This window comes from Episyrphus balteatus, chromosome 3 (assembly GCF_945859705.1).
Source record: "Episyrphus balteatus chromosome 3, idEpiBalt1.1, whole genome shotgun sequence".
In the NCBI taxonomy this organism is placed as follows: domain Eukaryota; kingdom Metazoa; phylum Arthropoda; class Insecta; order Diptera; family Syrphidae; genus Episyrphus; species Episyrphus balteatus.
The window spans coordinates 50,856,701-50,928,789 of NC_079136.1; the positions used below are offsets into that span (position 1 = coordinate 50,856,701).

General features: G+C 30.0%; 4 protein-coding genes across 4 annotated transcripts; 1 reads left to right on the forward strand and 3 right to left on the reverse strand.

Moving 5' to 3' along the window:
• Positions 1-677: 677 nt before the first annotated feature.
• Positions 678-2,357, reverse strand: LOC129916707 (probable cytochrome P450 6a20). The gene is made up of 2 exons (XM_055996815.1): positions 1,173-2,357; positions 678-1,112 (listed from the first exon to the last, which is right to left on the reverse strand). The coding sequence occupies exons 1-2, from the start codon at positions 2,239-2,241 to the stop codon at positions 697-699; spliced, it is 1,485 nt and encodes a 494-aa protein (XP_055852790.1). The 5' UTR covers positions 2,242-2,357; the 3' UTR covers positions 678-696.
• A 5,117-nt stretch (positions 2,358-7,474) lies between these two features.
• On the forward strand, positions 7,475-9,213 carry LOC129916704 (cytochrome P450 6a8-like). Its single transcript, XM_055996812.1, has 2 exons — positions 7,475-8,638; positions 8,700-9,213. The coding sequence occupies exons 1-2, from the start codon at positions 7,570-7,572 to the stop codon at positions 9,122-9,124; spliced, it is 1,494 nt and encodes a 497-aa protein (XP_055852787.1). The 5' UTR covers positions 7,475-7,569; the 3' UTR covers positions 9,125-9,213.
• Positions 9,214-30,548: 21,335 nt separating this feature from the next.
• Positions 30,549-32,327, reverse strand: LOC129916709 (cytochrome P450 6a8-like). Its single transcript, XM_055996817.1, has 2 exons — positions 31,187-32,327; positions 30,549-31,118 (listed from the first exon to the last, which is right to left on the reverse strand). The coding sequence occupies exons 1-2, from the start codon at positions 32,253-32,255 to the stop codon at positions 30,703-30,705; spliced, it is 1,485 nt and encodes a 494-aa protein (XP_055852792.1). The 5' UTR covers positions 32,256-32,327; the 3' UTR covers positions 30,549-30,702.
• A 5,805-nt stretch (positions 32,328-38,132) lies between these two features.
• On the reverse strand, positions 38,133-40,185 carry LOC129916711 (probable cytochrome P450 6a20). Its single transcript, XM_055996818.1, has 2 exons — positions 39,045-40,185; positions 38,133-38,984 (listed from the first exon to the last, which is right to left on the reverse strand). Exons 1-2 carry the CDS (start codon positions 40,111-40,113, stop codon positions 38,569-38,571), a joined length of 1,485 nt encoding a protein of 494 aa, XP_055852793.1. The 5' UTR covers positions 40,114-40,185; the 3' UTR covers positions 38,133-38,568.
• Positions 40,186-72,089: the final 31,904 nt, after the last annotated feature.

The following is a 72,089-nucleotide window of genomic DNA, read 5'->3' on the forward strand; positions in this document are numbered from 1 at the left end:
TCGGCCGGGTTCCCTAATATTGCCAATTTTTGGGCTTTATGAAAAAAAAAAATATTTTTTTAATCTTATTTTTATTTATATTCATCTTCATGTATATACTTTTGGAAGAAAATCTGAAAAAATCGCTTTCATGGGAGGTATGCTTTAGTAATTTATATTCTGGAAAAAATTAATGGAATCAGCATTAGCAATCAGAATAAAAAATGCAATTTTTGAGCAAAAAATTCTGTTGCGAGATTGGAAATCGCTACCACCGGAAACAATAGCCCTTGATGTATAATGAGTCAATAACAAGTAATATAATGACGTAAATATGATTACTAACTTAACTGGTATCATTCAAATATAATTATTAGGTATCATCGGGTAATTAGGTATTACTGTAACATGTAGTAATTATAAAGCGAAATATTTTGTGTTGTGTTTTATTCAAATTGTTTTGATTGATTTAATGATGCCACGTACAGTAAATTAGTATAGAACAAAAATAAAAACACAACTTGAACTTCAATTAGGTACCCTCTACTGGTTATTGTAATAAAATAACCTTATCTTTTTGTTCTATTATAATAGAAATTTTTTCTCACCCTTGACCACAAAACCCTTGAAATTTCGTACTCAAAATAAATAAACTTAATACTTTTATTTATTTTTTTTTTCTTATAAACAAACAACTAAAATCCTTAAATATCACAATTATATTCTTTCAACACGTAAGAAAATACCACCTTTGGCAGAATAAACAAAATTTTTCACATCCGGTTGCAGTGGATTTGGAGTTTTATCACAATAATGAAATTTGTAATTTCTCAAAAGCAAACTTAGTCCAATATAAGTTTGCATTTTGCCAAACCTCAAGCCAATGCAGTTACGAGGTCCTTCGCCAAATGGTAGCCAAGTCAGAGGATGGCGTTTTTGTGTCTCTTCTGGACTAAATCTCTCCGGATCGAACTTCTCTGGGTCGGGATAAATCTCTGGATCGCGATGAATAGAGTCTGCTGGAATCAATACCATCATTCCTTTGGGAATGACATATTTAGGATTCGATGTGGGATAATCATTGAGTGATTGTCTAATAAGGTTTGTTACAATTGAGTGTTTTCGAAGGGTTTCTTAAGAAAAAAAAAATCAAAAATTAAAATATTTTACTCAAGAAGGTAACAGTAACCAACCTTTCATAACCATATCCATGTAATGCATCTCAGCCATACTATCATACGTCAACTTTCCTCCATTTTTATCAAATTGAGTATTAATTTCAGCTCTCAGCCTGTCTTGAATATCCTGATTCAATGCCAATTCGAAAAGTGCAAAACCCATTGTCGTTGAGGAAGTTTCAAAACCAGCCAAAAAGAATACAAACGATTGAGCTGCAACTTCGTCCATTGTCATTCCTTCTTCCGAATTCTTCAAATCAATCAGCAAATTCATGAAATCATTTCGTTTGACCGAATTCTTTTCACGAAATTCGACAGTTTCTCGCGTCACACGCATATAAAACTCATGAACTTCTTCGTGAATTTGTCGCATACGCAGCGTTTTGGCTAACTTTGGAAAACTAAAAATAAACATATCAAGAAGTTTATTATGACGCGGTTGGGTAAATGCTTTTCCTCCCATAATACGAAATTCAGCGTGTGGATCCTTGAGGCTATTGCATTCGAGGCCGAAAGCACAAGTTCCAATAACATCGACAGTGAATCGCGCCAAAATATCTTTGACTTCAACAATTGCATCTTTTTCAACCAAATTGTCGAATGCTTCTTTAAGACGATCTCCAACCGATAAGACTATTGGAAACATTCCCTTCATTTTTCCGGAACTAAATGTTGGTGATAGCTTATTCCTTAAATGTTTCCATTTTTGTCCATCGACAGCAAACAAATGTCCAGTCAATGGATCATCGCGTTCGTTGTGGAAAATAGCTCGATCAGTAAAATTGTGAAAATCTTTTATTAAAATATTTTTTGCCAAATCCAAGTCATAAACAATGACGGCTTGTTTGAGGAAGAAATAGAAACCACCAAATGGACCAGAATGTTTGTATTTTTCATAGTTAGCTCGGGTTAAGTCTCTTAAATGATGAGTCTTCTTGAAACCTTTTAAGTTTCCACTGGGGAAGTGCGGTGGATCATGAGGAATTCCACGACGTTTCCAATATGTCATGTGTTGTCGAATAAAGTAGACCAATGCCGATACTAATGTCAATACGATATAAATAAAAACTCCCGATATTGCCATGATGATAAGTGATAAATTTTAGTTAAATTCAACCGATCTCGATGAATGCTTGGAGAAAACTGAGAATATTAAAATACAAATTGTTGAATAATATTGTCAGACCCTATCTTTATATATCTAGAGACTCTTTTAGAATAGGTTAGGTAGATTGCAGTTATGAATGAACACAAACTGGTTAGATTTGTTTTACATTTCTAGGTATAACCTATCATTTGAAGCATGTGAATAGGCTAGTTAAGTATATGTAAGTTTATTTGCGTTAGATAAATAGGTGTCTACTACTTAGAACGTTAGAACCTAATATTTCTGATATATCAAATCGCAGAATTAAGAAAGAGACATAAACTAAAGCTCTAAACATACATATAATTAAGAAGTCACTCAGCAGATAACTTAACAATCCATATGGAAATGATGCTGTTGGACTATTTAAATTTATCAACGATGACTTGCAAAAAAACTAAAACAAGACATAGTCGAGTCCGCTTAAGTTCGGTTTTTGGTGATATTACTTATAGTTTTAACTTTTCTCTGAATGACTCAGAATAATTTTGGATTTAAAAATAGAAACAAAAACAAAGAGAAGTCCAAAGTCTACAATAGATTTTGTATTATATTTAAATAATAAGAGAAATAATGTAACATTAATTTGGATGCATTATTGTAATGAGGAGGGGTTGATTCTGTGATCAAATATTAGTTTGGTGTTTGGTCTGGTGGGCCTTCTGCCATTTTGGAAAAGAATGGAACATTATACGTCGCTTCGAGAACAAAATATCCACTGAGATCTGAGAGAAAAAACAGTTAAAAATCAACGAAAAACACTTTAATTTAACTATGTGTTTTTGGAATTATTTTGCGTACAACACGGAAATTTAAAAATCAGAAATAATACTTAAATCAATGTTTTTGTAATCTGGGGTCGAATTACAGCATACGATTAAGATCATTCGCTAACGTTTTTAATATTTGTGTCTCTATTTAATTAGTAGAAAAAGAAAGGGACACATAGCAACCATAATTCGACCCCTGGAATAGAAGCACTCATTGAAAAAAACTTGGTATAACAAAATGCAACTAAAACTGAAGTCTCATAATTTGTTTCAACTACCAAATATTAAGATGATTGCCACATTGAATTTATTTAAATTTATTAAAAAAAATCTTAAGCAGAAATCTTAGGCAGGGCGGCCACTGCAGAAACACTCAACTCATCGAACTAAAGAAAATGTAAAATTGGAAGTGAAAGAGGCAATATTTCCAGATATACGCAATGCACTTTTCAAATAAAAGTCTTAAATGAATTCTTATAAGATTGCACGGTGTTACAAAAATGAGGTTTCAAAATATACGCGGGCGGAGACCTATCAGGTTTTGTAGAGCTAGTCGCACTGAATACGAAACGGTATTTGAAAATCAACTAACACCCCCAAAATCTGAAGTTACGGGCAAAAAACGGTTTTTTGGACCTTCACCCATTGAAAAAATTCTAGCTTCGACAATTTTTTACCCATTTTCGATTTTGTTACAGTTTCTGATAGAAGATAAATATACCTTTTCAACAATGTATAAAAAATGTAACTCGGTTAAACCACTTAGAATTTATAAGCTGTCAAAGTTCAAAAATTCCATTTTTTTGGTCATTTGCCAAACTTCGGCATCAGTTTAAAGTATATGTTTTCAAAACAACATGCTATTTAAAAAATATATTCATAAACTATATCTATTTCCCAATCAATCGAGGTATTTTTTATGAAAATCACTCCAAAATTGGCTTAGAAAAAAAAATTTTTCGATTTCAACCCAGATACAGAAATTCGAACTTTTAGGTATAGAACAAAAATGTTGTTTCGGCACGTAGTAGGATAACATTGGCGCCAGGATTTGATAACGGGTTTTTATAGAGGAGCTCAGTACAAACATTTTTTTTCTTTGGGAGGGGGGTCTATCTCCCCCCGTTTAGGTGGGAGGGACAGTTTTCTAAAAAAAAATTATTAAAAAACAACGGCAACACTTACAGTACTAAATGATACCATTTCCGAAAGGAAAAATTGTACATTTGATTCTAATTTTTAAATCAATATAACATAACCAATAGTTTTTGAAATAAACAATTGTTGAACGAATATAAATACAAAATTCGATTAAAAAAAAATCAAAAAAAAAATTCAATTTGGCTACCTTCAAACGCTTATAACATAAGAACGCCGCAACTAATGTTAATGCTTATAGTCTTAAAATCTAGCTAAGAATATACAAATGATTTTTGGTTTTATGTAAAAAATTTTGGAATCCAACATAGATGCCATGGCCATACAAATGGTTTTAGTTTTTTTGTGAATTTTTTTTTTTGCATTCTACATGGATGTAATGACAAACCACTACGGAGTTAAAATTAAAAAAAAAAAAACTAAAGCAACATTTTTGACAGACAGCTGCCAAAGTGCATGTACAGGATGTGTCACTTTTGTATGGAAAAAAAAGTACTCTAATTTTTCAAATGTAATAGTGGTCAAAAGTTATATTAGGGTCTGAGATTTAATAATATGTAAAAAAAAATTATAATATCGTTCGTCTTTGGCTCGCTCAAATCGGTTTAAGTTGTTAAGAAAAAAACGATTTTATATGAAAAAATGATTTTTTTTCCTTCACTTATTATTTCGCAGCTTCTTTACTAAGTGTTCAATTCCAACAAATATAATCTTGAAAGTTTTTTCTTGGAATTATCTTTCACGTGAAAGCCTAAAAATATTTAATATATTTTTTTTTTTTGTTGTATCCAAACGTCGCACACTGGGGCAAGACGATTGAATTCATGGCATCAAATGAGCCGGTACAGCTAGGAACCTGAAATTTCACATGTAGGCCCATGAGACTCAAAGTGATGTCAAGTCAAATTATTGCCACACCCCCTAAAACTACCACTTTTTAGCTCATCATTTTTGAATTGATGAACAATTTCTACTATTTATCAGCATGAAAGTTTATTAAAAGGCTAAAAAGGCGTAAGAGTATATTATTTTGTATTCACATAACTACTTCTTACCTATACTCTTGAATGTAATCTTCATAATACTAATACCTACCTATAGAAAAAATAAATTTCTTAAAAAGAATGCGGCTCAGTTTAAAAAAAAAAAAACATATGTTTCAAAAACCTCTAAAAATCCAAATTTCTTCTATTTCTTCCTATATTTTGAGAGAGCCAAAGATATTAATTAACATGAAAATTGTAAACGCAGGATTTAATTTTGATAAGCTATGCAACTTTTAAAGGCTATTACATTTGAAAATTCCATACTTTTGCATTTTGACACACCCTAATGTACAGTGGTGTCAAATATTTACATGGATTTCAAAAATCCCCATGTCGTTTTTTTTTTTTTGTGCAAAATCTATGGTAGAGAAACAAAAAAACACACCTATTGCCTTTTTTTGAAAACCAGAGGTCTTTCAAGTCAGAAATTGGAAGTTAAGTCATGCAGCCTGTTTTAAGGTTAGGATAGCATTTTTCACTTCTAACGTTAACACAGGCTTTTGGTGCAATGCCAAGCTTCGATCCGGCAGACCTCTAAATTTTGAAAGAAGATAAAATTATAACCTTTATTTTGACTTCACTGATTTTTTAAATCCTATGTACTATTAATAACATTTTTATTTTAAGGTGTCCTTTTTCTCCGTGTGCACTTGACTGAAGAAAACTTATAAAAATTTCAGGCAAAACAAATTTGCATTCATTTATTTCATTTTTTTTGCTTTTGACGTTTCGGAAAAAAACTTACCTTTAATTTAAACTGCTTTTTTCAATTATAGTTTTGCCTTATTACAGTCGACTCCATCTAACCAACTTTTTTTGACACAAGAGGTTATTGGGTTGCTGATTTCGAATCAGAAGTCAGAAAAAATTTATTGACCTTATTGACCTTTGAAATTTTACCGTTTTTGTTTTTTTTTTTTTTTTAATTTTTTTGACCAGTATTATCATTGTAGCCAATTAACATATTGAGCTCGTCAAGTTTTAACTAAAACACTTTTGGGCGTACAAGAAAACTTAATATACAAAATTGTAGGAAATTTGTACTAAAGTTATGAGTTATTATGAGAACTTTTTCGCTCAGATGAACGTAAACCAAAAAAAAAAAAATGTAAAATTCACGATCATCTCCGAAAATCTTATTTTATTTCGTCAATAAGTTTTTATAGCTACAGATACTTTACAAAAGAAAATCTGTAATAAAAAATCAGGCAATACGTTTTACTGCAAAACAAGACAAAAAAAATCCACTCTACGACAAACAGGAGCCGAGAAAATCACAAAAACACATTTTTCAAAATGGCTGCCAAACCACACATTTTTGGGACAAAAAAAAATATTTTTTATGTTCGTTGTTCGTCTCAATGTACCTCATTATATGAAATATCAAATTCAAATCCTTTCCAAAAATTCTCGGAAGATTCCCTAATGCCTGTAGTATCAGAACAGAAATTGTGCTTCGGTCAGAACAGAAATTGAAATCATTTAAAAAAGTGCTAAGAAATGTAATTGTTAGGGGCCTTTAAATTATTTATTAATTATTTTGATTTTTACAATTTTGCATTCAAAGTTCGATGCTTTTTTATTCAAACATAAAAAGAAAACAATTTCGGGAACTTTTACGCCTCCTACCTTCTCAATCAGTAGGTTAGGTACTTACAGAGTGTCAAACTTGAGACATAAGATTTCAAAAATATAATTTTAAATATTTTTTCTACCGCTCTTTTTCCGCTATCATAAATAGAAATTGAGCTTAAATCGATTTGAAAAAGTGAAGGAGTTGATTAACGAGACCAGAATATAGTTACAAAATCAAAACAGAAGTTCACCTTTATAATCATTTTGCATCTGATGGTGTATTTTACAAACCGAAATAAGATTTATTTATTATTAAGTGTCATATTGAAATGAAATAAAAACTCGCGAATAGAATTAATAGAAAACCAAAAAAGTCTACAAAATTTTATAATTTAATTTCCCATTTTTTTTGACTTGACCGAAAACAACATAAAATAGCGCAACAAAGTAAGTAACAAAGCAACAAAAATTCCTACTAGATAGATGCAAATATCTATAAAATGAACAAAGAACAAGAACAACTGATAAACAAAAAACCAAAAACAAGATTACAAACAGCTGAAAAAGAAAGTGAAAAACCATCTTTTTGCTTTCGCAGCTGTAATACGGATTTATTTGTATAAATTAAATTAGTTGATTTTGTGCATCCGTCGATCGAAGTCGACCGTCACCGTCTTCTTTATAATTCGCCTTCTGTGACAAAACCAAAGACCATCATGGCAATATCTGGAATCTTTATTTATCTTCTAACCACACTAATTGCAGTACTGGTTTACTATTTCATACAGCATTTTTCTTTCTGGAAACGTCGTGGAATTCCACATGATCTACCAGTTTTTCCATATGGCAACTTGAGAGGTATTGGGAAAACGCATCATCTCAGGCAAATAATGAAAGCCTACTATGAAAGATACAAAAAGTCTGGACCATTTGGTGGTTTCTTTTTTTTTCTCAATCCAGCTGTTGTCATTTTTGATCTTGATTTGGCAAGAGATATTCTTATAAAAGATTTCAATAATTTTATGGATCGTGGATTGTTTTATAATGAACGTGATGATCCATTAACCGGGCATTTGTTTGCCTTGGATGGAACAAGATGGAAGAACTTGCGACGCAAATTGTCACCAACTTTTAGCTCAGGCAAAATGAAGGGAATGTTTCCTACGGTCTTATCAGTTGGAGATCAGTTGCACGAAGTTTTTGACAAATCGGTTACCAACGATCCAGTTATTGAAGTTAAAGATGTTTTGGCCCGATTTACTGTGGATGTTATTGGAACGTGTGCCTTTGGTATCGATTGCAATAGTTTGAAAGATCCAAATGCCGAATTTCGAATTGCTGGTGCAAAAGCATTTGCAAAGACTCGCCATAGCAAGCTCATTACTGGTATAATATTTAGTTTTCCTCGATTGGCTAGAAAATTGGGCATTCGATTTATTCATGAGGAAGTTCATCAGTTTTATACACGAGTTGTTTATGAAACTGTTGAATATCGGGAGAAGAATTCCATTAAACGAAATGATTTTATGAATTTGTTGATTGAGTTGAAGAATTCAGAAGAAGGCTTGACTTTAAACGAAGTTGCTGCACAATCGTTTGTGTTCTTTTTGGCTGGTTTTGAAACTTCATCGACTACAATGGGATTTGCTTTGTACGAATTGGCATTGAATCAAGTTGTGCAAGATCGGTTGAGAGCTGAAATTAATGAGCAATATTCGAAACATGGAGGAAAGTTTACTTACGATGCAATGAATGAAATGCATTATATGGAAATGGTTATGAAAGGTAAGTTAAGATGATTTTATTTCGATAATGATTTCTAAGAAACTTTGATTTTCCTTTGTAGAAACATTGAGGAAATATTCCGTTGTAACAAACTTAATTCGAAGGCCAATCAACGACTATCCCACTTCTGATCCAAAGTATATTATTCCAAAACGCACAATGGTATTGATTCCTGCTGATGCTATTCATCGTGATCCCGATATATATCCTGATCCAGAGAAATTCGATCCGGAGCGATTTAGTCCGGAAGAATTGCAAAAACGTCATCCCATTACTTGGTTGCCTTTTGGTGATGGGCCAAGAAATTGTATTGGTTTGAGATTTGGAAAGATGCAAACATACATTGGTCTCAGTATATTGCTGAGGCATTTCAAGTTTCATTATTCAGAGAAAACACCAAATCCACTGGTGCCGGATTTGAAAAATTCATTAATGTCTTCGAAGGGAGGGATTTTCTTGCGAGTGGAACGTTTGAAGATAGATTAATCATGTAACTGTAAGGAAGGGCTAGTTTTAAGAAAGATATACTTTTAAGACAAATAAAATAAAGTAGAATTAATAAGAAATTTGTGAAAGCTGTTCTTTTTCTTGTTTGGTACTATAATTTACATTGTTTTGGATCTTTAAGATTGCTAACTGCTTCAAACCTTCAATTACTATGAGGGTCAAAATTAGAAAGTCTTGACAACAGAAAATACGACATTTTTTAAAACCGGAAGGAACAAGAACGATAAAAAAAATATCAAATAAATATTTTAAACAGCAAATAAGTAAATGGCATGTCGTTAAACAACCAACAAATCCCGTTTGGGCTTGAAAAGTCAGAGACTATATTAAGAAAACTGTTCCCTTTTCATGATACAAAAAAACCTTATACATAAAATAACATTTTTTAAGGCAACCGTTCTATACCGTTTTCTGGAGACCCATTTCAAATACAAAATCTTTAATTGAAAAATTTTGGTACGAAAATTTCGTTTGACATTCGAATCAACAAATATTTACCCTACACAAGCAATAATAGAGGCTAAAACAATGTCTTTATTGCTAAATCAATGAATGGCCTTGAATTAGTGCAGTAACTCTTCAACAAAAAATCAACAAAAAATCAACAAATTTGTTATTGCTTCTCATCCTCATAAAAAACAAAGCTGAGATATAAAGCACTTAGTATTGACTCAAGGATATCAAATTTTTGTTTTTTTAGCCTAATATAATTTGTTATCTAGGTGGGTATATCATTAAGATAAACAAAGTTTATTATTTCATACCTCCCTTTGTCTATTTTTCTATAACAATAAATTTATTTCCGCTACAATAGAACGCTTCCAATATCAGTTGGTCTAGCCTGTTTAAATGGTATTTATTATGGGCAAAAACAGCTACAGTAAAACCCGTTTGGTGAACCATAGTTTTAAATTGTATCAAATTAATAAATGGTCATGATGTCTAGCAGTCGCACAATGCGGCGATTGTATGGAGATGGTGGACAAAAATCAATTTTCCAAAAAGGAATTGATTTTGCAAAGAAAAATTGTTGTAGATGTAATAAAGAGAAATTCTAAAAAATTTGACAAAATTTTCACGCCCCCTGCCACGCCCACTTTTGTACATGATTATTTATATCTAAAAAACAGCGTGCACCATTTAACTCAAATTTAGGAAATTTGATTATCTAGATGAGCGTAAAAATAAAAAAATAGTTTCGACCCTTTCCGCCCCTTGCCACGCCTACTTTTGTATATGATTGTTTATACCTTAAAAACGGTTTGCACCATTTGCACCAAATTTAGGAAATTTGATTACCTAGATGAGTTAAAAAAATATAAAATAGTTTTGACCCTCTCCGCCCTCTGCCACGCCCACTTTAGTGGCTAAACGCTTGCAAATTTTCCTTTTTTTCGTCTTTGACGACGCTTCCAAATGTAGTGTTTGTTTCTTCTACGACTAGTTCCCCTTCATCAAGAGGAGATACATTTTGCAGATAGGTTAAAATGCTATCAGGAAGTGTAAGTCTATTTTTAAGATTAGCTTCATGATACTTCTCGACGAAAGCATGAACATTGTTCCCATCCTCGAGGTTTGAGTCAAAAAACTCAATTTGTATTTTAGATCATTTTTAAATTGTATGGAACATTTTATCTTCAATTGATACAAAATAATTATTAACATATTCAATTCGTGATTTTTTTATAAAAAAATCCATTTTTGTAAATTTTTAAATTTTTTAAAGATTTGACCTTGTTCTAGAAATGTTGAAAATTTTTCAGGTTCGCAAAAATAAGCATGAAAACTTTACATTTCCGCAAAGTAAAATATTAATACAGTGTAACGACACTAAAAATGTTACTATACTTTGCTAAAATTAATTAATAAACATAACCAAAATGGAAAAAATCGTTAAAAGGCTGTTTTTTATGCATTGCTTCCCCCTCGGATCAAGATTTATGTCGAAATTTATCAATTTTTTTCTTGAAACACTTTATGTGGCAGTTGCTAGTACTTAACTAATTCAAAATAAACTCAATATCTTCATCTTCTCCCCTGTTTTTCCAAAACAAATCCACCTTTCAAAAAGTCGTTCATTTTTTCTGGTCCGACTTTGGCCTACAAAAAGTCAAATATTTTGAAGGTTAGCAAAAGTTAGCAATGAAACTAAACGTGTTCTCAAAGAACAATAACAACACAAGATAATGCCATAAATCATTGTGCTACAATTTGCTACTACAACTTTGTAGGCTTAATTTAGATGAAATTTTGTGCCTTAAAAAGGAACTTTTTTCGATAATTCACTAAAATTCAAATTTATTTAAAAAATTAAATATAACTACTCATACAAGTTCTCAATGTATCCATGATTATTATTATTTTTGTCCACTGAGTCGGTGCGTCGAAAAGACATCCTAAACGGGTGAACTGATTTTCTTGAAATTTGGTACAGATGATCTTTTCGCAATTTCGAAGGTTGCTATTTTTCTATTATGTTATTTTCAATAAGACCTTTTATCTTCAAATTTTTCGAGTAATTGAAACGGCTCTAACGATTTCGATTAACTTTTGTTTCATTAATGGTCTAAGCTATTCTAACAAAACTGTATTTTTAGTTCATCTCAAAAACTTCGGAAATTTTAAATATAGCGTTGCCGTTTTTTGTGAAAACTGACATTTTGGGTATTTACGTATATATTACGTTGAAGGCTAGACCTATTTTATTTCAACTTTGTCAGGTATTTCTTATAATTCTTAATAGTTTGTTGTAAAATCAAATTTAAAAATAAAACTAACAAAATAAAAAAAAAATTATTTTTTTCTAACCAATTTTGTTTTTTTTTTTTTTTTTGCTGATGATTTGTAACCAAATCGATTAATTTCCAATAGTAAGCTAATATTTATTTGCTTTGAACTACAAGAGCCGGTTCATGCTATGCAGTTTGGTATTCTTTATTTTACTCTTTGTTTATTTTAAATGGGGTCCAAAAAATTTTTTTTTATTTAAAATGTAATTTTGAAAAAAATTGCAAAATCGTTAAAGCCGATTTAAAAAAAAAAAGAGAACTTATTTTTCATAAATATTTTCTTTTTTTTTGGAAAATAAATTTGAAATTATGTTGGTATGTGATTTTGTAGCAATTTTTAATCAGCACCCAAAAAAAAAGTTTCAAAAAATTCAGGGCTCGTTTTCGGAAATTTGATTTTTCAAAAAAAAAAAAAAAAATAATTCCAAAAACTGTTTTTTCCTTACACCGACAGGCACTGTTGCAGACAAACTCACAGATAAAATGACAGACTTGCAAGACCAATTTTTTTCGCATTTCCTATTATCGTGTAATGTTATGTTTGATTGTGATCAAAAACAAATTTTTTTCAAAAATTTTTCTTAAATTTCATAAATTAATTGATGCCAAAAGATTGTCTAGGAAATTCAAGGAAAAAAAATATATGGGAGTGAGGGACAATATTCCATAGTTCAAACGATAAATGCAATTTTCTTATTAATTGACTTCAAATACAAAAAAAAATATTTGAACACAACGGCAACACCTACATTATTCAAATATACATTTTTTAAAAGCTAGAAGCTTAGTCATATATGTAAAATTAAAATTAAATTAATTGAATGAACGGCTTTTGAAAGAATGGTAATTGAACTCAGATTTTGAAAAAAAAAAAAAATTATTGAAAAAATTTTAACATGTCGTTTTTTAAAGTTGGTCGTAATATAAAATGCATTTATTTTCAAATTTTTTTAGCCGCATTTATTATGATTTCAAATTATAAAAGGAAATGTCAATATGTATTACGGTTTATGAAAAAAATTAAAAAGTATTTCATTTTCGAAGAACTTTTTTTAATAAAAGTTTTGAAAAAAAATGTAACTTGTTTTTTTTTTTAAGTTCAACATCTAAACATAAAATTATTTTTTATTCATTTAATAACCCTTACTGTTGAAAGTTAAATAGCAAAAATTTAAAGTTCCTATTTACCACAGTCTTTGAGAAAATTAATTATTTCAATGCAAAAATTCAGTTTTAATAAAAAAAAAAACCATTGAAATTGAAGTAATTTTTCATTTTTTTTTTCAAAAGTGTGATATATTTTACCTTTTTTGCTTCGAAAATCAACTGATAATATTTATGGCCAAAAATTTTTTTTAAATAAATTCATATTTTATTAGAAAAAGTTTGGAAAAAAGTCATTTTAAATTTTTCTAATAACATTTTTTTTTTTAATTCTGAGTTTGAGGACCATTTTTTCAAAAAGTCTTGATTAAATTTAGTGGATTTAAATTTAAGAGATAAGAATGAGCTTTTGGCTTTTTAAAAATGTATTTTAAAATATTGTAGGTGTTGCCGTTGTTTTCAAAATAATTTTTTTTGTGTTTGAGGTCAGAATGTTAGAAAATTGCATTTATCGCTTAAAAATTCAATTTAAATTTAAATCTCAACCCGACTAAATGTCAGACGATGACCTTTTCAAAGAAAAAAACTCCTAGTCTGTATGATTATAAGATATCGCATCACACTTTACTCCGTGTGCATAGCTTTAAAGACCTTGGTGTTAACTTTAACTCCAACCTCGATTTCTCAGAGCACATAAACCTGATTGTAAACAAGGCCAATTCTATGTTAGGTTTTGTCAAGCGTTGGTCGAAAGAGTTTAGGGACCCTTACGTTACATTAGCTCTTTACAACTGCTTAGTTCGCCCCCACTTAGAATACGCATCTCAAGTTTGGACACCTTTTTACAGCATCCATATAGAAAGAATAGAATCAGTCCAACGTAATTTTATTCGTTTTGCCTTAAAAGGCTTACCATGGACGGACCCTTTTAACCTTCCTTCCTATGAACATCGAATCAACCTACTGCAGATCCAAACCTTGTCTCAAAGGAGAGTAAATAACGACCTTGTATTTATTCATCAACTTATAACGGGTGTAATTGATGGCCCGGATCTGCTTAATTCTATTAATTTTAACTACCGGAGAGGTGCTTATAACTTTCGTAGCTTAGATTTAATAAAATTACCCCAACACCGTACTAATTATGGTATGCATGTGCCCTTAACTCGCATGTGTAAGCTTGTAAATTTGAATACTAATCTGTTTGATTTTAATATTAATAAAACTAGTCTGAAAAAAATACTAAAAACCAGTGTACCACGCTCATAAACTTTTTTTTTTGTATTTATGTTCAATGTTTACTGATTCTTTTCTCATTTAATGTCTTTATACCTAATTGTATGTACATATGTATATTGAATTATTTTTTTATCAACACTCTTGACTATTAAAACATTTTTGTTTTAAAATTTTGACACTTTCTGAAAATTAAACATGAAATATTAAATTTATTTTTTGTTCATTTTAAATTTTTTTATTTTGCACAGATATAATAAATGCTTGTACTAGGTAGGTAGGTAGAGATGGCGGTCAAGGCAAACCATGTTTGATTGACCCAATTAGCGCAGGATGCGCCGTTTTGATACCAAAAATTATGAAACCTGTGAGTGATAATTGGATTTATTTGAAATACATTTTTTAATTGGTTTTTAAAAAAGGGAAAAACAAGTGTTAGGCAGTCCTAAATCCACTTTGTTGCATTTAGGAACGAGATCAAGTCTTTGATCTTTGATTCTGAGATGTTATCTATGACATTAAAGAATTCGCTCCCCAGAGAGAGTGCTCTATTCCTAGCAAGGGCGGGACATTGACATAGGAAATGGTAGACCGTTTCTTTTTCTTGCTGGTCCAAGCAGCTGCGACAGTAGGTATTGTGCGGTATACCCAACTTTGCTGCATGTTCCCCTATCGGCCAATGTCCTGTACACACCGCAACGATTCTGCTAATATCTTTTCTGGGTCTAGAGATTAGGTCATATGTTTTGGATTTATTATAGGTGGGCCAGATTTTTCTGGATATGACGCAGCTAGTCAAGTTGTGCCACCTATTGTTAGCTTTTGTTAGGTATTTTAAGAAGATATCGCCCTTCATGACTCCTATGGGAATGTTGACTATTTCTGCTAGTGACTCATGAAGGGCTGATCCTTGCCTGGCCAGTTCATCCGCCTTTTCATTGCCTTCAAAACCACTGTGACCTGGGATCCAGATGAGAGTGATTGTGAGGCTTTCACTCAGCAATGAGAGTTCCTCTCTGCACTGCTGAACCAATTTGGAGGATGTCGTGACCGAAGCAATTGCTTTTATAGCTGCCTGACTATCTGTTAGTATAGCTATATTTTGGTTTTGATTTGGATATACTCTAAGTAATTTGCAAGCTTCTTTAATTGCCAGCAATTCCGCTTGGAATACACTTGCAAAGTTTGGTAGTCGAAAGGATTTTGAGATATTGAGGGATTCATAGTAGACACCCGAACCGACCCCTAATAATTTCCTTTAGTTACTCTACTATATCAACTTTTTTTTAAACAAATTTTTCAAGTTCTTAATTTTTTTTTTTTTACTTTCAAAAGTAATTAAAAAATATATGTATTTAGAAAAAAAAACATCAGTCTTGTCTGGCAGAGATCTCTCTCTCACATTTTAATTTCCTCTGCTGGGGAGCGCATTGTGTAGCGTCTAATATGTATTTTTCACATTAGTTTAAAACAAAAACTCATCAATTGTACTAAGCAGTCCCAATCTTTGACCTTCCTTTGATATTCGTATCACCATTCTCTTTACTTATTTAGTTCTTTTTAATTTGTTTTTACCTTCAAAAAACACTAAAAAGTGCCGATACGATAATCATCCGCAAATGACTTCGTACTCGGTGAAAATGGACCCGTGGGAATTTAAAAAAAAAAAAAAAAAAGATGGAAGATTGTCCCTTACTGCCTTTTATATATTTTCCTTAAATTACCTAGAGAATCTTTTTGCTATTATTTGTTTTATGAAATGTAAGCAAAAAAAAATGGTTTTGTTAAAAAAAATTTAATTTTAAAAAATAATACGGCAACACCGGCATTTTTTAATCTATAGACTTTAAAGTATTTTTAACTACCTACGTTTGAAAAAAAAAATCATCAAAATCAGAGCTGTTCGACCGGGTTCCCTAATAATTTCCTTTAGTTACTCTACTATATCAACTTTTTTTTAAACAAATTTTTCAAGTTCTTAATTTTTTTTTTTTACTTTCAAAAGTAATTAAAAAATATATGTATTTAGAAAAAAAAACATCAGTCTTGTCTGGCAGAGATCTCTCTCTCACATTTTAATTTCCTCTGCTGGGGAGCGCATTGTGTAGCGTCTAATATGTATTTTTCACATTAGTTTAAAACAAAAACTCATCAATTATCTCGAGTCACGCAAATGTTTTATTAATAATGCTTTTGGAAATACAAACTTGAATTTGAATCATTTGAAAATTAAAACAAGAATTAAAAATTAAAAATAAAAACAAACTTGAGATATTTGGCTATAAAATAGAATGATGCTGGGATTTTTTTTTTTGTTAGAGCAGAGATAAACAAACTTTATATTAAATTAAAAAAATATTTGAACATTACTTTGCAGGTACCTCTACTCTATAATTAACACAATTGTCTCTGATATAAATATTAATTGTCCAAGTCATATGCATTCCTAATGATAAGCAACAACAAAAAAGTGCTGTGTCATTATTGTTTACAAAATGAACCCGAGTTTATATTTTTGCCGGTTGTATACATATAAACAATAAACATACCATTGATAAGCACTTTAGTAGCTCATGATTCATGACACTCAAGAAGTAAGTTAATTGACATGACTTGCACCTAGATACAGATATTGCAAATACCATAAGAACTACAGTGGGCCAAATTTATAAATATATTAAAAATACAAAAACTGAATCGAATAAGAGAATTTATGTGATAGTTGGTATAATATCACATTACACCATTAAATTCATTTTTTTTTATGACAACCTATACCTTATAAATTTTATATCATCTGAAAGCTTATTGTTTAAGCTCAAAACATTATACCAATCATGTCTATACGATGTCTACAAAAAGAGCTAGAATTTTTTAAACTCAATCAATTTTCATCAAAAAAAAAGCAAAAAAATATATGATATATTTTTATCTTCTCAGACTATTAAATCAATTTTTTTCTATGACAACCTATAATAAATTTTATATCATGTGAAATCTTATTATTTGACCTTTCATATGACGCTTCAATCATATTTCTACGATGCCTACAAATAAAAGTAAGAATTTTGTAAAGCCAACCATGTCGAAATTACAAACTGAGATTACGGTACTTCCCACACTGGCGGCTGGTCATGGCAACAGATCTCCACGGGTGTTTTGAAGTATTTCTCAAGTTTTTTAGTTTAAGATTGTGTAGCTTGTAGTGAATTCACCGTTACTTGTGATATATCAAATGAAAGGTAATATTATCAAGATGCTCAATATTTATGTGTTCTAGATCAAAAGTTATAATCTGTTGAAAGGTAGAACTTTATTTAACCGTTATATCAAAATTTTGAATACAAAATTGATTGAAATTTCGTGTAAATATAGTCCTGCCTATTATCTATCTTCGGTATAAACTTTAATCATTTATCTGTTGAAGATAAAAATAAAAAACGACTAAAAACGATCAAAAAACTTGGGACAACAAAAATAGGTTTTCCCGTTATTCAGTCAAAAATCATTTTAGAATACCAATTTTTTGCACTTGCATGCAAACAACTATAACCTATATGTTCTATAAGTTTGAGATTTTTTGGATGTTTACAAAAAAATTGCTAAGAATAAAAACCCACACAAAAATACCCCTAAAAAAGTAAGTGTTTTTGAAAAAGGTAATCTTGTAAGTTTCCCAGGCGTTAGACATATGCGAGATATAGTTGGCGATCATTATCGTTAATACAAGAGTCAAGGACCGTTCGCAGGTTTTTACTTCTTCGTCAATCCTGCTCTAATGATCTATGATCTAAATTTGGCAAGCGACATGTTCATTAAAGATTTACACAACTTCACCGGACGTGGATTATTTCACAATGCAAAGGACGATCCTCTATCTAATAACCTATTGAATTTAGAAAGCTTACCCAACAAAGAATCCTAAATTCGTTATTCCCGCAAACACAATGTGCCTGGTTCCAGTTGATGCAATTCATCATGATCCTGAAATCTATCCTGATCCCGAGAAATTCGATCCGGAACGTTTTATTCCTGAAGAAATTCAAAAACGTCACTCAATCAGTTGGTTGGCATTTGGTGAAGGTCCTAGACATTGTATTGGATTGAGATTTGGTAAAATGCAGACAGCTATTGGTCTTTGCGTTACTATTTAAGAACTTTAAATTCTTCTCTTGTGATAAAACACCTAGTTAGGTTAGGTTAGGTAGAAATGGCTGTCAGGAAAACAACTGACACACTTAGACCATTTATTGGTCCGTTGTGATACCATGATTTTGTGAGGAAATTCCTCACTAATTAAACCAGTTGGAGCTTTTAATAAAGCGGTGAAGGTTGAAGATGTCAGTATTGATTAGCTCACTGGTATCTTCTAAGAAATATTTTTCCAGGTATTTTTTACGTCTACTGGAAAGGGCAGGACATGAGCAGAGAAGATGTTGGATTGTTTCTTCTTCTTCCTCATCAAGGCAACTTCTACAGAAGTCGTTAGAGATTACGCCAAGTCTTATGGCGTGTCTACCTATGAGACAGTGTCCTGTTAAGACACCTATTACAGAGCTGATATGCAATCTGCTTAGAGACAACAAATTTTTTGAACGTTTTGGATCTAGCCTAGGCCAGATCTGCTTGGTCGTTTGGCAAGTTATAATGTTTGACCATCGTATGTTTGTTGCCTCTATAGCTTCTTGCTTCAGCATGAGTTTGCACGTTGCGATTGGTATACCAATATTTGCCTTATTGGGTAAAATTGGTATTAGAGTTCCATTTCTGGCGAGTTCGTCTGCTTCACAGTTTCCCAGAATATCTCTGTGACCCGGCACCCAGAAAAGGTGAATGTTAAACTAAAAAAAAAAAAACACCTAGTTAGCTGGAAATGAATCCAGTAAGTATTATTTTGGCTTCGAAAGGTGGTATTCATTTGCGAACGGAACGTATTTGAAGAAAAAGTGAAAATCTATTGTGATGTCATAATAATTCTGATGAATAGAGAGGTTTTCAAATAAATACAATCCCAGTGACTTGATATGAAAAATTAATATGTACAAAAATAAACGATTTTATATAAAATTTAAAAAAAATTGCTTTTGTTCATATTTTTGAAATTAAGATATCGGTTGTTTCCACAGCAGACTTCTTTGCTCGTGCATTCATTTCTTGTACTCGGGAGGACATTGGTTAGTATTATAACTAGAACAGCTCAATTTCTTAAGTATGAAAACAGTCCATCAGCAGAATAGATTTATAACTTTTATTTGGAGGGCTAAGAGCTGAAGTAAACCAAGTCACAAAAAGTGTTTCCATTAAATCTTATTGTGAATATTTTTTTCAAACAAATGACGATTTGAATCGAAACACTTTTGGATCGAACTAATGAAAGACTTTAGTACCTAGAGTCAAACCTTGCGCAGATTTTGACACTTGATTTGGATTTTTTTCTTTTTTTTTTTACTTGGTCTGGTTCAATTGTGAAACCTACATTTGAAACTTTACGATTTTTTCAAAACGATGCTTCTCGTTCTCCTGTCAATTAGGTATAAGTGCTTTCTTCTCAATGTGCTTTTGGAGATAATTGACTCATTTTGAAGCAAAACGCAAAACGTATGCTAAAAAATACTATGTTTGTTGCCGGAAACCTTTTTACTTGCGATATAGGTACTATCAAGTTATGCATTCGTGCAAAAAAAAAAAAAAAGAGTGTGTGTAAACATGTACACGCGACTGAAGTTATACTTCTCATTCAGTATATGTAAATGAATTTCATTTGATATTTTTAATTTCTATTATGAAGTAATTAATCCACACTTAGTTTTTTTACATTTTTATCAAGTGAACAATAAATTAATTCTTTCATCCTCCTTGCGTCCATGTAGTTTTCAATTTATTATGTGAAATTTACTCATATTGTGCGCTTCAGAACGTACGGTATATGGTTAACGAAAGTAAATGAATTGCGCATAAAATGTGCGATATGGTAATTTTATGAGAATTGTGTGTGCTTCAGCACTAGTAGTAGCAATATGGAACTTGCAGGGTTGCTACAAAGCTCAAAAGTTAGCTGAGCTCAGCTCACATTTTTGAGCTAGCTCACTTTTGAGCTATGTACCATAGCTCAGCTCATTTGAGCTACATTATCAGATTTTTAAGAAATCGCCTTCCATGTTAAACCGCCACATAATGCCTATTTTATCAGAATCGTGCCTAATTCTTTTTACTTTTAAGTTCTCCCGTTTTGAGAACGCGTGGACCTAAAGGGATGGGAGTTGTACCCAAATATAGGTTAGAGTCCCCGCTTCCTTTTGGCATTACAAATTTTATTTTCACTTTCTTCAAAATTCCGCGATATAGGAGTTCGAACGCTTTGATCTAGAGACAGGGGAGTGGTGCCATATGAAAGCTTATATTCTCAGCTACCCGATAGTGGTATAATCCGGTTTTTCGACTTTTTTCAAAATTCCGAGAAAATCGCGTTTGAAAGTTGGGGTAAATTTTTTTTTTCGAAAAATCCCCGAATCTTTGAACGCTCTTGGAAGCTAAACCGCTTGAGAGCAATTTTTGGGAGTGATGCCAAATGATAGCTTGTGTCATGGGCCTACGCTTTGCACATTATCAGATTTTTAAAAAATCGCCTTCCATGTTAAACCGCCACATCATGCCTATTTTATCAGAATCGTGCCTAATTTTTTTTTACTTTTAAGTTCTCCCGGTTTGAGAACGCGTGGACCTACAGGGATGGGAGTTGTATCCAAATATAGGTTAGAGTCCCCGCTTCCTTTTGGCATTAAAAATTTTATTTTCATTTTCTTCAAAATTCCGCGATATAGGAGTTCGAACGCTTTGATCTAAAGACAGGGGAGTGGTGCCATATGAAAGCTTATATTCTCACCCGAATAGCACAGATGGGTTTTAATTTAGCAGATGTAACTCCAGTTAAACAATCTAATTGTTTTCCATTAATTTCAGAAACATATTCTTATACAATATTGTAACCCGAAAAGCCGCATTTCCCCTCTTGATTTGCAACAAATTTGTGGCAATTCTGTTTTATAAAGGTTAAATTTTGTTATTTCTTGGTCTTATTTGTGTTTTCTGAACTAAAAACTGTTTCATGAAAGTTAACCTAATAAGTGTGCAACTAAGAATGAAGTCGAACATCAGCTTTACTTATGTTGTAGAAATGTTAAAGAAAGTAGTGACTTTTATTATTTTTGTTAGGATTTGTTATAATTAAATGAAGTGTTTGTTTTCGAAAACATCTAAAAAGTTTCCCAAAAGTTATTATTCTAATTCTCATAAAATGTTTATGTCTTATGATGTTATAAAAAAGATAAAAGTCTAAAGTACTAAATCAATATAATACGTATAATAATTATGATTGAAAATGAAAGTTTTAGTCGTTTATGAACGGAAATTGTAATGCGATTACTATTTTTATCATAAAGATTAATTTTTTGCCTCTATAAAATTCACGCGCCACATAAATTATTGAAATTAGAGAAATAAATTGAAAATTAACAAATAATAATTTTTTGTATTTAGGTATAAAAGTTGGAAAAACACTGGGTAATGTTAGAAAATGGAATAAACATCCCTTTCCACTGAAATTTAATATGAAACAGCAACAAGAATATGAAAAATCATTTTAAAATTCATCACGTTAAATCATTTCGAATTTTGATGGAAGTCAAAATGGCGCTTGTTGCAAGAAACCAAACTAAAACAAGAGAATTTCAAATTAAAACTTTCATGTTATTAAACATATAACTTGAACAAAATAGAAACTTAATGTTTTAAAACAATCCCTTTCAACCATTTAACAATTTTGGTGCAACAGAGAAATATGCTAGTTTATAGTTTATACTTTGTCAGGCTTGCCATGGGTATTTTTTGTTTACATTTTTCCTATTTTCCACTTTAAGTGTGTTTTTATTTTAAGTCACATTAAACCTTCAAATGCTAATTGCCATCTTTTTTAAAAACACAATAAATATGAAATTAATAAAAAACAAAATGGCTGCAATCACTTTCGATTAAAAAAACATCTGACTTTCTAGGCATCTATTGAAATATGGAACGAATTGTTAAAAAAATATCAAAATTAGATATGACTTTTATATGTGAAAATTTAATTTTTTATTATGTTGGTATTTGTAATAATATTAAAATATTTTTGTTTTTAGATCCAGAAATCTACAATTTTTGTTTTCTGGCCTGTAAATTTGTTTTATTGTCTTAGGCAACTCTGGCATATAATAACATTTCGTTTTGCTTCCATGGATTTACAACTAAGTACTACAACTAGCATCATCTGTCAAAATGGAATTAACAAAAACTATAATTCGGAGCTCCAGAAACATAACTATAATATCATTTGGAACTCGCTGTTGTTTCAACTTCAATACATAAAAAAATGTTGTAATTCTGGTTCTATATTTGTTAAACCAAACTTTCAAAAACTTAAGTGTAATAAAAACTCTTGAACGAAAAACAAAACAGTTGAGCTACAGTCAGTGTCAGTAAAAAGTTAACAGTTTACATTTAAAATTCTTTTTTGTCTAGATTTGTCCATTAATTTTATTTTAATAGTTTGGAAGTTTTATTCATGTGTTCCTACTTAATGATTTTTTTAACATTAAACCGGTTAAATATTTGTATGAAAACGTGCTAAATGATTTCGCATGATAATAATTATTATTATAATAGTCTTAGATTTGAGAGGAATTGCTCTGCAATATGTTTTTTTTTATGTTTTGAACAAATATGATAAAATAAATTCATATACGTACCAATAATAGTTGAAATAGCTAGGAAGGTTTTTTTTTCTTTGAAAACCAATTAATGTGAAACTTTCATTAGACGCTGACTGTATATCTTAATGTTGTAGATGAAAAAAAAATGGTTCCTTGACAGTTTGGTTTCACCAAACTGTTAATAAACCAGAATAAAACAAAAAACACTGGGTAAAGAAGAAGACAACAGAACATAGAATCGACTGAGTTACATTGATGTTTGATTCTTGTATCTGAAAACTTTTCTTAGTTTGACATTTGCTAAGCAAAACTATTGAAAAATCAGCATAAAACAGAAACATCCCTGAATGACAAAGATACAAAATCATATTTACTATTAAGTTACATTGATGTTTGAATGTTATATTTGAATCAGTTCTTGATTTGGCATATGTTTAATCAAACTATTGGTAAACAAAAACAAAATAAATACATTTAAACATGAAATTGTATACACTACATATTATGTTATAACAACGATTAAGTGCTTAATTCTATGAGCGTTTATTTGTTGTATGTTGGTTGTTTTGTTTCATTAAATTGTGGAACAATAACCAAAATAAAACAAAAACACCACTTAAGAAGGGATATGCCTGTATACTAGGGTGGATCGATTTTGTTTTTAATATTTCCGATATAAACCATTGATAGAATGTTATCAAGAAGGTATGTCTAACTGAGTGAAAAATCAAAAAATAAGTTACATTGAACTTTTAAATACTTTTTTTTTTTAACAAATACCTTAACTAATTATGGAAATGGAGAGCTAAACAATTCATGTTTTTTAATTCATAACGCATTTGTTCAGATTTTTCCTAGAGAGAGAATTAAAAGTCAAATATAAATTTTTTTTATATTTTACACTCAGTGACAACTTTTTATAAATGACCGAAGTCAAAAAAAAAAAAAAAAACTAAAGTTAAATCGACTTACCCTAACGCTCAATAAGGAAGTTCAAGTATATTTGTTTAATAAAGACATCGAATAAAATGTAGATTGTAAATATAAAAATATAAATAAAAAAGTTAATGCTTTCTTAAAAATTGTATTGTTGGTACAAAAAATGATTTTAATTTGTCTTTTACCAACTACTTGAACCATTCCAATGTTATTTAAATATTTTGTTCCATCCTCAAATATTCTAATTAGTATCATAGTTTGAGTGATGTTGTTAAATCGTTTTTTATGTATTTAAAATTATTCAAAACTAAAGATTTTAATTTAGTTACTCACTTGTTATAAGAGAATGCTGCATAAAGGTTTTATCAACATTTTAGTTGAAAGAAACCAAAATCGAAATTGAATAAGAGTAAATATAACTTTTTACCAACTTTTAACTTGAAGACTTGTTTATAATATCTAAACAACATCTGATTTTTTAAAGAAACAAGTTTGAACTTAATTAAAACCTATAAACAGCATTTCGAATAAAAAAGTTTCAAACAATTTTTTGGGTACAAAAATAAAACTGAGTTACAACGGCATTCGTTTCAGATAACCTCAGTATGATACAAATGCAACAAAAATCTTGTTGCAAATCGTATTTTGTGCTATTCGGGCAGCTACCCGATAGTGGTATAATCCGGTTTTTCGATTTTTTTTCAAAATTCCGAGAAAATCGCCTTTGAAAGTTGGGATAAAATTTTTGTTCGAAAAATTCCCGAATCTTTGAACGCTCCTAGAAGCTAAACCGCTTGAGAGCAATTTATGGGAATGATGCCAAATGATAGCTTGTGTCATGGGCCTACGCTTTGCACATTGTCAGATTTTTAAAAAATTGCCTTCCATGTTAAACCGCCACATCATGCCTATTTTTTCAGAATCGTGCCTATTTTTTTTTTTACTTTTAAGTTCTCCCGATTTGAGAACGCGTGGACCTACAGGGATGAGAGTTGTACCCAAATGTAGGTTAGAGTCACCGCTACCTTTTGGCATCAAACATTTTTTTTTTTTTCATTTTCTTCAAAATTCCGAGATATAGGCGTTGGAAGTTGGGGGCGCTCACTTTCAGCTCAGCTCACTTTCAGCTCAGCTCAAATGAGCTGAGCTATGGTACCTAGCTCAAAAGTGAGCTAGCTCAAATTTGAGCTCAGCTGTGAGCTGAGCTGAAATGTGAGCTTTTTGCAACCCTGGCAACTTGCTACATGGAAATTACCACATTAAACTTGTCACATGCAACTTGCCACACGCAACTTGCCACACTCAACTTGCCACATGCAACTTACCACACGCAACTTGCCACACGCAACTTGCCACATACAACTTGCCACATGCAACTTGCCACATGCAACTTGCCACATACAACTTGCCACATGAAACATGTAACTTGCAACGTGTTGTGTGTTTTATGTTTGCCGTACTGCGGCGTACTGCATTTTTAAATACTAAAGTACTGCCTACTCTAAAGGTGAAACGACAGCCCTGCTACCCAGGGTGATCGCGTCATAATCACTTTGACATTCTTGTAAAAAAAAAAAATTTTCATACTCACCCTCCCATAAGAAGTATAACTTCAAAAAGTTGAGATAACATTTTTCCATGACATTACGATGGTAGACAATGCCAAAAAAGTGGGTCCCGGAAGTCCGTCTGTCTGTCTGTCTGTCTGTATAAGGAGCTACAGCCTAAACGGATGGACCGATTGATGTCAAACCTGGTATGTAGCGTTATTTGGCGACTCTCCAGAGGGGTTTTTCGAATTAATTTTTTTGGACCAAAAATAACGGTACTTGTCATATACCGATTTTAGTAAAATTGAAATATCTCGAAAACGGCTCCAACGATTTTGTTTAAAAAATTCAAGTGTTAGTTTAAAGTTTAGGTCTATCTTCTAATGAAATTTTTTTTTTTTGAAAATCATTATTAATGGTACCTGCCATAGAACCGTTTTTTTCAAATCCGATTATCTCCAAAACTGCTTATTCGATTTCAAAGAATTTTGTGATTTGTGAAGAAGCATTGTGATTTGTGAAGAAGCATTTATATAATTTAAATATAAGCCAAAAATAAAATTTTGGAAAAAATAATTTTTGGATTTTAAAAAAAATTTTGAAAATTTTTTTTTGAAAAATCAAATTTTCGAAAACGGTACATTTAATTCTTTTGAAATTTTGTTTTTAGATGTTGATTAGTGATTTCTAAAAAATGGCATACCAATTTTGTTTTTAAACTTTTTTTCCAAAAAATTATTTATAAAAAATTAGTTTTTTAAAAAACGGCTCTAACGATTTTGAAAATTTTTTTTCTAAAAATGCATGTTAATATATCAATCAAAACTGCATACTTGTTTTGGAGGGCAATTTAATTTCAGATTTTATTTTATTTTTTTTTTAAAACGAATTTTATTTTTTTTTTTTTTCAAATTTCTATATAAAAAGTCTTAAAAATGTAAACAACTTTAACTCTAAGAGCAAGTTCGTGCGACCCCAGTCGTGCATTTTATTTTTTTTTGTTAGAGTACCTAGAGATAAACAAACTTGGCATTGAAAAAATTATACATATTTACATACAAATGTATTTGTATGTATATAATTACCTATCATAATGGTTTTTTTCTCTCTCGAATATAAACATTCATAGTTCGAGTCATAATAATTACCTACAAGCAAGAGTAAAAGATGCTGTGTCATTATTGTTTACAAAATAAACCATCTTTGATTAGTTTTTGAGCCGGTTTTATACCAGTTTTATATACAAATGTTGTGTAGTTTAGATATGTAAGTATGTAATGCCGAAGAACGTCTGATAGCGCTGGGTTGTTAATTAGACTGGTTGGTAAAAATATAAAATGGACGACTGGGTCGCACGAACTTGCTGTTAGGGTTCAAGTTTCCTAAATTCTTTAAACTTTTTATATAGAAATTTAGGAAATGTACATACATATAATATTATGGAAAAATCGTTTTTCAAAGGAAAAAAAAACATCTCATATCAAATTGAGATCCAAAACAAGTACCTATGCAATTTGATGTTTTTTATTAAGATGCATTTTTAGAACAAAATTTCAAAATAGTTAGAGCCTTTTTTTTAAGTAAATTTTTTTTTTTTAAATAATTTTTTGCAAAAAAAAATAAAAAAGAAAAAAAATTTATCAATCAACACCTAAAACCCAAAATTTCAAAAAAATCCAATGTCCTGTTTTCGAAAATTTGATTTTTCGAAAAAGAATTTCCAATTTTCAAATTTTTTTAATCCAAAGGTTTACAAAATTTTATTTCTGATTTGTACTTATATTTAATCATATAAATACTTTTGTTTTAAATCGTTGACATTGAGTTAGCTGTTTGGCAAAATATGATATTTGAAAAAAAAAAAATGTTTAATGAACTTAAAACATAAATAAAAAAAATTGTGTTAGCTGTTTTTGAGAAAATCAAACTTTTTTGAAATTTCTATATGACAGGTTGCGATATTTTTGGTCCCCTCTAGAGAGTAGCCAAAAAATGCTACATACTAATTTTGATGTTAATCGGTATATCCGTTAGGGCTGTAGGAGCTCTTTATACGGAAGGACTTCCGGGACCCACTTGTATTGCATTCTCTATCATCGTAATGTCATGTCTAATTGTTATCTCAACTTTTCTGTTGTACGAATGGATAACTACATCGCGCAATTAAAAACAACAAATCTGGAATTTATCGTTTAGATAAGTATGGCTTGTAGCAAAGGCGATTTTCGTTGCAGAACAATTAATAGCTGTCTGCTACTGATCTTTTATCACGTATTCATTTTTTGTACTAGTGGGTAGTGGCTCTCAGCTTCTGTATGTAAGTGTATAAACAATCCACCAAAGTTTAACTTTTATTTAAAGCTTTCAGAAAGCTTATTAATAAGATTTCTCATGTCGCAGTCAATGGAAATTCAATTATAAAGCGGTCATAATAATAATGAAATTAGTCCATTTGAAAAATTTTTTTGGTGAACAAAATACCTAACAGGTTCAAAGTGTTGCAAATTAGGCCTAGTACGCAGCTGAAGCGAAACGAAATTTTCCATACAAAATTTCGTTAACGAAATCTTGAACGAAATTAAATTTGTTTAGTTTTTGCTTTAAAACTATTTTCAGATGATTTTTTCTTGAATTTTTTTTATTTTTTTTATTTTTATTATTTTTACTTTGCTATAACACCCGATGGTATTTTTTCGTCAACATGTCCGCTGTTGACTTTGGAGACTTCAAAACTCTTAAGATTTAAACTCAACAAAATTAACCCCTCTTCAAAACAACATCTTTATTTTGCTGAAGTAAAAACTTTAGCCAAATTTGTTCCTATTGACTAAACAACATTGTTGATAAACGCTTTTGGAAATATTTGGAAACCAACACTTAGTAGTGAAAAGTAAAATCATAGGCTTTGTACCTGTGGTAAATAATAATATGCTTTGATGATGGAAAATATTTTTTTTTTTATTTTGTTAGAGTAACTAAAGATAAACAAACTTGACATTGAAAAAATAAATCACATGTATTTTTGACCATGTAACTTGAAAATTTATCGAAAGAGTCTGTCGAATATAAACATTTATCGTTCGAGTCATAATTAAAAGCAAAAGCAGAAGAAGTTGTTTCAGAACTGAAATTTAACGTCGTAAATTAGCGATTTTCAAAAAAAAAAAACACATTTTTGGATTTGAGTGAGGCGGCTTAGCATTAAAAAAGAGTTGAATCTTGCACTTTGTGATAAAAGCATGAAATTAATATCGTTGGTAGTACTCAATATAAGAGTTATTTTAAGATATTGGGCCACCTTGTATTCCATCCGGAAGGGTAGATACAAGACTTTTTCTGTGTTGCACTCGATTTGTTGCATATCATGTTATAGGCAATGAAACATTTGTATTAATATGATACATGATTTCGAGGTATTTTCTAACTCACGATCGAATAAAATCGACCATCATGTAAAAAGTTATTGGACTTTTTATGAAATGTCTTTTACTGAAAGAGTAAGAGTCAGAATATTACCAAGTACTCCTTGAAAAAAAGGGGTAGGTTGATAAAATTTTGTGTGGACGTTTAATATACCATTGAAAAAAATAATAAAATCTGTCCATCAAAATATTTCTAGTTAAAGAGTGCTTTTTTAGTGAGAAAGAACATGAAATGGTACCATTGCACCACTTAGAAAATTTTTGCATTTTTTTGAACCGCATATATATTTTATACATCGTATGAGAATCAAAAATAATAAAAAAATAAATTATATTTACCATGGAATATTGAGTTTTCATGCAAAACTTAAATTGCTTGCTTTTATTTTTACTTGCGATATAGGTACTATAGGTATATCAAGTTATGCATTCGTACAAAAAATAAAATGCACGACTGGGTCGCACGAACTTGCTCTTAGAGTTAAAGTTGCTTAAATTTTGTTTGAAAATCATTATTAACGGTACCTGCCATAGAACCGTTTTTTTCAAATCCGATTATCTCCGAAACCGCTTATTCGATCTCAACGAAACTTTTTGTGAAGAAGCATTTGTATAATATAGGCCAAAAATAAAATTTTGAAAAAAATAATTTTTGGATTTTAAAAAAAAATTTGAAAATTTTTTTTTGAAAAATCCAATTTTCGAAAACGGGACATTGAATTTTTTTGAAATTTTGTTTTTAGATGTTTATTAGTGATTTCTACAGAATGGCATACCAATTTTATTTTAAAACTTTTTTTCAAAAAAATTATTTATAAAAAATTAGTTTTTTATAAAACGGCTCTAACGATTTTGAAATTTTTTTTTCTAAAAATGCATCTTATTATATCAAGCTACTGCATACTTGTTTTGGAGTTCAATTTAATTTCAGATTTTATTTAAAAAAAAAAAAAAACGAATTTTATTTTTTTTTTCCAAATTTCTATATAAAAAGTCTTAAAAATTTAAGCAACTTTAACTCTAAGAGCAAGTTCGTGCGACCCAGTCTTGCATTTTATTTATTAAATTTTCATACAAATTAATGTTTTGAACGAATGAGTTGCAAAAGTAAAAGTATGAAAAATAATTGTGCAGTTTGTGATAAAGGGATCAAATAAATAGGATTGTTAGTACAATATGTAACCCTCATTTTAAGATATTGGGCGACTTAATATTACACCTATGAAGATGTTTATAACGATGCACAGAAAGCAATTTAAATGAAGTTTTGTGAAATTTGTGCTCATAGGTGAAATATTAAGTGGCCCAATATCTCAAAATAACTCTTATATTGAGTACTAGCAATGATATAAATTTCATGCTTTTATCACAAAGTGCACGATTTAGATGCTAAGCCGTCTCACTATTTTTAAAAAATATTTCAATAAATTTTTTGAAAAATCAATTTTTTGAAAACGGGTCAGTGAAATATTTCGAAATTTCATTTTTAAGTGTTTATTAATTATTTCTTCAAAATGACATATCAACTTTCGAAAATTTGTATATACCTACCTATAAAAAATTGCTATCGAAGACATCTTAATTTCTTCAGTTAAAAGAAACAAAATTCAATTTGAATTTTATATAAAATCATTTATTTTTTGTACTTTTTGCATTTTTCATTTCAAGTCACTGGGATTGCATTGATTTATTTCACTTCTTCCGTGTCCGAGTTCAACAACCTTGGTATCACACGACAAATCATATTAATACTTATAATTCACACTTCCTTCAAACACGTTCCGCACGCAAATGAATACCACCCTTCGATACCAAAATAATACTCTTCGGATTAAATTCCAACTGACTTGGTGTTTTATCGCAATGAGAGAATTTAAAATTCTTAATTAATAAAGCCAATCCAATGGACGTTTGCATCTTTCCAAATCTCAATCCAATACAATGCCGTGGACCTTCACCAAATGGCAACCAACTGCATGAATGACGTTTTGAAATTTCTTCTGGACTAAAACGTTCCGGATCGAATTTCTCCGGATCAGGATAAATTTCGGGATCATGATGAATGGCATCAACTGGAATCAAACACATAGTGTTTGCGGGAATAACAAATTTAGGATTCTTTGTTGGATACTCGTTCATAGATCTGCGAACCAAATTCGTGATCACTGGGTATTTACGAAGGGTTTCTAAGAAGAGAAAAACAATAATTTTAAAACACAAGTAGGTATGGGCAATTTAAAAGAAAGTAACGAACCTTTGAAAACTTTTTCCATGTACGTCATTTCCATCAGACAGTCATAACTTAGAACACCATCATGCTTCTCAATAAGAGACTCAATTTCTTCCCTCAGCTTATCTTGAATTTCTGGATTCTTTGCTAATTCATACAAAGCATGTCCCATTGTTGTCGAAGAAGTTTCCGATCCAGCCAAAAAGAAGATAAATACTTGCGCTGCAATTTCTTCAATTGACATACTCTCTCCAGAATGTTTGATTTCAAGCAACAAATTCATAAAATCATTTCGTTTAATCGAATTCTTTTCCCGATAATCCACAGTTTCCCTAACAATACGCATAAAAAAGGCTTCAACATCGTCATGAGTTTGCTTTAAACGCAACTTTCTTGCCAAATCCGGAAAGCTGAACATGAAAAGGCTTACGAAAATACTATGTCTTTTCAGATTTCCAATAGCATCACCCATTTGACGGAATTCAGCATGAGGATCTTTCAAACTATTACATTCAATACCAAATCCAACATTTCCAATAACATCGACGGTAAATCGTGCCACAATATCCTTAACTTCAAAATCGGGATCTTTTTCAACCATTCCTCCAACTGCTTCAACTAGTCGCTCAGCAACTGATACAACCGTCGGAAACATAAACTTCATTTTGCCAGAGGTAAATGTTGGTGACATTTTACTTCTCATGTCTTTCCATTTGGCACCTTCCAAGTTCAAAAGGTTTCCAGTTAGAGGATCGTCTTTTTCATTGTGAAATATACCACGACCGGTAAAGTTATTGAAATCCTTTATAAAAATATCCCTAATCAAATCCAGATCATACATCAATATCGCCGGATTGAGGAAGAAGTAAAAACCTGCAAACGGTCCTTGGCTCTTGTATTTATGATAATGGGCGCCGACTATTTCTTTCATGTGTTTTTCAGTCGGATGACCGACTAGATTTCCTTGGGGGAATGTAGGCGGATCATGAGGAATTCCGCGACGTTTCCAAAATGTCAATAGGCTTCTGACGTAGTAAGCTAATGTGGTAATCAAGATGATTATAATGCAAAGGAAAACACTAAAAAACGCCATGTTTGACGATCGAAAAAATTTAACGATCTTCTCACGACGAAACTTAGAACACAACTAACAAGTTTTTTTGGAGATAAAAAGCTTTTATAATTGTATAAAATGCTCTTAGTGCGTGGTCTATGCTCTTATGAGTCAGAAATAATGATAAGTTTATTGTTTTCATAGAGTCATGATTTGGTTTTTGGAGAACGAAAAAAAAGCTTATCAAATATTTTTGGTATATTTATTTCAAGGGTAAGGGTATTAAAAATTGAACTGAAATATTTGATAATGATTTTTGTTGATATCGATTTTTTGGGAACTCATAATGATTTGGAAAATTGGAAGTGCATGAAAAGTGATTCTGATATTAAGTGGTTTTTGGATAGCCTTAATCATGACCTAGATTGAGATATATTTTTTTGTTGATAATATTCTTTGATATTTTGATATATTCTTGTGAAATTAGCTAGTTAGGTTCGTAGGGCAATCAGCTTGGAGAATTTTTCAATATTTATTAATTAATTTTGTTTGTTTTTTATGGGTATATAAATATTGAGGGTCTGATGTTTATTCTCATGCTCTGCCTTTCTGGCAGTTGACATAATTTACTGCTTTGATGCTGATGCTGTATGCTGATGCCTTTTATGATTTTCTTCTGTAATTCACTTTGATTTTGTTGACATGATCGGTTTTTGCGGATTGAAATAGTTGAATAAGTGTTTGCTTTTTGTGGTAGTTCTTGTCTTGATTCCGAGTGTAGCTGGTAGTCGATAGAAAATATAACTTTCTGGCTACTGTTATGATCGGTCATGGATTACCTGGCCGAGAATGTTGATCAAGATAGTGCATTGGGACCGGAATAGTTGTTTATGTTGGCTTGGCTTGCATTGGCTTCTTGATGATGAGGATAAATTAGAAGCAAATGGAATTGATGTCCGAAACTAAGGGACTAACTTACAAACTTTTTTACAATTTTTTTTTGAAAACGAGTTGTTTAATATTTTTTAAATTTCATTTTTGTTTTTAATGGCATACTAACGTTATTTCTTAATAGATATAAGAAAACTTTTAAATGTAAAAAATATTGTTTAAAAAAAAACTATTCTAACAGTTTTCGAAAAATATTCTTTTTTATTCAAAAAATCAAGTGACATAATTCGTTAAATGGTCAAAATTATTTAAAACGGTAGGGGGAAGTGGTCACCCTTCGTACACGGTCACCCTTCGTACAGTGAGCTTAAAACAAAAACTAAACGGTATTCAAACACGTGCTTACTAGTGTGCATAGACACAGTAGGCGCCGAGCTGCTAGATAAATTTTGAATCCTAAGTGCAACGGATTCGGTCGCCACAAGACTTTTAGTGTTTTTTAGTGCTCTGAGTAATTTTTTTATGTACATTTGATGTCATGTTGTGTTTAAGTTAAGTATGTTTTTGGCTAAACAGTAATGAAGAATTGTTGTTTAAAGTGTTAAATTTGTGTTTTAATTATAAATATTGCAAAATCTCAGTACATTTTTTCAAAAATCGATTTTTCTGCATTATGTACAGCTTGGGGAGCATTCGTACAGTCAAACATGGGGCACATTCGTACGCATACGTATGCCCGCCAGTAAGTTTTCTTGAGCAGATAACAATCAAAACACGGAGTTACAGTTTTATTGAAAAGAAATTTAAACCTCTATAATAAGTTTTTCGCATTCTATAGTAAATTAAGGTTGGTATTTTTATATATGTAAATAATAATTTGTTTAAGAATCGTCGAATCGCGAAAAATTAAGTTTTGTATTTGCTTTTGTGTTTTTCTGAGTCAAGCTCAATTAATTAATAAATTAATAAGTAATTAAATGTTTTAAAACTCAAATTTGGCATTTGACAAATCAAAAGTTAGTCAAATTAACGTTTTAAATATCCTGTCCGAATGTACCCCATGTGCTGTACGAAGGTACCCCACGGGTGGGGAGGATTCGTACAAAAATCTAATCCCAGTAAAATGGCTATAACTATTTAAGCCTTTGACTTAGAAGTGTCAAATTTTTTTGTAAAGTGTAATAATATACATATTACAAATAAATTTTCTCAAAGCTGGAGTGAGTAAATAAATAACTAAAAAAAAATAAGTAAAAACTGTACGAAGGGTGACCACTTCCCCCTACTGTAAAAACTAATTTTTACTAATTATGCAATATTTTCTTTTCTAATATCACGTTCGAAACATTTTTTCATCACAGAAAAAATATATAACATCCTTTTTATTTCACTGGAATTGCCTACCAAGTATTTTTTACCAAGAAAAAACACTGACCTTTAAATTCTACCAAAAAACTTTCTCTGATAGCTTATACATATCTTCTAAACGATGGCAGCTTTGAAAAAGCACATCTTAATATTTTTATGGAAAACATCATGGCCTACAAAATAAATTTGAAATATATTTCAAAAACTGCATTTTAGAAATGTTAAGTATAAAAAAACTGTTGTTTTTGCTTTTTGTCCAAATTAAATTTTTTTTTAAATTTCAGCTCTGAGAAATAGAAACTGAATTGATTTATGTAAAAAAAAAACCATAATCTACACATGCAATGAAAATTTGTTTAGATAACACTGACCATTCGACGAAAATAGACAAAAAAAAACACTCTTCTGAGCTCACTACCTTTAAAACGATAAGTGTTACTAAAGCATATCTTCAGTTTTTTTGAGTTAAAACTTAATGTCAAAAACCGCAGTTTTTTAATTTTGATCAAATCAAAATTTGTTTTTTCTTTTTGAAAAACTGCTTTAACAAAATACAAAAAAAGGTAGTTATATAAAGGAGCATATTATCTACCAGTTTTTCAAAGAAGACTTTTCGATAGGACTCATCGTTTAAGAGTAATACCTAGGACAAAAACCGTTATTTTCGACATTTGACACATTTTAAAACCACGACATCTTCTAAACGACACAAAATTTTTTTAGGGAATTCCAAGACCTACAAGTCATCGATATATTTTTTTTTTAATAGATTCTCCCGTTTCAAAATTATATATGAAAAACCAAAATTTAAGACATTAAAACTTGAACTTTTTATGCACACATGGGAGTTTTGGGGGACTTTTGACATTTTACTTTGATCGACATTAAAATGGTACAGAACCAATTTTCTCTTTGTTCTATGCAAATTATTTCTAGTTTGAATGTCTATTTTAACCGGACTAAAGATTAATCTTCCAATAATAGTTGTATGATCCCGTAAAACACATTTTCTCTTCAGTCAGTGCATTTAGAGTCTATCTCAAAGGTTTATGAACCCGAAATGATTAAACAATTTTGTTTTTTTTTTTGTAGAGTCATAATGATCTGCATTTTATGACTTGGGATAATGAAATAACTTATCTAATGTTTTGGTATCAGTTTTCTCTAATAGAATTATTTTCTGACTTTTTCATGAATGACTCGGCAGATTTTGATGAATTTTTTTCTAAAAAGACTTTAAATTGTTTAATCATTATTATTTGCAAAAAAAAAATGCAAGGTTTCCGAATATTTTTCAATCGTCAACTCAGCATGGGTTTATTATTCTTGTCAGAAAATACTTGAAAAAAAAGTTGAGTTCTTATTGCCGTTAAACTCTATCGATCGTTTGCTTTAATAGCATGATGTAGGAACATATGTAAGGTTTTTCTAGCACAATATCCACGGGGTTCTGATGACTTTCCTCTTTGTAAAGTGAGGGCAATCTTTTCTTCATTTAGGTGCTCGATGGAATTTGCCTCAAAATTAATACTTTTGGTTTCGATTTGAAATATTCTTTTGAACCGTTCATTTCAAATTGTATTAGATGAATTCAAATCACTAAAATTAATGCTGTGTTCCACAAGGATCAGTATTATCACCCACCTTTTTTTTCTTGTTTTCTTTAATGACCTTTCAGGAATAGCATTTTAATCCTCTTCATTGATTTTTTCCATGCAAATGATAAAAAGTGCTGCTGCGACTCTTTCAACTCTTCAGTTTTATCCTGCGATAACCCAGGCTTACGAGTCATGGTACGCAAACACAAATAAAAGCTTCTAGTTCCACGCTCTTGCCTAAGATGTACATGTTACATGGTTCGGGATTTTTTTACTTTCGCTTATGATAAACCAGATTTTCGGGACAAGACTGAGACGAGACTGAGACGAGACTGAGACGAATTTTCAATTTTTGGAAGTACTACCTACCTACTAGGTACTACTAAACAGGGAAAAAGACCACCTAAGAACAAGCTGATTTGTGCATGTTTTTCTTCCAAGATGACTTCCGTCTTAAACTAGGCGGAAATCCAGAATATTTAAAAAACCGGATTTTATAATTTTTTTTTTATATAACTCTTGTTGTGAACAAATGAATTGAATATTTTTGTATACTTATTAGAGGATGCAAAAATTATTGTTAATGTCCACAAATGCTTTTTTTTTCTTTTACTGAAGTTTTATTAATCTTTTGTTATATAAATATACTTGTTAAACAAGAACTTTATATAGTGCGTTTTAATGTTTTAGTGGTTTTTACATAATCTTTAATCAGCACATTCGAGGTACAATAATAATAATAAAAAACATGTTTACGTAAAAAGAATTTTTGTAAGAAAATTTTGATTTTTTTAAAACGAAAAATGGTTTTATTAGAATATCGTTGATAGCGATTTAATTTTTGTTATTTTATTTCCAAAGTATGACTATGTCATTCACAGTTTTTCAAAATAGAATGAAAATCCCAAATGGGATTTGTTAAAAAATTCAGGTATGTAGGAATGTTGATGCCAAAAATTTCCAAAAATAATAATGCTGTGATGTATTTTGTTCTTTGCACTGAACTATTATTTTAATTTTATTTTTGCAAAAAAAAATTAAACAGTGTACAAAAACAACCAATTCTGAGTAGCTTCAACGCTTTTTCTTTCTATGAATAAAAAATAATTTTGTATGATAAATAAAATACCAAAACCTAAATTTTGTTCGTCAAGGTCTCCGCAATTACAATCTGTTGTTATCAAAATTGTTTTCAATGTGGAACGAAAAATATGTTTTTCTCTTGAAATTTCATATCAACGTAATCCACTGCCGGTCGGTCAGAAAAAAAGGTTCATCACATAAATGAAAAAGAATTGAATTTTTCAACTACAAAATCTTAAGAAAAACATTTTACTAATGCACAAAATTTTTCATTGAACAACAATTTGTACTTCAATTTTCATTATTATTTTTTTTTTTTTTCGTTAAAAATTTGTACTCCATGTCGAGTCTTCCCGTATATCGATCAAATTTGTCTAAAATTTATATGGAAATTGTTCTTAAAATCTACAAAATAACTTTAAGCTTTGAGCTGCAAGAGCAAGTACGTGCAACCCAGTTGTGCATTTTATTTTTTCTTCGGAACTAAAGTACTTGGAATTTGCTCCACTAAAAACCTCGCCAGTAATCTATGTAATTTTGAACCCAAACTTACTTTAAAGTAGATGAACTTATTATTGACAAGTTAAAATAAGCCCTTTTTAAAAAACATTTCAAAAAAGAATATTATATATTTACCTTTATCATAGTTTTTCATCTACTTCTTTCTGATTTATAGTTAAGCGAAAAGACATGCTTTGAAGCTACATTCACAAAAGGTTTTCGTAAAGGTTATTTTAAGAGAAAAAAGCTCTTCTTTATAGTTAACAATGTGAACGTTTTCTATTGACTGGAAATTTATGTTTTTGCTGTAATATATAAAATTTTTAAATATTAAATTGAAAGTCAATATTAAAAATCCTTGATGCAAAAGGGGCAAATTCTAAAAATTTTGCTTTAAATACAAAAAAAAAAACATTAAAACTTGTCATTTATTCTCTTACAATAAGTTTTTTATTTCTCTATAATTTTGCAAAAATTATAAACTTATGTACAATAATTATATTAAAACTAAATATTCTGAACAAAAAAATCTATTTTCTGTCCAAAAGTTGCAAAACAAAAATTAACTTGTCCATTGAGGACAATATATTTTTAACACTTTACAAGGTTTTTTCTTACCACTTCTGCATTGTCTTTACACTTTTCTAGTGGTCACGAAATTTCTTTTACACGTTAAAACCATAAATACAAATTTACATACAATTGAGATTTTATAAGAAAATCGCATTGTTGAAAACATTATATTTTGAAAATAAAGTTAAAAACACCATTTTTGATTTTTGAAAACAAGAAAAATCAGAATGTGCCTCTTTTGTGCTGTAAGAATGAAATTGGAAATAATTGATTTAACTTCACTTGGTACAAAGTAAAATAACTTATTAACTAAATACAAAAATATACAACATTTTACCCTAAAGCCGTTCCACCCGCAGATAAATACCACCCTCACTACACAACAAAGTGTGTTTCTTATTGAATGTTAATGGATTCGGTGTCTTATCGCAATAATGGAATCTATAATTTCTCAACAATGTAACCAATCCAATATAAGTTTGCATTTTTCCAAATCTCAAGCCAATACAATGTCTTGGTCCATCACCAAATGGCAACCATGTCAATGGATGACGACTTTGAATTTCGTCAGCATCAAATCGCTCAGGATCGTATCTATCTGGATCGGGATAAATTTCTGGATCATGATGAATAGCATCAGCTGGAATAAATACCATTGTTCCTTTAGGAATTGTGTATTTTGGATTTGAAGTTGGATAATCTTCAATTGCTCGACGAACTAAGTTCGTAACTAAAGGATACTTCCGAAGTGTTTCTATAAGAAGGATAAACTATTTATTAAATTGATTCAAGATAAAAATAAAGACTTTTATACCTTTTACAACTTTTTCCATATATGTCATTGAAATCATAGCATCATAACTAAACACTCCATTATTCTTCTCAATGCAAGTATTAATTTCATCTCTCAATTTATTCTGAATATCTTGATTCAATGCCAATTCGAATAGCGTAAATCCAATAGTTGTCGAAGAAGTCTCAAAACCAGCCAAAAAGAACATGAAAGTTTGTGCTGCCATCTCCTCAATCGACAAACCAGCACCATCATTCTTCAATTCAATCAGAAGATTCAAGAAATCATTACGTTCAACGGAATTTTTCTTCCGATACTCGACAGTTTCCCGCACAACACGAATGAAAAATTCATGAATATCATCGTGAATTTGACGCATTCGCAATTGCCTAGCCAATTTCGGGAAACTGAATATGAATCCATTGACCATTTTTGAATGACGTTTAAGTGTCGAAGCGTTAGCACCCATTCGACGGAATTCCGCATTTGGATCGTTCAAACTGTTGCAATCAATTCCAAAAGCACAAGTTCCAATAACATCGACAGTAAAACGAGCTAAAATATCCTTCATTTCGATAATGGAGTCTTCTTGGGCCATTTGGTCAAATTTCTGTAAAAGTTTTTCACCAACCGAAACGACAGTTGGGAACATAAACTTCATTCTACCCGATGTAAAAGTTGGTGAGAGTTTATTCCTCAACTGTCTCCATTTGGCTCCATCTAATCCCAACAAATTAGCAGTCAAAGGATCGTCTTTTTCATTGTGAAACATTCCACGATCGGTAAAATTGTTGAAATCCTTGATGAGAACGTCACGAATCAAGTCAAGATCATAAAGGATCACAGCAGGACTCAAAAAGAAGAAGAATCCTCCAAATGGGCCAGTTCCTTTGTATTTGTGATAGTTTTCACTTGTAATATCTCGCATGTGTTTCAACTTTGGATGTTCTTTAAGATTGCCAGCTGGGAAATTAGGCTCATCATGTGGAATTCCGCGACGTTTCCAATACGAAAGACGTTGTTTGAAGTAATAATACCCCAAAGAGACTACCGCTATTAAGAGATAGAATACACAAGCAAAGAAGCCCATGATCAAAAAATACTGATATTCTTAGGCACAAACGTTTAACTTCTAAGCTCTAGAGAGCAATAAGTTAAAAAATTAAACATGCAAAGCTATTTATATGGAGGCATGTTAAATCAAAAAAAAAGTATTCAAATAGTCAAGAGCTTGATAAGAATAAGAGAACTAAAAAGCTTTTTATCAATTTGATCAGTATTATAGTCAGCATAATCTGGTATAGAAAAAAGAGCGATATGATAAAGATTTGTTATTTTTTTCGCTCTTTAAACAACTTGAACCTTATGACTAAACTAAAGTGATATGAATCAGAATGAAATTTCAATATTTTGGGAATGATATTGTTATTTTTACTGTCATAGTCTGATAATAATATAGTAGATATCTTTCTGTTAGGCAATGATTTATTCATTTTTGTTTGATAAACAAAAAAAATAAACTAGTTTAACTAAGAGATAACAATAAACAATTCTCTTTAATAACTTAACTGTGTTAGATTTAGGCAATAAAGAGATAAGTTTATTATTAAAATGTTTTGACTAAACGCAAAATGATAGTGGATCTTAAATTTCAATTTAATTAATTTTGTTTGTTTAACTTGATAAGAGTTAAAATTTCTTATTTTCAGTTATCAGGGTAGCAGAAGAGAAAGCAGGCGCAATAAAAATGTATACAAAACCGGTGAGCAAATTTAGAATTTCAGTTTGTATCATACAAAAGGAATTTGACGATTCATGTTGTTGTTTGATTAAAATTTAAAAAAGATAAAATTGAGTAACAATCACTGGCGTACGTTGAGTCGCCGGGGCCCGGGGGTAAGACTAAACATTGGGGCCCCTTTGATATTTGGGGGAACCTTAGTTACAAAAAAAAATTACGTATACGCCATACGTTTTTTTTTTGTATGGCTTATTTATTTTTAGGTTTATTTTAATGTTTTAATATGTTCGTAATGCACTTTGCTATACTTACTTAAAATGTCTCTCATAAAAGTAGTAAACACTTGTACTAGGGGCCCCCAAAATTAAATATTTAGAGACCCCTAAAATAAAATTTTTTAGCTTAGAATTGATAGTTCTTGGGGCCTGTGTTCTGAAGTAATAAATACATATTTTATTTTCCATCATCAGGAATAATTTTTTTTATTTTGGGGCCTCTGAAAAATTATTTTTAGAGCCCCAAAATTAAGTGCTTAGAGATCCCTAAAATATAATACAATTTTTTTGGAGCCAAGAATTAATAGGTATTGGGGCCTCTGTTCTGAAGTAATATTTGGAATACCACCAATAACGTAATGTTTTTATTTTGGGCCCTGATGTATTTATGTTGGGCCCCCTGAATTTATATTTAATTTTCCATTTGATTGTTTTGAACCACTTTTGAGGATCCTCAAATAATATTTTTTTGCTTTTTTGGGGCCCCTAATGTATTATTTGTGGTGGCAAATATTTTTCAAGTAAAATTTTTTGGGGCCATATGATAAAATTATAATTTTTCTTTTAAAAAAGCAGTTTATTTTTTTTGGGGCCCCTGGGGTAACTTTTTTTTTAAATCAATATACATATATTGTGTGGCTACCAATGCATTATACATTACACTGAATGACATAATTTGTCTCCCTGGTTACTTCGTAACTCAATTTATACTAACAGTTTTCTTCTCTGCATTGTTTCCAGTGGGGGCCCTGGGGTCGGTCAGGGGCCCCGGGGTACCGCCCCGCTTGCCCCAAAGGAGTGTACGCCCCTGGTAACAATACGAAAAACTGGGGTTTTTATTTTTGGAAGAATTAATAGAACTTTAACAAAATTAAGAACACACAATCTAAATCAAAAAATTTTTCTCCAACCCTATTCCAAAAATACTCTCTTTAACCTGTTCGTAATGTTTAACCGATTTTGATTAAATAAAATGCGTGTACTCCCAAATTGGGTCCTACTATTGAAATTTAAAAAAAAAATATTTTTTTAAAACATTATTAACGGCACCTGTCATTGAACCGTTTTCTTGACTTTTCAACGAATTTTTAATAATACACGCTTGAGTAAGCTGGAAAATGTTTAAAAATTTTGTTTGTTTTTTAACAGGTTGATAATTTTTTTTTTAAATTTTTGTTTAAATGCGTCGAATAGTAATTTCTGAAGAAGAAGACTAGCTTTCCAATTTTTTTTTTTTAGTGTCTAAAAACTTTCATCTATACAAAACTATAACAAAATAACCTTTCTAAGCATAAAATATTCAAATAGACTTTTTCTATTTTACATAATGTAATTGCCTGTTCATTTAATATCATAGGGCCCAACCTAGTTGATAAGCACCTTTGGAACTACACCCTAATTTACAGGAAACGACTCAGATACATTTTTTACTTCCTCTAACAAACTTATATAATTATGAAAAATACGAAAAATTTCAAACGGTCAACATGTTAAGCTGGGTAGTAGATGAGTAGTTTTTTTGAGATATAGAGATTCAAAAATCACAAGAAACCGTAATTGATTTAAAACTGATTCAATCACTGAAAGATACTGAAAATTTTGGTGAACTGTCCGTTATCGTAGAAGCTTATAATTTGGCCCATTGATTGGTCAAGAAAAAAGTCAATAATTTCAGATTTTCTATTTAAGTAACCACCCTTTTTGGCTGAATTATCATCAAATATACTTCTGATTATAATAGAATCTTTAAACTTGAATGGTGGAGCTGGATGCTTATACAAAGGAAAAATTCGACTCTAAAAATCGTTAATTTAAAAAAAATGCCCAATAATCATTAATATTTAATCGATAAAATCTTTTTTTCTTCCAAATTTGATTTGTACTAGAAGATAAAGGAGAATAGACAAGTTTGTATGGAACTTGGACGTTTCGCGGCCAGGAATGAATTTGTTATTTTTTGATGCAATTAAGGCTAACATATATATTGTGCAGAAGTTTTATCCTTGTAACGTAGTTCAAAAACGGATAAAATGCATTTTTACATTCAACACTTAACATAGATTGTCTCAATGTTATAACTAAATTGTGTATTTTAAGTGCAAAATATGATACTCTGTCATTTTCCTTGAGTCTGAAGACCTTTATCTTGAATATCTAACCACTAGAACGCAAACTATAAGCACTTTAAAAAAAAAAAAAAACAATTTCAAGCCTATTTTTAGAGTTTTGTTGTTCAATTTTTTGTTAGTTTGAAAACTATCGAACAAAATCTTGAAGTGGTTATCTAAAAAATCTTATATTATGAATTCTATCGTTCGAATTTTCAAGATTAATGTCTTCAGAATTAGGGAAAATGGCAGAGCATCATATTTTATGTTCCAAATAAAAATTTGAATCAATTTGTCCTTCATACATTGAACAATGCATTTTCAACACCATCTTGCATTCTTAACGCAATACAGCGAAACGTCCATAGTAAAAGTTTTTCCTATGTTATAATTCTATCATTTGATACCAACTTCATTAATGGCCGCTCAACGTTCAAAATACCCATTCTCCTTTGTTAAAATTACAGGCAGTTAAGCCTTAGATTTTGTAATCTTTTTTAAATTACACTATTCAACAAAATTTAACTTTTTTCTTGCCACAAAAACCAAAGTATACTTTTCTAGTATTTTTGGGGTGCTGAATCCGAATCTGAAGTCAGAAAAATTTGATTGGCCTCCGTTTTTGAAATATTACTGTTATAAAATGATACAAAATGTCATTTTGGCTGTTTTCGAGGTTCTGTTTTTATGTGGGGTAATTCATTGAAAACAAATTTGTAACGGTGATTATAAGAACAGATATTCTTCTTTCAAAAACTGTTTAAATTTTCCCGATATATCTTTTATTGCTCGAGATATATGTATGTATTAAATTTCAGTTAGTAATCCACAGAGAAATTAAACTTAATCTAAAGTTTAAGTCACTGGTCACAGAATTTTTGCCATTTTTGCCACAAGAGCCAAAATATACTTTTCGGAAGGTTTTTGGGTTGCTGAGCTCGAATCCGCAATCAGAAAAATTCTATTAGCCTATGTTCTTGAAATACCTTTTTAAAAAAACATTTTTTTCTGCATTTTATAACGGTAATATTTCAAGAACGAAGGCTAATAGAATTTTTCTGACTGCGGATTCGAATTCAGCAACCAAAAAACCTTCCGAAAAGTATATTTTGGCTCTTGTGGCAAAAAAAAGTTTAATTTGGTTGGCCAGTGCTGTTTCTGAGTCAAAGACCGCATTTTATATTTTAAATATCTCAGGCAGCAAAAGAGATATCGGAAAGATTTAAACATTTTTTGAAAGAATAAGACCAGTTCTTATAGGCACCGTTATAAATTTATTCATAACGAATTGCCCCACATAAAAACATAACCTCGAAAACAGCCAAAATGACGTTTTTTGGCATTTTCTAACGGTAATATTTCAAAATCGGAGGCCAATCATGCGCGTAGGAAGGGGGGTCCTGGGTGGGCCAGGCCCACCCTAGAAAATCAATGGCCCACCCTAGAAAAACCGACAGTTCTACGGAACTTTTAGTCTGGTTTTAGCTCCCACTAACATTTTTTTTTTAATATCGCTGCTGAGAATTATAGGGCTGTAGTAGGTTGTAGGTATGTATGTTTAATAATTTAATTAATTTTTTAATTAAAATTAATTTTTTAATTAAATTTAATTTTTTACAAAATTAAGATTTTTGGACGTCAAATATCTTTTAAACGGTTAGATAAACGAAAATGGTGTCAAAGGCCTTTTTTGTAGAGCGTTCAATTTCCTACAAGAATATGTAAAGAAACCTGCTAAAAAGCCGATTTATAAAAACATGATTTTTTTTAGTAGAAGGATAATATAAAAAAATGGAAAAATGCGAAGCGAAGGACCTTTCCGTTAATACAAAAATTTCATATTTGGCGAGTATATTCTAGAGATGTCTGGCAATCTATCGGAGTATAAAATCAAAAAAAAAATTCGATTTTTTTAAACCAGCCTTGTGTTTATGTATATTTTTCTTAGTCAGCGATATGTATAAACACCCCGTTTATATGAGCAGTCTAAAATGTCGGATTCCATAATTAGCTTTTTCAATGTGTGAATTGTGTTAAATAGTTAACAGCATGTAAAATTTTTGACACTATTGAGGTTAATAAAAAATTTTCAGCTGTTAAAAATTTATTGGGCTCTGGCACCTGGTTAAATTTTTTTTGCAGATGCCTTTATTTTGTTTTTTTTTTTCTTATTAAAAAGGAGTATCATGGCAGAAAAAAGGCAGACAAAATTCTAAACAATAATCCATACAGCTGAAATTTTTTTTATTAACCTCAATAGTGTCAAAAATTTTACACGTTGTTAACTATTTAACGCAATTCACACACGGCCTTAGACCGTGTGTGAATCGGGTTAAATACTAAGCCGAGAATATATTTTTGACACTTTTGAGGTGAAAGGATAATTTCAGTTGTCAAAAATTTATCCTGCTCTAGGAGCCGGTTTAATTTTTATTTTCAGAAAATAAATTTTTTTGCAGAATTTTTTGTGTATTTTTTTCAATAACTAATCAAAAACTGAAAATAAAGAAAGAAAATTTTTTGTACCCCACAGGGTAAAATATTGTACCTCTTAATATTTTTAAGAGAGTTTTATAGCAAAAAATTATTTAATAGTGATTTCACCTCACGATTTTATCATAATTACCTAATGTTAATTTTTTCAGATTTTAAATTATCTTGAATGAGAATAAAATTTAAATGAACGTCTTTTTCTAAATACCTACCTACAGTGAACTCGTAGGTCCTAAAGATATAAATTTGTTCTAATGTCATGCTGACTTGAAATAAATTTAGTTCCAGTGCAAATTTAAATAAAAGTCATATTTTGATATACCTTTTCTAAGATATTCACAGGGTAAAAAATTTGAAATTTAATGTCATCTTCTTTGTAACATCAAAGCCCATCATCAGCATTAAGTAACCTTGCATTAAATTTTACCTTCATTTAAAAATGATAAAATGCTTTCTTTTATTTTTGTAATCTGCATGATCCATTTAGGGGTTTTTCTTTATTTATTATTTTTTTTTTTTTTGTAAATCTCAAAAACCATGTAAAATGTAAATGGACAAAAATTTACATCTTATTTTCTTATATTTTTGATGCGTAATGTGCATAAAAAGGCTTTATTTTCAAAAATACTTTGTATATAAATCTGGTTAAGATAATCTGATTGATGTTTCTGTGAAGGGGGCTTTTAGTTAATGGTCATAAAAACGAGCAATTTTTTTTCTGTAGTTTGTAATGAAGAAAGGGAAAGAATTTCACCCACATTTTTATCAATGATAAACAACTAATCTTTGGTAATTTATTTAACTATAGCAAATTCATGTGAGTCAAATCAGTTTATGGGTTCGCATAAATAGCTATAGGTTTTTTTTTTGTCTTTCACGACATTGCCAAAGTATTGACTAAGAATACGAACTGATAAAATGATTGATGGTAGCAAAGTCAATTACCAAGAGCGATATCAACATAAGCAGCTTATGGGGGGACTTCTAATGTGTGTTTGATTGTATGTACTTAATTGGTATCAACAAATTGGATTTTCTTCTTCTGGCTTTCTGAAATGATTCACTTATTCCACAAGGACTTTTCGAAGTTAAAGAGTGACTATATTGAGATGGCGCCCAACGTGAATCCCAATGGTGTCTTATGTATAAGCCGTGAAAAAGGAGATGGCGCCCAACGTGAGGCTCAAAGATCTCTTATTGTATTCAATGTGTCGTGAAAATTAATATTATAACAATTGAAACGGCGCCCAACATGGGTCCCAAAAGTCTCTTATGTATGAGCCGTGAAAAAGGAGGAATCCTTAAAATTGAGATGGCGCCCAACGTGACGCTCAATGATCTTTTATTGTTTGCAATGTATCGTGAAAATTAATATTATAACAATTGAAATGGCGCCCAACATGGGTCCCAAAAAAAAAAAGGAGGAATCCTTAAAATTGAGATGGCGCCCAACGTGAGGCTCAATGATCTTTTATTGTATGTAATGTTTCGTGAAAATTAATATTATAACAATTGAAATGGCGCCCAACATGGGTCCCAAAGGACTTTCATTTAATGGAAATAGTTGAACTTGCTTTATACCTTTTAAGATCGATTATTTGTATATTATTCACTCTATAACTTACCTTTGTGGTAATTCGTAATTCTACTACAAAATATATCTCAGTCAGATAACAATGTTAATGCCTTGAATACTCGTCCATCTATAAAGGTTATTTATTTCTCTGGATCTTAAATGTCTGCCGTTAGTTTTTTTTCCACCAATAAAAAGTCAATAACACAAACAAAAAAAAAAACGAAATCAAAGCTTAAATATATATAAAATAATCGATAACTACCTCACACCTAACAATATCTCTATATCTTAACTGTGCATATATAACATCCGAGACAGCAATCCGATAAAAGATTATAAAGTCTCTTTTTCTCTCACTTTAGATCCACGGGTATATAATATTGTGTTTCCAGTTCTTCCAAGTAGTATAACATTGAGTAATAAAGCCTTCGACATGTACCCAGGTGAAATGCTCATTTGTTCGCACAAGTGCTATATTTGTTAGCTATCAGTTTGTGGGGACCGTATATACATATAACTGAAGTATAGTGCGGCGGGGCGGGAAACTATAGGAGATGTTTCTCATTTATCTTTGTCACTGCTGGTGGCGCTGTGATATTGGGCTCTGGAGCTCACTCTCTTTCTCTAAGTCTTTGGTGTTGGAATGGAAGGACACCGTGTGAATTGGAATGGAAAAGCACTTCAAATTTGTTACGATTCCCGCCTAGAGTAAGTTTATATTTACTATAAATTAAAGTGTTGCCATTGTTGTTTAAAGTGTTGATGAAAAATTTTTTTTGAGTGGTTTAAAATAGTCTTACCTTAAAACATTTGAAGTTCCAGAGAGAAATAATTTAATAATTGAAATGGCGCCCAGTATGAGGCTCAAAGGCCGTTTTTAAATGCACCGTCAAAAAAGAAGAATTTCCAAAAATTGAAAATGGCGCCCAACATGAGGTTCGAAGATCTTTTATTATAGGCAATGAGTAGTGAAAAGAAATATTATAACAATTGAAATGGCGTCCGACATTAGTCTCAAAGGCCTTTTATTTATGAGAAGAAAAAGAAAAATTCATTTAAATTGAAATGGCGCCCAACAAGAGGTTGAAGAGTCTTTTAATATGACACGTGGAAAAAGGCGAATTCCTTTGAATGGCGCCCAAAATGAAGCTTAAAAGTCTTTTTATATAAAATCAGTGAAAAATAAATTCTTCAAAATAGAAATGGCGCCCAACATGAGTCTCAAAGGCCGTTTTTAAATGCACCGTCAAAAAAGAAGAAATTCTAAAAAATTGAAAATGGCGCCCAACATGACGTTCGAAGATCTTTTACTATAGGCAATGAGTGGTGAAAAGAAATATTATAACAATTAAAATGGCGTCCGACATTAGTCTCAAAGGCCTTTTATTTATGAGAATAAGAAAAAGAAAAATTCATGGAGCTCAAAGGTGTTTTATGTAAAAGCCGTGACAAAAAGGAAAATTCATTAAAGTTTGAATGGCGCCAAACATGAAACTTAAAGGTCTTTTTTATAAAATCTGTGAAAAAAGAACTCTTCGAAAATAGAAATGGCGCCCAACATGAGTCTCAAAGGTCTTTTATATGAGCCATTAAAAAAAACTAAAGTTAAAATTTTACCCAATATGAGACCTGGAAAAAAGAAATTGAGCCGTGAAAAAAGAAAAAAAAATCCTTGAAAATGGAATGGCGCCCAACATGGCACTCAAATGTCTTTTTTGTATGGGTTATGAAAAAAAGTGATTTTATTTAACTTGAAATGGCGCCCAACATGAGTCTCAAAGGACTTTTATGTATGAGGAGTTAAAAAAATTCCTTAAAATTTATGGCGCCCAAAATGAAGCTCAAAGATTTTTTTGTATGGATCGTACAAAAATTAGAATTTATTAAATTGAAATGGCGCCCAACATGGAACAAAAAGATCTTTTATAAAAATCTCATAAATGATAACGCACAAAAAATGAGGTTCTCAGGCTTGAGTATTGAAAAAAATTTAGTTGAAAAAAAAAATCAAATATGTAGGTAATTGAAATGGCGCCCAACATGAATGCTGAATTTCTTAAATTGGTCATACTCCAAATTCTTTATTGATTTTATATTAAAAAAAAATGTATTACTCTTCGTCACAAGTGGCAACACCAATTTAACATCTTGCTTGCGCTGAAGATGATGGATAATGTCCATGCCCGTACTGGCCACTAGACAGCAATATAGAGCCTTTTGTTGAAACGAGAAATGAGAAATTACTTTATTTTTCGTGCAAATAGAACGCGAGATTATAAATGAAATAGAGAAAGTGTGAGAGGTTCAAAAGAAAACAAACAAAAAATATACTCACTATCCGGGGAGGAATGAATGGGACAGAAGAAAAGTTGTATAACAGCTAGAAAAGAGCTGCTGTTTTGTTCACTCAATTTATTTATTATGCTATTTTTTTTTTCCTTTTGTGTATTTTCTTAAAAGTTTTTTTTGTTTTGTTTCGTTGCTTTTTTTTTTTTTTGTTGTGTTTCCTTCATGAGCACCATTAGCCAGCTTTTGATTATATTTTTTTTTTTTTTATTAAGATTAAAGTAACTGTGGGAATATGTGTTTGAAGTGGAATGAGATGTTTCCGTAAAGAATTTTTCTAATAAATCGTCCATTGTGAGAGAGAAAAAAAGAAAATTAGAGAATGACCTGAAAAATATTGTTGGTGTTTTGAAAAAAAAAAAAAAACAAAAATAATACCGTTCAAGGTCGTTAAATCTAAAGAAAGGGAATACTTTTTTATTGTTAACAAAGTTAAATTAGTCGGTTAAAGAAGTTTCTACGATGGGTTAGGGATTGTATCAAGATTTTATCATAATAACGAATGCGGCAGAGTAAAGATTGTTAAGAAGTTTTAAGATTTTGGGTGTGAATCATTAATTATTTAAAATTTACAGGACTAACGCCAGCAATGAATAGGAATATCCATTTGCTGTAACAAGACTTTCAATTAGTTGTAGAATATAGCATGACAATGGTGGTGAGTGTGTTCTTTGACAATAATGGAGAAGTAGTACATTGAATTCATTTTCGAATTGAAAAATTTCTTTAAACAAATTCAATTATGGGAGAATTTACGATCTGACTACAAATTTTAAATGTTGAAATTAAATTGCTGTTTTAGGATGCTAAAATGTGTTTCGAAAAAAAATATGTTTCTATGAGGTACAAGATCTTATTTTCTGCGCCGATTAAGATTTAAGAGTACCCGAATAGAGAAGGAAAGTATTTGAAAATGTTTCATTTTGTATTTTATAAAAGATCTTACTAGAACCAACACTAGAACAAATAATATAAACTTAAAGCTACAAAAACGTCTTTTCAAATGGTATTAAAATTCAAAAATTAAAAAAAAAAAATTGAAATCGTTAGAGCAGTTTTTGAAAAAAAAAAAATGATTTTTTTTAAACAATAATCATTTTTAACAAAAAAACAAAACCGACTTCCATGGACCGAAACTGGGTTTTATGGTTTTTCTAATACTTCCTATCGCCAGAACTAAACGAAATTGAAATGGGCACTAGCTTTCCAATACAAAAAGAATTATCAAAATTGATTCACTCTGTCCAAAGTTATGCAGTAACAAACATAAAAAAAAAAAATAAATACAGAAGTCGAAAGTCGGTAAAAAAGAAATTATTAATCCACACATAAAAAATTTTTAAAAATATTCGTCAACCCATTTTCAAATTATTAAGTTTTTAAAATAAATTGTTTTTCTAACTCTTTTGCTCTTTACATCCAAAAAAAAAGCAAAATGAAAAATGAAGAATACGTAGGGGTCTAGGATTATTACCGTTTGCAACTGGTCAGAACCTTTCAGAATACAAAAACTTAAATAATATTGAAAAATTACCTAATAAAAAAGTCGGATTTCTTAAGAAAATAAATTTTATCTCGGTTATTTATGGAATATTCTCAACAATGTTATACTATTTTGAAAAGAGAATTGAACACACCAACTTTTAAGGTAACTTGCCGAAACATCGTAGCGCATTTTTTTTACACTATGGTTCATTGAATTAGAGTCATGTAAAATTTTTTAGTACTAAGTTGGGCAAAAAAGTAATATTTGCTTTAAAACTCATGCAGCCGAGTTAAAATTTTTGAATGCATTTGGTAGCAATCTTATTCAAGGTTCCGTAACAAAACAAAAAAATGAGAAAAATTAAGATTTGTAGTCACGGCACATTTGTAGTCACAGGGTGACCTTTTTGTCGACTTTTTTTCAAATGCCCATAACTCACAAAATATATGGCTGCGATTTTTTTTAATTATTTTTCTGATAACTGTCACCACCTACCCTATCTACCGTTTTCGTTTCGACGTTAAATTTTGGGACACCCTGTATATTTTTAAAACTAGTGAATGAATTTTCATGAAATTTTGTTTTTTTGTGTGGATTTTTTTCGGAATGGCAAAGGAACGAACTTTTTATTGGAAAATGTTTGAAAATTTTAGTATAAAAAAAATTATTTTCTAAAAGAAAAAGAGTTTTGTAATTTTAAGAACAGTTTTTTACATATTTTTTTACAATTTTTCAAAAAATGAATGCAAAAATTAAATTAAAATTATTCCGATTAATATTAACAGAAAATTTGCACTTTAGTTTAACATTAAAAAAAAAACATTACAACAATTTTCAAAAAAAAATGCCATTCTTAAGGAATTTTTTTTTTTTTTTTTTGACTCATAAAAAACAATATTTCAAAAAAATATTCTTTGACCCGTTATTGAAAAATAGATTTTATAAAAAAAAAATGTATGATATGATGGCTAATTTAACGCTTTTGTATACAAATTTCGTTAAAATCGAGAGAGTCATTAAGGGAGAGTCAGAAATCAAGAAACCGGCACCGTTACTAAATATTCAAAAAATGTGTTTTTTTATTTCAAAAGGCAGATTTTTTTTAATTGATGAAGCCATTTTTGAGAAAAACAAGTTTTCTCATATTTACCACATGAAAGTACCATTAATCTTTGTCCCAAAATGAATTTATAATTTCCTCTCTAGGAAACTCCCAAAACTCATGAAAACCAAGTTTAAAAAGCCTTAATGGTTTGGACTGTAACTCGAAATATAGACTGCAAACAAAATTGAAAGACCCACTTTTTTCACATTCGTAATCATATCAATGTCTTGTTTGATTGTTATTGCTAGTTTTTTTTTATGTATCCTAAATTGTTTTCAGAAAATAGGATTTTCATTCCAAAACTTATTTAAGAAATTTGAAAAATATATTTTGTATCCTATCTAATGAGGCAAAAAACTAAAACGCAGCTTCAAAATCACTAAGACCATAAAGAACTAATCAAAAATTAAAAGAGTGAAGAGAAAAAAAAATTAAACTACCAAGCAACATCGTTGAAATGGAATTTGCATGTCTGGAAAATTGAACGAACAATGCTGATTTTAAAGCTTCAGTAACAGTTAAGGCTTGGTATTTATGTTCAACTCCTCCTTCAGTTTCACGGGAAAGAGTTTTAAATACGTAGGTATAATGCTCATTATGAATTATTTGCATTATATTGAAATTAATTTGTTCACTATGGCGTATACGTGTTTTGTTTTAAATTATTTTTTTTTCGAACCTTTCAATTTTAACTCTCTTCTTTTTCCAAAACATTCGATTCTTCTGACAGATGTAGGGTAGGATGGTATAAGAGTGCGCGGTTGATAAGAGTGCGCAAGGCTATTTTCTACGGTTTGAAAGGGAATATAAAACTGAATGCACTTATTTTGGAAAGATCTAAGTGAGTTTGATCTGCTGTCAAAATTTCATGCAAATGTGTTTGTAAACAGAGGTGCTAGTTAAGTTTAAGTTTTTTAGTACTTTTTTTTCCAATATTTCTTGCCAAACAAATTAAATTTTCCGCTTAACAACAAAAAATAATAATAAACAAAGTATGGGACATTAAAAAGTCGACAAAAAGAAACATTTGAGGAACACGTAAGACTGGTCATAAAGTGCATTGTGAAATATATATATATTCTTCGATTACATGTCTGAGCGTGTAAGAGTGCGCACCATGATGATGTATAAGAGTGCGCGGGTTATAAGAGCAGTAAATGCTATCCAAGGCTTCAAAATAACTGGCATTTGTCCATATACCAGCAAACAGCAGCTAGAAAAAGCAATTCCAACCAAAAAGAAACCAAATAAAAGTTTTACAAAAAACAAGCGAATGAGAGTAACTAGGAAATATTGAAATTTTCTCGGAACCATTAATCGAAGACTAAATTGATTGTTTCTCGTGCAAGGAGTGATGGGTTGAAAAATACTCTGTTTATTTAAAGATAGGCAATTTTATTTGCGACTTTTGTGCGAACTTACACCTGTGCGCAGCTGCGCACTCTTACAAACTAAGCCGCGCACTCTTACACAATAGGATGTATAAGAGTGCGCAAATTTCCTAATGTGGTATTTTGTTTATAACTTTTGAATTAATACATTTTTGTTACCAGTTTTAAGTTTTTTGCGTTGCTTTGATTATAAACTAAAAACTATATATAAAAAAAGTAGTTAAATTCTTTTTGTTATTGTTTTATTTGGTATTTTGTCTAAAATGCGCACTCTTATACCACCTTACCCTATTCCATCGTTCTCAACTGAAAGCCGATGATATCGGCCTTTATTTTAATGAGAACTTCAAAATGTTGTCCCGCTTTGCGTGATTAAAAAAAATTAATCACGTTCCTTTCTTAAATCTTTTATGGTTTTTTGGTTTACAAGTATGAATTTTTTATTTTTCATAGAGTAAACTTTATAATAAATCAAATTCGTCTTCTTGATTGCAAATTATGATAGAAATGACATGAAGAAAATCAATTTTCCCAAATCTTATATTAAAAATGTAAAATTTTACTTTAAATTGGAATTTATTAGAAATATCTTTAAAGAAAAGAAATTAAATAATCTCGTCATGGCACGAGCATGACAACTCACCTGCATATTGCCACAAAGATATCAAGAACTCAATGGATATACTCTGTAATATCTCTGTACTGACATATGCGATGGAAACAGTAATGAAGACAATGATGGTAGTGACGAAGGTAACAAGACAAGAAAAAAAAAACTAATTTAATATTCATGATAAGTAAGTCGTCGTCTTCGTAGTCTTCGTCGAAACACAACTACTGCTCTAGCTGAATAACGTTCACTAGACTTAACATTCATATCCTGCTTATCCGTATCCGGCAGCAGAAGATTTCAATAAGGTTTTCCATTTAGATTGCAACAAAATGAAATGAGTTTAAAAAAAAACTATTTTTTTCTTTCTCTATAACCAAACTGTGTCGGTTTTGGCTTTGAACTGAAAGAGTGTTATATTTATGCTGTAGTTTGAAAATTTCAAACTTAAAATTGCTGTAAGTTGTCTATACTATGTAGATATGTAGTTAAAGCTAGTAATTGCTTTACTGACCCAAAAATGTGATACAAGCTTTCATTTCAACAATTTGAATTGCAAACATATGCCATTAGAGTGAATGTTACAGATTAAGGTTATAATAAGGGATAATAAGACTTTTGTGGTCTTGTAAAAATGTGTCGTTTGAAAAGAATTTGCAATTTTTATGAGGGTAAAATATGTTGTATGTAGTAGTCGTGTGGTCAAGTCCTAACAAATTTATAGTCAAAGTTTTACAGACCACAACATGACCTTTTCACAGATGTTGCCTTGAATTTTTGGACATTATTTGTTTTTTAGTCGTGTTATTTTGATACTTTTTTTTTTTAATCACTTGGAAATTTTTTTAATAAATATGATTTTTTGTTTTAAATATACTCGTAGGGTAGATTTATTTATAATAGAAGAGTATCTAGATTTCTCGTTTTAAATTAACAAAATTCAAAAATTATTATGCTAAATTAATAAACAGGAATTTTAGCGAAAGAAAATGTCCAAGATGTCCTTCATTTCAGAGACTCCATTCATATATGTATAAAATTTTAAAGAAATTAAAGTGCTGTTTGTAAAAGTCAGACAGCATCTCAACCTTCAACCATCTCTCATCACTGATTTTCTTTTACATATAAATTTCACGAGACTTGTAAATTGATATTGATGTGTTGAGTGCAAAGTGAATCGTCGTCGTCAGTCTTTTTATCGCAAAAAAAAAATAAAATAGACTCGAAATTCCCCTATTTTATTTACATATATACAATACATATTTAAACATAAATATCTACTTTACCAAAAATATATTCTGTCCAGGCTTCATGGCCTTGTATTCGTAAAATAATTTCAAACATATTTTATTTTATATTAAAATTTGAAACATTCAATTAATATACTCAAATTGACAAGGTTTTTATTCTCAAAAACGACTCTAACGATTTTGATTAAATTACTATATGGCAAAAGTTTATACGAACTAAGAATTTTAAGAGTCTAAACAATGTTCTTGAATGAAAATAATTGCATAGAGGAATAACTTAAAAACTGTGACAAAAATGTTTCATTTTCAACATAAATCAACAATTATAGCATTTTTTAAAAATATTTAGTGTGAAAGGGTGTTTTTTTTATTGTTTTATTGAAACAAGTAAAATTTTCGATAAGTGTATACTTTTTTTTTCTTGTTAAAGGGTGTTTTTAGTTGTAGACAAAGCTTATTAAAAACCAAAATCTCAACTTTTTTGTTACAACACTCGAGTTAAAGTCAACTCTCAAGTTTGCTTCAAGTTGAGCAATAGTGAACAAAATCGTCCACAAGCTTTTAAATTTATAAAAGAATATTTTTAATTTAGTTTTATAAAAAAAAAAAAATGTTGTTAAATAACCTCCAAACAGTTAATGCCATACATTTTGTTTTTATATAACAAAGATTAAAAAAAAAAAACTTGAAATTTCGTTGAAACGTTTTTTTACATTGTTTTTTTTTTATATATATGTAATAAAATAAACAAATAAAAAAAATAATTAATTAATCACTAAAAAGGAAATATTAATCGTTATTGTAATCCAGCAATTATATTACATTTGCAATTGATACTGAGAATCTTAAGTGTTTTTAAGAATATCATGGTTAAAAGGGTGTTTTTCTGATATTAAAATTAACACTTATAAAATTTGGCTATAAAGTTACATTTATTAAAGAAACTAGGAAAAAGAGACTTCATAAAATAATTTTGGATGAAGGGTGTTTTTTTAAAGAAGGAGTCAATTTTGTAAAAGTCACAAAAAGGCAATGATTCTTGAAGTACGTCTAAGAACTTTAGTACAACCGTTCAATTTGCCATCGGAACCAAAAATAATATGAACTTTTGGGTGCAAGGGTCGCACGTTTTGTTTTTTTTTTTTCTGTTTAATAAGTAAGGGATTTCAGCAGTAAGAAGTTTGTTTATAGATAACCATCGGAAATTAACTTTTTGGCGAAGTTATCAGAAGAAAAACTAATAAAATGCACGTTTTTCGACATATGTTAAAAGTTGCATAAAATACTAAAGCTTTTAAAAAAATAAAATACATATTTTGGGTAAATTTTGTAAGAAATTTAATTAAAACTTGAAAAATCTTTTTTTTTTTTATAATTAAATAAATAAATAAAGTAGAATCTGACCACAATCAACAGTATACATACAGTGGCGACGACAAAATAAATAACACATGTACTCTAAAATTTCTAAAATGAAAGTTTTTAGCACTTTTTTAACTTCAAAGAGCTGCTTTATTAATGAGAAAGCAAGAACACAGATATATTTTTGATTTATTAAAAAAGAAATTAAGTACATTGAATTCTTTAACAAAAAATATCAACAAAATCATTAATACAATTCAAGTTTTTTAGGACAAAATAAATAGCACACTTCCTAAAAACAAGAACAAATTAACAAAAATTTTAACACAATTAAAAGAAAATAATGAATATTTGGTTGGGTAACTCCTATTGTTAATCACAGCATAAAATCGGCAGTTAATAGACGAAACAAGACTCCGAAATAGTTCAACAGGTACTGAGTACCAAGCTCGTCGAAATTCCTGCCAAAGTTTGTCCAAATTTGAGGTATCAGATCTATTAATCGCTTTTAACACGTCACTCTACAAATCCTCAATAGGATTCAGATCTGGGGACTGGTCTGGCTATTCCATAACAAAAAAAAAATATTTTTGAACCTTTATTAACGGTACCTTTCATAAAATCGTTTTCTTCATTTCTGACATACTCTTAAACGATTCAACCGATTTCAATGAATATTTACATATAAAAAAGGTTTAGTTACGTACCTAAAAATTAAAAGTTAATTAAATTTTTGAAAAAAAAACATTTTTGGATTTTTTTTTTAAACATACATTTTTTTTTTTTGAAAAATCTGTTTCTTGATGCGATTTGATGATTTTTTTTTTCAAATTTTGTTTTTGTTAATAATTATTTATTTTATTTAATGGCATAGTTAATTTTTTTCAAATAATTTTTTAATTTTACTATACTATACCTACTAATGATAATTTTAAAATAAAAAAATGCTAATGCACGCATTATATTATATGATAGACTGGATTAGAAAGACATAAAATAGTGTTCATTTATAAACTTGCACAAATCCCCATTTATTTTAATCTTTTTCTTCAACTTTATATATAAAAGCTGCAATTGCAACAAACATCCTGTTGTATACGAGATCCTCTTCAAGATAATCCAAAATCCTTTACGAATATATAATAATATACCCAACAACAAAAAAAAAAGTTACCTTCTCTAACTTTGGTTAAACTTAATCGTGTGCAATATCAACAAATAAAGATATAACAAAAAATGTACCTAATAATATTATGTTTGTTGTAAATGAATTCACATTTTTTTTCTTTATCCTGACAAAGAATACACACTCAGAAAAGTATTTGTGTGTTTCTTTGTAGAGAAAAAAGGTATCCCTTTTCCTGTTTCCTGATGCAAAAATCTTCAAAAAGGATTCACATTTCTTTTTTAAGTTGTTGTTGTTGTTGTTGCTAGATGTTGTGTGTGTGTGCGGTTCTTTTAATACTGTCCTCCTTCTCTGTTTGTGCGCCTCTTGAAAATATACTTGCAAGTGGATAAGTTGTTCAAATGTTTTTGTTTTGCATTTAAAAGGATGTGCTCTTTCTTTCCTTGCTCTCTCTCTAAGTACAAACTTAAGATTTAAATATTCCTTTTAAACCAGACTATGGCAATGAGAAGAAGACGAAACAAATGAGGTCACATTGAAGTCTCTGGAATTACCTTAATATGTATTATTCTAAAATTTCTCTCAACAACAAAGGAAAGAGATATATTCAATGTGGTTTTGGTTTGGGTTTAAGCATAAATTATGCTATGACGATTTTATTTGTTGCATTTCTCTTAGAAATATGCTATTTTTTAAGCAATATTTCAGAGAAAAAAATCAAACTTAATCACGTCCTTAATATCAAAGAATAAACTTTTATGAAGAAAAAGGATATACCTACCTACTTTGAAGATCCACCGAGTAAAACTAAACTCTAAAAGAGTAAGTTTGTTCCATCAACTTTCCTTTCTGAAGCCTTTCACCAGTTCTGCTAGACGTAAAGTCAATACATGAATATTAATATTGTATGCATCAAACGATGTGAAGAATGATTAAGAAGTAACTATACATAAGTTAACTTTGAAGACTCTATCTCTCATCGTTGGCTCTAAAACAACATATTAACACGATACATTAAGTTTGCGATGACTTAACGACATTGAACAACACATTATATTGGTAATGAAAGTTCTCCATCTTGTTGTCATTAACACTTTTCATAATGCTGTGTGTCGTCCCTTCGAAATTCAAAATCATCTGTCAGTGTTTTCCTTGTTTCTCTGTCTCCCTCTGAAAATACTTTCCCTTGTTTCCCGTAGATACGTCATTTAGGTATCTATCCTCTTTAGGAGGTGGTAATTGCATAGATTTTCTCATTTAGTCATCAGACATCGCATAGGTCACCCTTCTAACGAAGTGACTTTCCCGAAGGCTTCTTCAATATACCACCAGAGCAATATAGTGACACAAATACTGTCAGACAGGTGGATGCTTCACTGGACAAAACAGGCAAACCTCTGATGGGTATAGTACCAAGTAGAAGAGCAAATCACACAAAGTGTAGATAGGATACGTCTATCGCTGCTCTTGCTCTGGTACCTAATTCTAGTTCTTTGTTGACAGAAGTGTTTCATTTTGAATTCGTAAGCAATTGGTACATCTGGTCCTCCATGTTACTCATGGAAATGGAATGGAGCAAACGATGGCGATGTTGATGGCAATGATGATGATGTGGTTACTATGTGGTGGTGATGATGACACGGTGCTCATTGTCGGATGTCATCAATATTTACCCCCAAACAACTCTATCTGTATAAGTAAGAGAGAGTGAGGGTGGGTGGTATTTTAAGTCATTGCTCGTTAGAATATTTGTGAATGGATCTATTCTGTAAGTCAATAGGTATTAACTAGACAGCAGAGGGTTTGTATTTAATTTCACAAGGACACACGCAATAGAAATTGTGAAAAATGTTGTTATTAAGGTTTTCGTATAAGTTCGTAAAAGTTACATTTAGGAAGAGAAATAATCGTGAAATTAAGTTAAATAGCTACTTATGATGTTTACCGTATATGGCTTACGATGCAGTTTGGAGATGAATTTCCGTTTGGAAATAAAAGAAGAAGGGGTTCATTTCTACTATGAAAAAGGGTATCTTTCGAACTGACATAATCTTCCATCTTCGTTTTTGAACTCTCCAAAACAAACAAATACGAATTATGTTATACGAAAATTGAAAGAATTTAAAATCTTATAAATCTTATGTTAGTTTTTTTATAGCGAATAATTTTCAATTCATATTATCATTAATTTAATGAGAAATTCTGGAAAAAAAAGTATTAAAAGCTGTTTTTTTAGGAATACACCTTTTTTCATCAATTTAATTTCAAAATGAAGAATATGCCATTTAATTTCTTGTACAACAAAAGATTTTTAAAATAATTTTTTTTAAATTGTTGGAGATGTATGTTGTATGTTGTGCATACAAATTTCATTTCATAAATTTTTGAAAAAAAAAAAAAATAGTATGTAGGTAGGTATATGGCGTTTTGAAGAAAATCTTTTTTTCACATCTTTGAGCCAATTTTTAAGAAAATTCATTAATCCTCTTGAAAAAAATTATTTTTCAAAAGAAAACTTTTGAAAAACTTTTTTAAAATTCAAAATTGGTATTTTTGAAAAGTTTTCATAATTTAAATTAAGAAAAAAATTTGTTGAAATTGGTTAAATGGTTAACGAAAAAGAAATAAAAAAAAACGTTTCCATGACGAAAGTGAACCTAATGTGCCACAGTATTGGTTTTTTTTTACAAAGTTGGTAGACCCGTTAAAAAAAAAAAAAAAAAAAAAAAAACAACTTTCTTAATTTTGTTCCTATTTGGTCCGAAAAAAAAAATAATTTTCCTTCCAGCACGAATCGCTAAAAACCCTTAACTACCAAGGTTAAGGCTAGGCGCACACATGCGATTTTGATCGCGCGATTATTCAGTCGCAAATTAGATGACAACAATTTCAATGACTGTAGACACAATTTTCAAACTTTTAATCGCGAGAAGCATGTGTGTTCACAGCCATTGAAATCCTTGTGATCCATTTTTGCAACTGAATAATCGCGCGACTAAAATAGCATGCGTGCGCCTAGCCTAAAGCAATTCGACTAAGTGGTTTAGGCTGTAGCTTGAGAAAGTAACAGGCAGACATCAGACAGACAGAATTGGAAAACCCCTTTTTTCTCCATCATCGTAATGTTATGTTTCGTTATCTTGAGTTTCATTTTTCTTACGAATCCTTAACTTGTTCTATAGTATTAAATTTGGTAAGACATAAACATAACAAGTGGTCGCCATTACTCTTTACTTTCAATTATTTTTTAATGTGTTTGTGTATAATTTGAGAGCATTTATATCCCGAATCTAAAAAATTGACAGTTTTCATGTTTTAACCAAGTAAGTACCAAAATGGAATTTCAGTGAGTGAAAAGTATAGGGTGTTTTTTAAAAGGTGCAGAGGTCCATATTGGCAACACTATTTTAACTGGCGGCCATTTTGTCAGCTGTCAAGTGATCTATTTTTAGATTGATTTGGAATTTTGACATGAAAAAACTGACGCTTCCAAATTGTGCAAACTTATTTTGAAAATCAATTTTGTTATGCGATGAAGCTCATTTTTGGTTGAAAGGATATTTCAATAAACAAAACAGCCGTATTTGGAGTGATGATAATTCGCAAGTGTTTGTTGAAACACCGTTACATGCAAAAAAAAAAAAACTGACTGTTTGGTGTGCTTTATATGTTGGGGAAATAATTGGTCAGAACCTTTGTACTCCTTGAAAAACGATGCTAGCCCGAACGCTACAGTCAATGGCTATAGAGCGATGATTACCTACTGACTTTTTCGTTCATCAATTGAACCACAATGATGTGCAGGAGTTGTGATTTATAATAAGTTGATATGACGTTGAAAATTGATCCAAATCTGCCTTAGTCCGACGACAAAGTTGATGAAATTATACAGCAGAACAAAGTAAACCACGTGGTGTTAGGAAATATGCCAGTTATAAAGCCTGGAAGTTATTTAAGCACCTGTGAAGATTTTTAAGATCAACAGAATTTTCACTGAGGATCAAGTAGAAATAAAATTCTCCCGCTGGTAATGTGATAGCAGGACGCTTTAAATATTATAACCTTACACAATGACATGGAGATTTCGTAGTAAGGTTAAAAATTCCAGTTATCGATGTATGCTTGTGAATTAAAATTTTTGTCAAGCACACTTATGAGACATTAAGATCGAAGGCTTGTTAATAGAACTTTTATCACATTAGTCTTTTAAAGTCCTTCTATCTAACACCGAGTTTTACTGCTTTTCAGCAGTAAAAAAGTTTCAAACTCACTCTGAAAAAAAGCAGATAATGCAGCAAAGAAAACTCTAAACTGTTTAACAAGTTAACTGACATTTGTTGTAATTTTCCCATTTTTCTTCCATATATTCCTTTGGTGGTTTGTCAAACAAACAAACAAAACAAAGACAAAAAAAAAAAAATTCCAAAACAATATGTCGCGTCAAATAGGTTTTTGTTGTCAAATTATCTGCATCTGCCTCTCGCATAATATGAAAAGTTTAATGCCATCAAACAGAAGAAAACAAATAAAAAAGTAAACTGTCACAATGTGACAGTAACGTGGTTAGAGTGAAAGAGAGTGAGAGTTAGTCGTTTTATGATTCTCACGAAATTATTACTTCACATCATGGCAAAGAAGAAGAAATAAAACCAAACAGACGTCACATACATGCTATAATACCTATAGCCTCTCGCAAATAATGATAAGAATATATAGCTTCTATACAGATGATAAAGGTCATATGATGGATCAAAAAGACAATAAGGTAAGTAGGCACACATTAGAACTAAGTTAAGGACGACACACTATATAGTATAGGACAGCAAAGCTGTAAGGAAGTTAAAGTTGATATCATTTTTTTGCCTCTCTTTTTCTCTCTTGGGAATTTTATGTATTTTATATCTTTTTGTCGTGCAAGAAAAAAGAAGTCAAATGATTATTTTTTATTTTTTTCCCAAAAAAAAAAGGTGATTTCCGGCAGGATTATATTTATTTTTTTGTATCCCTCGTAGGTGTTAACTGGTGATGATTTATTTATTCTCTTTAAATGGGGACAGGATATTTGTTATAATATGAGAAGTTGGTTTTGTGTGATACTCTTATCGGACATAAAATAAATATTTCTTTTCCAAATAGATATCGTCTTTGAAAGCCAACTATGATCCAGGAAGTTGTTATCAGAATAAAGTTGAATCGATTTCATGTATAATATCATGAACCTACAATTAAAGGGCTTTTATAAAAGTACCGATCATTTTGTGCCATCAAATTCCTGTGATTTCTTAGTTTAATACAAATTAAACCAAAAAAAGTACGTATACACCAGAGTGACCCAATGCTTTGTATCGTTAAGTGATTAATTTTTCCTAATTTTTGTGAAGTAATTATTCAATCCTCATCTAATTCGATTACAAATTTGTCCATCAAGGAAAACCGATTCGATAAACAAATTTCAATACCAGATAGGACATTATGACGTCAAAGCAGTTTTTTTTTTGACAAAAGTTTTATTTTACTTTGCAAACTACTTCAAAATAAAGTTAAAATTTACTTTTTATATTAACTTATGAATAAGTTTAAAGTTAATTTATAGTTTCAACAACCAAAGTGTTTTATTTTACTCTTGAAAAAAAAAAATGGAGACGAAAAATTGAAAAAAAAAACAAGCACTTAACAGAGTTTATGTGGATTCTATCAAAGTTTACCTATTTAAAATTTGAAAAAAAAATATATATATAACTAAACTTAACTCTTATAAAATCAATGAACTGAAATTTAGGTCAGTGCCAATCCTATCACGGTGACATCGATAACACAAACTCAATAAGTTGATTGAAGTAAAAGTACTTTAGTTTTTATTATCTTTTCATTTCGTTTCAGATGTCTTTTTAGTTTTTTTTCTTTTTTTACTTGTGTGTTTTTATATTATTTTATATAAAGTGTTCAATAAAGAAAGGGTAGGTAAAGGACATTTTATTTCAGCGAACTTTAGTGTTACATGCAACTGATGTTGAAATTTTTTTTTTTTAGTTTGAGCTTTTATATAATTTGATGGTTCAATTTAAACTTCTTTATGAAAACTATTTTTTGTGTGAGTGAAAAATATTGAATCGGAAATTATTTTTGACACAAAAGATTTCCACCAAATATTATTTTTATTGATGCAATTTTTCTATGGTGTTAATATTTTAGTTCAGAAATTCTAGTTGAGATTCAGAATGAATTATAACTTTTTTATGTTCTCAAACACGGTGATTTGGATAAGGTGTAAAAAAAGATACATTTTGTTTGTTGAGTAAAAGAAGTAAAAATAAAAAAAAAAAAAAAGTCTGGGTTTTAAAATCGGTCGAAGGACTTGGCTGAAACAAGTAATCAAATTTTCCTTATTTTTAAAATCAAAGAAATTTTGTTGTTATTATATTTTATATTATGAATATTTTAAGAGTTTTGGTGTAAAAATCTAAAAACCAAGTTTAAAAATTAATTTTTGGATTTTATAAAAAGGGCTATTTTTATTAGGTACGATTATGATACTTTTTTTTCAATATTGCAAAATGTGATTGGCCTACGGAAAGCTATGTTTTTTGACTTTGAGTTGAGTTACAAAAATTCCCTTAAAAGTCCTCAGACTTAACTTAATTTGAATTTTATATGCATTTTTTGCCCTTTTGAGAGAGATATTTATAAAGAAAAGGTTATTTATTTTACTGCTAATACTCGAAAAAATTTTTTTTTTATTATTATATCCTTAAAAATGCAAGTGATTTGTCGTCTTGTGGTGCGCACAAAAGAAAAAAAATTAAAATTTAAGATTGAGTGGTTGCTACCCTTTGATGTGTGAAACATATGAAATTCTTTAAGTACACAACAAATATATATTGAAAACTTGAGATTTTCAAAAAAAAAAAAAAGAAGCTAGAATAACCAGGTAACGGTTATTCCAAAATAAAACGGAGACTTCATATTGACTGCTCCAATCATTTTTCTTCAAACTTAATGGGTCTTTAGGTTTGATGATAAAGTTTTTTTTCTAGAAGTTTCACAAAAAAAAACTTATAAAACGCAGCCAAATTATTCCTCGATAAAGAAGGTAACGGAGAAGACCCGTACCTACTCATCTTCTCCGTTACCGTTTTTATCTGTGAATAATCTGGTTGCGTTTAGTTAATTTTTTCGTAAAACTTCTAGAATACAAACTTTATTATGAAAACTTAAGACTCGATAAGTTTCAAGAAAAAAGATTGCTTCTTCAACGAGATATACTATATAATAAAAAAAAATTAAAAATGAGTGTCACTTTTGTATGGCATAAAAAGAACTCTAATTTTGCAATGTAATAATGGTCAAAAGTTGTATTAGGGTGTAAGGTTCAAATCGGTTGAAGTTGTTAAGAAAAAACGATTTTATATGAAAAAATGTTTTTTTTACCTTCGCTTATTATTTCGCAGCTTCTTTACTGAGTGTTCAATTTCAACAAAGATAAGCTTAAAAGTTTTTTCTTGGAATTATCTTTCACGAGAGAGCCTAAAAATTAATATACTTATTTTTTGTATACAAACGGTGCAATTAAAAAAATATATACATATATTTCGGTAGTAATTTTTCTCATTTTTTTCTTTTGTTACGGAACCTTGAATAACCCTGCTATAAAATGCATTCAAAAATTTTAACTCAGCTGTATCAGTTTTAAAGAAAATATTACTTTTTTACCCAATTCCTAATACCTAATTCAATGAGCCGTAGTGTAAAAAAAAATGCACTACAATGTTTCGGCAAGTTGCCTTAAAAGTTGGTGTGTTCAATTCTCTTTTCAAAATGGTATAACATTGTTGGGAATATTGCATAAATAACCGAGATAAAATTTTTTTTCTTAAGAAATCCGACTTATTTTTAGGTAATTTTTCCATATTATTTAAGTTTTTGTATTCTGAAAGGTTCTGAAAGGGTACAAAACTTGAATAATATGGAAAAATTACCTCATAAAAAAGTCGGATTTCTTAAGAAAAAAAAAATTTATCTCGGTTATTTATGGAATATTCCCAACAATGTTATACCATTTTGAAAAGAGAATTGAACACACCAACTTTTAAGGCAACTTGCCGAAACATTGTAGTGCATTTTTTTACACTACGGCTCATTGAATTAGAGTCATGTAAAATTTTTTAGTACTAAGTTGGGTAAAAAAGTAATATTTTCTTTAAAACTGATACAGCTGAGTTAAAATTTTTGAATGCATTTGATAGCAGGGTTATTCAAGGTTCTGTAACAAAAGAAAAAAATGAGAAAAATTAAGATTTGTATTCACGGCACATGAAAAAAAGTCACATTGTGACCATTTTTTCGACTTTTTTTCAAATGCCCATAACTCCCAAAATATATGGCTGCGATTTTTTAAATTATTTTTCTGATAACTGTCACAACCTACCCTATCTACCGTTTTCGTTTCGACGTTAACTTTTGGGACACGCTGTATATTTCAAAAATCTCTGAAAATCCAAATTTCTTCGATTTCTTCCTATATTTTAAGCGAGCCAAAGATATTGAAAAATTAAAGTTGTAAACGTAGAATTTAATTTATTTGAAAATTCCATAGTTGAGCACTTTGACACACCCTAGTGTACGTATACACTGTACATTGTAGAATGTACATTGTACAAATTAAAGTAAAAATTAAAATAAAGTTAATTGAATGAAGGGCTTTTGAAAGAAAAGTAATTGAACTCAGATTTTTGAAAAAAAAAAATTATTGTTAAAATTTTAACATTTCGTTTTTTAAACTGTTTTGTAATATAAAATGCATTTATTTTTTAAAATTTTTTCGGTCACATTTATTATGATTTGAAATTATTATAAAAGGAGATGTCAACATGTATTACGGTTTATGAAAAAATTAAAAAGTATTTCATTTTCGAAGAACTTTTTCTAATAGAAGTTTTGAAAAAAATTTAACTTATTTTTTTTTAAGTTCAACATTTAAATATAAAGTTATTTTGTATTCATTCAATAGCCCTTATTGTTGAAAGTTAAATAGCAAAAGTTTAAAGTTCTTATTTGCCAAAGTCTTTGAGAAAATCAATTATTTCAATGCAAAAATTCAGTTTTTATCAATAAAATCCCATGAAATTGAAGTAATTTTTATATTTTTTTTTATTTTCAAAACTGTAATATATATTACCTTTTCTGTTTCGGAATTCAACTGATAATATTTATGGCCAAAAAATTTTTTCTTAAATAAATTCATATTTTGCTACGAAAAAGTTTGAAAAAAGCCATTTAAAATTTTTTAATAACGTTTTTTTTTTCCTAAAATTTTGAGTTGAGGAGTGAGGACTATACTTTCAAAAACTCTTGATTGAATTTAGTGGATTTAAATTTTACAGATAGAATTGAGATTCCGGCTTTTTAAAAACGTGTCTGTAAATATTGTAGGTGTTGCCGTTGTGTTCAAAAAATTTTTTTTGGTGTTTGAAGTCATTTTTTGAGAAAATTGCATTTATCGCTTAAACGATGGAAGATTGTCAATTACTCCCTTATATTTTTTTTCCTTAAATTACATAGAGAATCTTTGCTATCATTTGTTTTATGAAATTTAGGCAAAAAAAAAAAAATGGTTTTGTTCAAAAAAATTTAATTTTATTTTTAAAAAACAATACGGCAACATCGGCAATTTTTAATCTATAGACTGTAAATTATTTTTAATTAACTACGTTTGAAAAAAAAATCGTCAAAATCAGAGCTGTTTGGCCGAGTTCCCTAATAATTTGCTTTAGTTACTCCACTATTTGTTTTCGAATTTGTTAGATCTCAAAATACCTATATGTTTTTATTTTTACGATTATCGTTTTATCACCAAAATCAGTATGTACCTACTAGAAAACACTCATCAATTATTCCCCTCCTCCCCCTCTTACCTCTTTTAAATTCATTACATTCATAAATATAAGAATTTCAAGGTTCTTTTTGATAAATTTCTTACAACATTTTCCATATTAATTAGCCAAATGATAACCTCATCGTTTATTTTAGAAATCACGTATAGAAAACTGTATTCCAAAAACCTTTCTACAAATTATCATTTCGCCCGCAGACTTCTAATTTCCCAAAATAAATTTCATTTTATATTTCCATTTTTGGCAAACTTATTCACATTAAAGGTATCCCAAACAATAACAATGGACATAATGAAAAACTGTTTTTGTTAGAAAAAAAAAAATAATAATAAAAATAAAACTTAGTTACCTCTCCTCCATTGAAAAATCACAAAGGTGATTTCTACCTCCATGAAAAAAAAAAAAAACAAAAATACCAAAATAAGCTTCAATTTATAATCCTCCATCCGAAAATATCAAGGCAAATCGATGTTTGTTATAGGTCATATTAACCTTCTTTGTGTTTGGCATAAATGCCAAGAGGTAACCATAAAACGTTGCACATTATTCTATACCATTATGACTTCGCAATCAATTCTCACCCAAAATATATAAAATGAGTTTCGCCCTTCGATTTATTAAAATGAAGAAAAAAAAGATAGACACCAGACAGACTATTCATTGGTTATGGTTACATCACAAAACATCGAACATCCCGAAATAATGTCTTCGAAAACATATCACAAATTATTATTGAAGGAAAAATGAAATGAAAAAAAAAATGTAAACATCAAGCTTTAAACGGGGGCGGATAAGCCAGAAAGGATAAAAATGAAGACATCTCTCTTGAGTCTTGATAAACCAGGGCTGGATTTATTATTTAGATAAAATCGTTAATATTTTGAAAAATGGAAAAGACAGACACGGTTGCACAACAATAAACCAGCTCTAAACCTCAGTTTAACTCGTTCACCTTTGGTTTAAAATCTTTGCTAACGGATTAGAGATATGTTGGCGTCCTACTCTGGTTTAACAATGTTCTTGACTATTTTAACATTAATTTGCTCTAAACCAAAGCTTAACCTATGATTTACTACCGATTTTACAATTTAAAAAAATATTGAACCACGATTTAAGTATTTGAAAAATGTTGTATGCCGCTTGTTCATGGTTTAGTCTGAGTTAATATTTTAAACAAGAAATTAAACAACGTTTAGACTGTGGTTTAAGAGTTAAGCGGGGATTTTTTCGTAATAACTAGATTTTAACCACGGTAGACCCGGACCTGTTTTGGCATTACATATCGAATTGCGTTCGGAAACAAATCAACTTTATCGAGCGTAAAACATTGCCCGTTTATCTTCCCTCTCCTCCCCTCATCCTCAACATCATCGTTCCGCAATAATTTCTTTAGGGGCTATTGAATTTTCAGTAGCGGATATTTGTTTGTGGCAATCGGTATCCAAACATAAAAATTCCAACTCCCACAACACGCCCAAGGATTTGTGTATTCCTATCCCACGAATACACGAAAAAAGACCTATCAATACCTTAAACCTAGACCAGCCTCGATTTGTTCCGAAAAAATACAAAAAAAAAAAAAAAAATATATAGAAAGATGTTTATCGCAATGAGGTCATAATCGTAAAATCATTCATAGTTTGGCTCCTCTCTAAATGTCAGTATGGGTGACCATAATGAAGGCGGGGTATAGACAGAAAGAGGAGCATAATATTATGGTCTTAATCGTAGTCTTGATGTCCTTGTCTTGTTGGTCGCCGGATGGACAGTTAGTGAAATGGAAACGATTGTTAGCATATTTTTCAAGGACTCGCACATGAATAGAGAAGAATGAACGCACGAGCAAATGTTAGGCTATAACGCTGCTCAAAAAGGATAACACATTGAGAAGTTACAACATAAAAAAGGAGAGAGAGAGAGAGAGAGAGATAGAGAGGGAAGGAAATTCCAATCGATATTCAATTTAAAAGTGAACTACTCTGTTTGTTAAGAGAAGGACGAGGGGTGTGATTATAAAGAAGGGTGAGAGGTGGAAGAGACTGAAGAGCAAATCCTTCTATATATACAAACGAAATGAATACTTCCTATAGTCATTTAAAGTTTTGTAATTTTGTTGCGTTCAGCACGTTCGAAAAATTTTTGGAATTGAAAGTTTTTGAATTAAAGCTGTGAGAGATTTAGTTAAATTCATTATTTTGTTTTGTTTAGTTTTTTTTTTCAAAATTTTAATAAATAGTAGGGTCATGGTTCTTACTTTAGACGTCTGAATAATAAATGTGCCCAAAAAGGTTTAACAAATAAATGATTTTTTTTTTGTTTAATAAATTTTTAGGTCAAACAAAACGAACTTTGGGTATATCAATTTTGTCATTGATAAATACATGTTTAAAATGCATCATTTTGGGAACGAAAAGAAATTCGTTTTTAACATTACTTTTTAAAATACGTCAGCATGAGTTGCTTATTCAATTGAGGGAATAAGTAGTTTCGGTTCAAAAACCGGTTTGTCACTAGTTTTTTTTTTTTAAATAAATTTAACAATTTTTTTTAAATATTCGATTAATTAAGCTTTAGAAAACGGAAATGTTAAATTGAATCTTGAAACATGCCATTTTAAATATATTTTTTTTTTTTTATTGAATTTTACTTTGCAAAATTAGCATACCAAATTCTTATCTACCTACTTATTCCGAATATAGCTAATATTAAAAATTTAAAAGCTGTATTTCGAAAACTATTTCTTTGGCGCCGGTTTACAAAGGTGTTAATTCAGAAAAGGTAGTTTTGAGGAAAATTAAATTGAAGTTTCAATTTTTGTTTGTAAATCTGAATATTATTATATTGAAAAAGTAATGATGCAGAAACATCATCTATAAGATCTTTTTTAATATCTATATGCTGTTGACCAGAAAATGACCGTTCATAAAAAAAAATTGTGTTGACTTAACACTTTAGAGGCATTCTTCAGTCTTCAAAAATAAACTTGGTCCAAAGGTGTTAAGTCAAGTAAAATCTTTGTTTACATTGAAAACAAAGTTTTATTTATAAAAAAAAGTTGAAAATATCAATGTTATTAATTACCAAATGTGATAATTCTTTTTGAAATAATATAATACTGTAGAAAAATGGCTTTTCGTTTTCTGTCTTCCTCTTGACTTAACCCCTTAGGACCAATTTTTTTTATTTAAAAATTAAAAATTAAAGCAAAAATAAAGCAGTTAAGTCAACTTACGCCCTTAGTACCACACAATTTAAAAAAATTTTGACTTAAACCCTTTGTACCGAATCATTTCTAACGGAAGGAGATACGCTAGAGCTATGGCGATTGGACCAAACGGGAGACAAAAAAGTACTGACTTAAGTCCGATAAAAATCCGAAAATCGATTTTTTTTACTTAACCCCTTTGTACCCGGCTGCAAGGATTTGGTTTTCTAATTTCATTGTACTTTTATTTGTAATTTTGTTAACAGTTCCCATAAAGTTTTGAAATATTGATTGCAAGTTCCTATTAGTATTTTTAACCTTAATAATACTTTGTAATACTACATGTACTTGTACATATTCGTGGTGGAATTGAAGTTTTATTTCATGCAAAAAAAGTATTGCAGCTATAACTAAGTATCCAGTTTTCTTTTCCACATTTTAATGTTCATTTTAAACAAATCAAAATTTTAGCCTGCAATTGGGTTCTGGAAATAGGTGAAAACTCGAAATTATAAGAAAACTTACAATTGCGATTTTATTTTTGATTTTTTTTTTTTTTAGAAAACCAAAATTTTGTATGTCTACTTGAATGTGTTGTGGGGTCTACTTACGAATATCAATCCTCATATTTTTTATTATATCTTATTTTTATTTAATTTTATACAACTTTAATTGGATGTGAATTTTAAAAGTAAAAAATGTTCACTAAGGTGTATACGTACTTTTTTATTTGAATTTAAATTTAATTTTAATGCTTTCAAATCATGAAAATTTACATATAAATACATATAAATTTTTATGATATAGGTCACCAGTGTGAAGTAGATACGTGAGATAGTTATGATCCCCTCGACAGCGAGATCATAAAAGCAGCGAATAATGGAAGAAGAAGAAAATAATATGCACAAAATGTGGATGTAAAATGTTTTTATTTTGTGATTTTTCCATGCAAAGCTATTTACTACTTTTTATGAATATCACTGTTTTCATAGTAAATGCTAGATTTTTCTAAATAATGGGTGAAAGTAGATTTTATCTAAAAAATGCAGTTGTATTTTCTATGATGTTTGGTAGAAAAATGGTGACCTTTTAAAAACTACTT

Bases quoted from the DNA above. Each gene is read 5' to 3' on its own strand.
- LOC129916707 (XM_055996815.1), bottom strand. From the start codon at position 2,241: ATGGCAATATCGGGAGTTTTTATTTATATCGTATTGACATTAGTATCG. The intron at 1,113-1,172 runs GTTGGTTACTGT...TTTTTTCTTAAG, and splicing joins CATGGATATGGTTATGAAAG to AAACCCTTCGAAAACACTCA.
- LOC129916704 (XM_055996812.1), top strand. From the start codon at position 7,570: ATGGCAATATCTGGAATCTTTATTTATCTTCTAACCACACTAATTGCA. The intron at 8,639-8,699 runs GTAAGTTAAGAT...TTTCCTTTGTAG, and splicing joins TATGGAAATGGTTATGAAAG to AAACATTGAGGAAATATTCC.
- LOC129916709 (XM_055996817.1), bottom strand. From the start codon at position 32,255: ATGGCGTTTTTTAGTGTTTTCCTTTGCATTATAATCATCTTGATTACC. The intron at 31,119-31,186 runs GTTCGTTACTTT...TTCTCTTCTTAG, and splicing joins CATGGAAAAAGTTTTCAAAG to AAACCCTTCGTAAATACCCA.
- LOC129916711 (XM_055996818.1), bottom strand. From the start codon at position 40,113: ATGGGCTTCTTTGCTTGTGTATTCTATCTCTTAATAGCGGTAGTCTCT. The intron at 38,985-39,044 runs GTATAAAAGTCT...TCCTTCTTATAG, and splicing joins TATGGAAAAAGTTGTAAAAG to AAACACTTCGGAAGTATCCT.